Below are 71197 nucleotides of genomic sequence, written 5' to 3'. Positions count from 1 at the left end.
TTAGTCCACACTTGGCAAAGAGTAGTCAGAATTTGCCACCAAGATGCTAAATGCATTCCCGACACGGAGTTCCCCTCCGCGGCAGCATCATACAATTGGCTGCTGTATGTACACACTTTCATTCTTTCAAAGTCTCTAAAGTTTCTTGGCTGCTCACCTGTCTCGATGAATACAGGTGTTATCCTCGGGGTTTAGGTTGTCCGCCTGGTCCAGACAGCAAGACAATCGTTCAGCCAAGCCGTCTCCTCCGGAACGCAGCCCTCTTCCATGAGCTGTCTTTTTTCCGTCCTTATTCTTCCAAGGCTTCGGAACACCACCATAGGGGTCACCATTTGAGGAGATTGAGGCACGGACTCCCAGATCTGACTAGAAGACCCTTCATGAGTCCATATACGTCTCTTTCTGGGGACGAAGCCTGATTCCCCGTTACGGATTTCCCACAGCTCACCTCTCAACTCCGGAGGGATTTCTGGCCGGCTCCTGCTTCCTTTCAGCAGATCATTCAAAGTTCTGTGGGATTCGCTGCATGTCGCTCAGATAGGCGATTCGAGAGCCCTTCACGTTAGATCCTTAAACGCATCACGTTGGGGTCACCAATTTGCGGCGAATGAAGAGACGGGACGCAGTTTAATGCAAGCAAATGTCCATTTATTGTACACAATCACGAGTTTATATATGTTTTCAGAACCTGCGTGCTTTAAACAGATTGGTTCTTTAAGCTAAGAATTACATACTAGGCAATCCCTGATTGGTGGTTAACTACCATCAATTAACAGCAAGGTGTTATCTTTCCTTGGTGCCATCCTTGGTGCCATCCGTCTCCCACTCCCCTGTGCTCTGTAAACATGCCTCATCGTGTTAATTGTTGTCTAGACAAGCTCGAGCACATTCCCCTCAGCTAACTGATTGCCATGCATGGTCCTAGTTTGCAGACCGCTCCTGCAGAGGATATTGCCTATTTTATGATAAAACATACGAGTTGCGTCCCAGATTTGATTTACAAATATCAAACCTAACCACCACAATATTTATGAAAAGTGATAATAACTGTCGTTGAAAGCTCGAAGCAAGACAGGGGGAGCATGTCCTGGAAACCCAGGGCAAAACATTTGTTCCCAGTCTGATGGGTGGAATGATTACTGAATGTATACATAGACCAAAATAATCAAATTGAAACAGATATCCATAAGATATGGAACAGGTTTCAGATCTTACATGAAGTTACTAAAGATGATTTATCATGGAATTTTAAGGCCATATGGGACAAATTAACTTTGTGGTTACCTAATCTGGAATGGTTAAAGCATGCTTTTGTTATAATGCTCATTGTAATAGTTTTAGGTATACCAATATGTGTATTACTTCAATGTTTTGTTTGGTGCTATCAAAGAATGATCATAGGGTACAGTGATTTTTTTATAGTTGTAAAAGAATTTACAATAGTTGTTAGAAAAGGGGGGAATGAATAATGGGCCATGTATGATTTATTTAAAGATCAGTGTGCTCATGTTCATCTGAGGAGACCTTTATTGTTGACTTGAGGATGTACTAAATCCTTGAATGGGTGACATAGGGAGTGTGCTAATTGTCCAGGCACAAGATATGTTAATATTGTTAACTTGAAGATATAATAAATCCTTGAATGGGAGTGTGCTAGTTGTCCAGGCACAAGATATGTTAATGTTGTTAACTTAAAGATATACTAGGTCCTTGAATAGGAATGTGATATGGAGAAATAGTGTGAAATGGGGATAATGGACATGGATTGTGATTGTATGTGTCTGCTTAAGGAATGTGGGTATGGTGACTAGTCATGGGTGCGGTGACAACTACAGTTTTGAGGAGACGCCAGCCCCTCTTCCTCTAACAAAGGGGAGACGCCTGCCCTTCTTCCTCTAACAAAGGGGCTATTTAAAAGAGAATAAGAAAAGATGAGAGACATTCAAATGCTATCTAGAGGGAGGGAGTGCTAAGTCTCCTTGCTGGAAAGATTGGGTGGTCACAATCACCTGAAGAAGATCGGATGGTCACAAGAACATGAATCACCTACAAACCTGCAAGACCACCACATTCCAGGCAAAGGACGGATAAGCTAATTAACATACGAAGCGGGGTTTAGGTAACGAATATGTATAGGCGTTAATTGAATATTCATTTGTTCATTGTATAAATGTGAGATGGTTGGTCACTTCGGGCATGCACGCTTGTGGAGGAGCGATCCCCCGTGCATCTGCGCGCAATAAACATACCTACTTTATAACTTTCGAGTTATAGAGTCTAATTCCGCACGTCAAATGTGCTAATTGTCCAGGTGTGAGATATGTTAATGAGTTCACGGAAAGTTAATGAATAGACATGAGTGACTTGTATAAAGAGGGGGCTAAAAGGTTCCCTCGGTGTGCATGACTTTGGTGGAGCGATCCCCCATGCACCCAGCGCTGCCGAATAAAGATAACCTCCGCTCACTCGAATACTGGTGACTGATTCTTTAAATCGGGGAGAAACATTAAGAAACAAGATAGGTGCCCAGCTAAGAATGAAGAAAATTTGAATACCACTAAGTTTTAAAAGACTACAGTAAAAGTACAAAATATATGACTGCTTTTAAACAAATGCAGCCAAAGCCACAGCATACAATGACATAAATCTGGAAGAGAAACAAAAGTTAGCTTATTTCCAAGCAAGCTGGTACCTTCGCTACTCTTGAAATACGTACATCTGCAAATACCTCCAAAGCAGCCTGGCCTCTAAGAGTCCCGTCAAAGTCCTGATAGCTCAACTATATGTTTATTTTTCTTTGTCTCAGGAAGGACAAAGAACTACTATTCCAACTATTCATTATATAGGAACTAAAAATGAGCCACAAAGTTTTCCTGGATACAGTAAACCCCCACCAACCTCCAAACAGCGAGCTGTGCATATTTGTCCCTTTATTTTAAGCTTTGCACATAATTCAGTTCTTCCTGCTAGTAAAACATATGCACATCAGCAATTAGCATACCATATAACTTGACAACCAGAATTTAAAAAGCTGGGATTGCTTTGGCCATCTGCCAGAATTCCAAGGACCACACTTCATCTGTGAGAAACAGAGCAAACTGATCTATTGTTCTCTGCAGGAGAACTTTGTTCTAACAAGGAAACGGATGATGTAACAGAGAAATCCATCTTCCCTTTCTTTTAAAGAAATTCAGATATACAGCTTGCAACAGTGCTATCACTCAAGGATCAAGGCAGAGAGGCATGGCTAGGTACAACAGCTGTCATAGCCATGACTATGATCTGACTGTACTTTTCACACCCCATGAAGTTATGAGCTGTATGCTTATTTTTCTTTTGGTTTGCAGAAGTGGTGAGAAGTCATTTCAGCAAATGGCTCCCATGCTATATTGCTGTCCCCTTTTCAAACTGCCCCACTTCATTAACTAAGAAGCTTCATAAATCAATTTGCCAGAAGTAAAGACTGTGGCAGGGAATAGAATATCTGAGAACCAGAGTCTGAACCGTAAAAACTATTCTTCTCATATATAATACTGAGAGCAGAACTGTTTGCCAGGCTCTTCCGTCAAGTCTACTTCCATTTTTTGACCTGTCTTTCAGAGACAACATTTTTGGGGAAGGGGGGAAAAGTTACCAGGTCATTAAATAAGTCCCTTTCCCAGGCATCTTTAACTGAAAGCATTGTCTTTCTACAGCAAAATTAAAAAACCAGAACTATGAAACACAATTTCAAGGCGTCATGTAGACTCTCTCATATCCTCTGCTGCTGCCCCTGTGATATGGAGAAATAATGTGAAATGGGGATAATGGACATGGATTGTGATTGTATGTGTCTGCTTAAGGAATGTGGGTATGGTGACTAGTCATGGGTGCGGTGACAACCACAGTTTTGAGGAGACGCCTGCCCCTCTTCCTCTAACAAAGGGGAGACGCCTGCCCTTCTTCCTCTAACAAAGGGGCTATTTAAAAGAGAATAAGAAAAGATGAGAGACATTCAAATGCTATCTAGAGGGAGGGAGTGCTAAGTCTCCTTGCTGGAAAAGATTGGGTGGTCACAATCACCTGAAGAAGATCGGGTGGTCACAAGGACATGAATCACCTGAAGAAGATCGGATGGTCACAAGAACATGAATCACCTACAAACCTGCAAGACCACCACATTCCAGGAAACGGACTGATAAGCTAATTAACATACGAAGCGGGGTTTAGGTAACAAATATGTATAGGCGTTAATTGAATATTCATTTGTTCATTGTATAAATGTGAGATGGTTCGTCACTTCGGGCATGCACGCTTGTGGAGGAGCGATCCCCCGTGCATCTGCGCGCAATAAACATACCTACTTTATAACTTTCGAGTTATAGAGTCTAATTCCGCACGTCAGTTTGGCGAGCCAGGCAGGAGGATTTCTGCTCGGCTGAGGGACCAGCTGCGGAGCGGACGCTCCTAGGCGCGCCCCGGGAGATTTCCTCGGAGGAGCCTCCTCTTCTCAGCTGTTCACCCGGGAGCAGAAGAGAAACCCCTGGATCCACGGATAAAACGGTATGTTTAGTAACGGGGCGGCTGGTGAGACGCACGGAGACGTCTGGCGCGCAGCGTAGTCCCCAGGAGGAAAGGTACCTTGGGAGGGGGGTTGCTGACCAAGGGGTGGCCGCTAGCGATCTTGAGGGCAGATCGAGCAAACCCGAGGTTACTGCCATTCCTAAAAGCCCGGAGGCCTCGTGACGGAAAGGGGGGGCGGGACGGAATAAGGCGGAATCTCACAGGAACAAGAGGGACCTCACAGCAAAAGTAAAAGGGAAACTTTTGCGTAGGAAAAAGAGGAAGCTAAAAACTTCCTTTAGGTTGTCTTAAGAATTGGGGAATTCCTGGAATGTAACAACTGAAATAGCGCTCTGTGTCTTGTTTGTTCTATGTGTTGTCTTGTTACATGTTCAAAACTCGGAGTTATGAAATGTATGTTGAAAAATATTAACATTCTGGTAATTCGTGGCAAATAGCGGAAAACTTAACACTCTGCTTAAGACCAGGAAAAATTGGTTTTTGTTTGTTTGTTTATTGGCAATTGTTCATTGAAATGCATACTTTGTGAACTGTTAGTGTTCCTAAGAGTTTGTACATAAGTGCACGGTACCGTATAACATACTGCTTGTGTGACTGCGGGCTGCCCGGAGAGTGTGAATGGTGTGATTGAGATGCGCATTTTGATTTTCCGTGTATAGCTTAATTATTTTGACTAAGTGTGAGTGCAAGAGTGCTTGAGACAGGCGTTTGAGTAAAAAGCTATCCGCATTTCCAACCTTGGGTGGCTAAGGCGGCCGGAGAAAAACAAAGTAATTAAAATTGCAAAATGGGAAATGGAAGGAGTAAGCCCTGTGAAAAATCGCCTTTGGGTTGTATATTAAAACATTGGAGTGATATTGTAAGACAGGGTGGTACCGAAAATAGAAGGAAATTGGTTAAATATTGTAATCAGTGGTGGCCTTTGTATAAATTGGAGAGCGATGCGAAATGGCCTCAGGAGGGAGGAACGTTAGATTATAACACTCTCCTGCAATTAATGTTGTGTCTGAGAAGAGAAGGAAAATGGGACGAAGTATCATATGCAGACATGTTCTTCGTCCTCCAGGACAAACCTGAGTGGCAAAAGGCCTGTGGATTAGTACCCCCTCGGGATCCTATGGTACTAGCACTAGAAAGAGTGTGGGATTAACATCACCTGATCTTTGATTGTGGCTCTAGAAAAGGATAGGAAAAACTGAGACCTAAACTAGAAAGATGTTCTTGTTGAAATTTCTGTGTTAAAAAGCTCAGGTTGCGGTTCCTTCTGTGGAGCAACCAGAATGAAACACATTGTAAGATATAAAAACTTGTACTAATGTATGTAAAACCTGAGGCGTGTGTGTGTGTGTGGAGAATCAAAGACCTTGTGAAAGTGTTGGGGTGAGTTTGTACAAACCCCTGTACCCCCTCGAAGGTGCGACTGAATCATGCTGGGATGCATGGCAGGATGTTTTCTGTTTGCCTGCAACGGCATGATACGTAATAACAACAGACTTAAAGCAACAAGTAGCAGATTTGCATTCAGGGTAAGAAAGAGTTAAAACAGAAGTGCTGCTGCAGAGGCAGGCTTGTGTAACCTGCAGAGCAGGAAGAGCATCTCCTGCCCCGAACCCTTCTGCTGGTGAGGAGGAGGGGTTGCTATTGCTGACAATTGAGCAGAAGGACCTGACAATGTCACCCCAATTGCTGCAGCATTTGCAGTGCAACAGGACCGGTAACGGCCCTTCTAGGGCAGGGAATGGGTATGAGGTGGAATTTTAGTGAATACAAAACCAACTTACTTGTTAAACTTCAGTAAAAAATAAATAAATAAATTTGTTACAGTTGTGGGAGCTGCTGGCCACCAGGAAAACATCCTGAAACCTTTAAAGTACAAACTAAAAAAAAAAACCAAATAAGAATGCCAAATTCACTAAAATCTTTGTTGGGATGAGATTTATTAGAACATCTAGACGTTTAAAGAAGGGGAAATGAAATTAAAAGTTAAATATGATCAAGTAATTGAAATATTGAGCTTATCTTTAATTCAGCAGAAAAGAGGAAAAGAGGACCTCCCTGAAGTAAAAGAAATTTTTAACCAGGTGTATCTGAAAATAAATTCCAGGAAAGGTGAAAAATGCTTTACCTGTTACAGTAAAAATGATAAGGGGGAGGCTTGCCTAGTTCAGAAAACCAATATCCCTTGGTCAGCAAGGCTGTGGGGATATTGGCAGAAAAAGTGAAATAAAATACACTCTGTAGTAGTTCTACTAATGTAAATCTGTGTGTTTTGCCATGACAGTGACTTGTCATGGGATGTGCAGATGAAACTGCATTGACAACGAAGTACAAGGAATAAGGTTGGTCAGGTGCCTCCTACCATAGTCAAGGGCAAGACTGGGTTGGCCTCTGTGTTTGCCACCAAGAAGAATCTTGAGCTCCGCTGCTGGCTGCAACCCAGCAGGCGTTGAGCGGTGGGAACATATGCCATGCCAGACCTTGATGTGAGGAATGGCCCCCTCTGTTATAAGAGGGTCATCCAGGAAAAAGAACATAAGGTGGCCCATAGAGGCACTGATTTGGAAATTGGAAACTGCCTGGCCGACCATGAGGCCAGATGAGTAACAGAGGAGGTAGGAAAGGAGGAATTATCCTTAATACCAGACGATAAAATCCAAACTGTAAGTACAGATCAAGAGCCAAACTATTCTAAAGAAAACTTAAAGGTAATTCAGGACATGAATTATAAAATAAAATTAAGTAAGTGGACTTATTTAAGGGATGGTTGTATAGTGGTACCATCCAATTTAATATGGACCACAGCCCTATTATTAATGAGACGCATTGGGGAGCTGATACTTTATATAAAAGTCTAAATCAGAAATTGAAAGGGCGAAACTTGTATACTGTAATAAAACAGGTGACTCAGCAATGTGAAATGTGTTTACGCAATAATCCCAATACAGCAAATAAAATAAAACTAGGGAACATTAGCAGAGGGAATGTTCTAGGGCAACATTGGCAGATCGATTTCTCAGAACTTCCTTGAAAAGGGGGGTATCGATATTTGTTGGTACTAACAGATACCTTTTCAGGTTGGCCAGAACCCTTCCCGTGCAGAACTGCTACAGCCCGGGAAGTGACCAAAATACTGCTCCAAGAGATAATACCTAGGTTTGGAGTCCCAGCAGTAATGTCCTCGGATAGAGGACCACATTTTGTGTCCAGAATAGTACAACAGATCAGCCACCATCTAGGAATAGATTGGCAATTACATACCCCATACCGACCACAATCGAGTGGCCAGATGGAAAAGATGAATCATCTAATCAAACAACAGATTGTCAAGTTAGGCCAAGAAACAAATCTAACTTGGCCCCAGTCTTTGCCATTAGCTCTTACACGAATTCGAACTAGACCGAGAGCAAAAGAGGGGCTTAGCCCATTCGAAATATTATATGGACGACTCTATGGGGTACAAAAGGGGATGTCTTCACAGATTGGTGAAGAAACAATGACTTCCTATATGGTGGCACTAAACAAACAATTAATAAGAATTGAGAAGCATGTGATGGGAACACGCAGTAGGGGTCTGGATGGACCTGTTCACGATATACAACCAGGAGACTATGTATACGTTAAGTGTTTTGCAGATAAAACCCTGGAACCACAGTGGACCGGACCTTTTCAAGTCCTACTCACCACCTACACTGCAATCAAGGTTGAGGGACAGAATTCTTGGATTCACCATACCCGGATTAAGAAAGCCCCTGCAACTTCTTGGAAAGTAACCCCAGATAAAAAAGAACTGAAACTCAAATTTACTCGGACAAATGGGAACAATGTGGGTGGCAAGTAAGTGAACCTGAGCGGTTGCGGATCCACCATATGGGAAGGGCACTACAACAAACAATATAGAACAAGAGTCGGGGACTGAGCCAGTGGCCAGGCTCGCCCAACTTGTTATTAGTAAGCCCCAACTCAAACAAAGATATTTTTGATCAAAACAGATTTTAACGTTTAGATTCTTAAAATGATCAATAGTGGGTTTAAACCATTTGTGTTTTTTTGTACCCTCTCTCTTGCCTACAACCAAGAGCCTGATAATTGGCCTTGGAATCATGCTCAGAAAAAACACACTGGAATAATGGGAAAGGTGGACTCAAAGACGAAACTAGCTATGGTGGTTTTTTCTGAAAATGAGGTGTACCAAAGGAATCAATGGGATCGGGAGGATGTACACAAAGTCGACCGATTATGGGGAAAATTAGGAGATAAAAGTAGGATGTCAAACATATAATGAAAAGGATAACACCAAGATTTCGGGAGACACCCAGATTAATGTCAGAAAGGTAGATAAGGAATTTACCCTTCTAAATACAACCATGTGCTTTAATTCACGGGAATGTTGGCACAACTTTACCTTAACCGAGCCCATCTTTATAATATGCCTAGGAAAGGAATCCCCAAGAACAGCTCTGACTTATAAGATCAAAATAACAATCATGCTAACCACTGTTCCTACCACCACCACAGTTACAACAACCCCATTAACACTTGATCTTAAATTAACTAAACCAGATCCAAAGATTTATACAATTGGACCATATGTAATCAGAAATACAGGTCAGCAACAAATGTTGTTTAACCCAGAATGGTCTCTCAAAAGAACAGAGTTAAAAATACAAGTCAATGTTTCTGATGTTAAGCCATCCTGTTCCCCCTTCTTACGAACCTCTTATGAGGGATGGACAACTTGGTTAAGAAAAAGGGGAAATATTTATCGAAACAGAATAGTGAGAGATGTAACTGGAATGTTGGGAACAGGACTCGGAGTATTAAATTCCATAGACTCAGAGGTGATAATGAATAAACTAGCCGCCACCACGGCCGATCTATCAAAACTACAACAACCACTAAAATCTTCATTATTGGCATTAGGGGCACATCAATGGTTGATATCGAAGGTACTCCCCAGGTGGGAACAAATAAACATGGAAGATCATCAACTCATCACTAAGGCGTTAGGTGGTTTACAGGATGACGTCGCCCTGGCTCTAAGTTGCATCCAAGCCCAAATGTGGATGCAATCAATAGCTGCATCCATAATAAGAGAAGGAGAGGAAGGCATATTTCCTACAGAAATTCGAAAGATGGTTTGGGACAGTGCTACGGAGGTAGAAAGAAAACTCCAGTCATGGTGGAATATGGTGAACTTTACCTATGACCCCAACACACACACCATCACAGCTTTTGTGTTAACCATACATAATGCAGTAATAATTACCATACACCCCATTGTAGCCCTTGGAATTAACCATAATGGGGTGCTCCTATACCCTTTTGAACATAGAACATGGGCCAGAAAGACAGGCAACAAGGGGCAAACAGTAGATTTAGAATCTTGTATTATGCGAGAACAGCAGGGCTTCCTCTGTGAAAGCAATACTATAATGGCTCAGGATACTTGTTTAGATACAGATCAGAAAATATGTCATTTCGAGGCCCGACCAAATGCAAACTTGAAAACAGTAATTATATATGCAGGGAAGGGATGTGCGTGTTTGAGAACTAAGTGTAACACAATAACCATAGATGGGGAGGTAAAAGAGACTGCACAGTATTCAAATTATTGTATTTGTAATTTTACTACTATCACAGGATGCGATTTTAGTTACTCAGCCCCAGTAGTGTCTCATCAATTCTTAAAATCCAATTTTACCCTATCACAGATAATAATTCCTACCCCCATAGGACTAAATATAAGCAGTATAAAAGAACTATTAAAACATGCAGATTTACAACGTATACTGGAAGAAACCAAAGAAAAGGGACATGAAACTCTTCTTATGATCCATCATGATGTAGAGGGGATCAAGAAAGTTTTAAAAAAGGTAGAACAGGATGGAAACCATAATTGGTGGGATACTCTCTTTGGCTGGTCACCCTCTGCAACAGGAATTCTTAACACTATGGTACACCCCATTGTGATCTTATTGATCAGTTTAGGAATTTCCTTAATACTAACCATTATGTTATATTTGTGGGTTTGGAGAATGTTTAAAAGGGTAACATTTATGTATGATGCTTTATATCATTCGGGAAGGCTGCTTAAGTAAAAGAATTTACTTAATTTAATAGAAAAGGGGGGATTGATATGGAGAAATAATGTGAAATGGGGATAATGGACATGGATTGTGATTGTATGTGTCTGCTTAAGGAATGTGGGTATGGTGACTAGTCATGGGTGCGGTGACAACCACAGTTTTGAGGAGACGCCTGCCCCTCTGCCCCTCTTCCTCTAACAAAGGGGAGACGCCTGCCCTTCTTCCTCTAACAAAGGGGCTATTTAAAAGAGAATAAGAAAAGATGAGAGACATTCAAATGCTATCTAGAGGGAGGGAGTGCTAAGTCTCCTTGCTGGAAAAGATTGGGTGGTCACAATCACCTGAAGAAGATCGGGTGGTCACAAGGACATGAATCACCTGAAGAAGATCGGATGGTCACAAGAACATGAATCACCTACAAACCTGCAAGACCACCACATTCCAGGAAACGGACTGATAAGCTAATTAACATACGAAGCGGGGTTTAGGTAACAAATATGTATAGGCGTTAATTGAATATTCATTTGTTCATTGTATAAATGTGAGATGGTTCGTCACTTCGGGCATGCACGCTTGTGGAGGAGCGATCCCCCGTGCATCTGCGTGCAATAAACATACCTACTTTATAACTTTCGAGTTATAGAGTCTAATTCCGCACGTCACCTGCACACAGAACAAATGAACAGGCAACCCTATCTTTTAGCTGAGCATACAAATCAATCCAAACAAAAATAAAGGGCAACAGCCTGAGCTACATCATGTTTTTATCACACAACCAGGACAGACGCAGATTTACAAGGGACAAGAAACATGTGTGAAGGACTGCTTATTCTTCACACAAGTGCTCACAATATGCTCTGTGCCCCAGCTTTTCACATACTGATTTAAAGAACGTAGTCAAAATTTCGTAGCGACTAAGTATCCTTTAGTGGCAGCGCGGGATGCACAGGGGATCCTTCCGCCTAACATGCATGTCCAAAGTAACTAACTATCTTATATTTATACCATAAAACAATGACTATTCAATTAACGCCTATATATAGTCATTACCTAAACCTGCCTACTCTCGCTTTGTATGTTAACTAGCTTATCAGTCTTTTGTGCTTGCGCAAATTCTTCCAAGAATTGTGGGCAGGGGTCCTCGGGATGCTGGCGGTGGTCTTTGGGAGGAAGGCCGTTGATCTTCCTCAAGGTGTACTTTCACCTTTTGCCAGAAAATGCTGAGTTGGGTGACTTACCAGTTTCAACCAGCTCTTGCTAACTGTCTTTCCTCCTTGGGTGTGTTTTAGCTATGGATGCTGACAGATAACAGGATGTCCACAGCCTCACAAGGTGTCAGCAGACACAATACACAGGGGATGTCATGTACCTTATATTCATTATATTTTAACTACAAAATTCATTCTATCCTAGAGTGAGTTCATACAATATTGATATGGAGAAATAGTGTGAAATGGGGACAATGGACATCGATTGTGATTGTATATGTCTGCCCAAGGAATGTGGGTATGGTGACTGGTCATGGGTGCGGTGTCTCCTCACATAGCCACACAGCTTTGAGGAGACAACTACAGTTTTTAGGAGACGCCTGCCCTTCTTCCTCTAACAAAGGGGCTATTTAAAAAAGAATGAGAAAAGGATAAGAGATATTCCAATGCTATCTAGAGGGAGGGAGTGCTAAGTCTCCTTGCTGGAGACGATCAGATGGTCAGTCACAAGGACATGAATCACCTACAAACCTGCAAGACCACCACATTCCAGGCAAAGGACTGATAAGCTAATTAACATACGAAGAGAGAGTAGGTGGGTTTAGGTAACAAATATGTATAGGCGGTAATTGAACATTCATTTGTTTTATTGTATAAATGTGAGATGGTTCGTCACTTCGGGCATGCACGCTTGTGGAGGAGCGATCCCCCGTGCATCTGCACGCAATAAACATACCTACTTTATAACTTTCGAGTTATAGAGTCTAATTCCGCACGTCAATATCATACTGCTCTCGGAAATCACAGGCATATTTGGTCATTCATACTAATATTTTAAAGAAACCCAAAATAAACACATTGCCTTGCTAAAAAATAGTCACTAAGAGAGAATTAATTGTGATTAACTTTCACAATTGGCTTAAGCGAATCTTCGGGAATCTACATGATTCTTCGTCACCTACCTAGTCTCACCACCCTTAACAGCAACTAGTGCTCAGGTAGGCTGCAAGGTCAGACAGATTATATCTGCCTTCAGTGAAAGCTAACCTTCCAAGAAAACTTATCCTAACACAAAGCAGCAAGCTGATCCAGCTGACTCCCCAGCCACATGTACATTAGTGCCAGCAAGAATGAGCAGGTGGGAACATCCTCTTCTGCAACAGCTCAACTCCAGACCAGCTGAAGCTGGTTACAAACATTTCACCCTCAGCCAAGCTGGAAAGTGACATCATTGTTCTATTTCAAAAGTGGTTTTTTGCTAACAAAAGCAAGACTATGCTTACGCTGTCATTACACCAATACTATTGCTGGTCACGCTGAGTAGCGTTGTTTGATTTTTCCCAGTTCTCAGTCTTGCATTTTAGTCAGATTGTAAGCATCTCTTTTCTATATTCATAGAATGCTTGGCATAAGGTTCTTCCATTCTAAGGCAATACAGATTTACTAATATATGCTAAGCCCTAAAGAAACATGGGCTCTTTAAAGACTAAGCTATCAAACTGGTATGTCTTCTTTCCAGGGGTGATGAGAACACATACTAGTCTTAGCACAAAACCTACTCACAGGTTGTGCAGTACAGGCAACACAAGTGGGTAATGGCCTCGCACATCCTCCTTGAAAGGGTCTAAAGAGAATCCAGGATGTAAAGAAACATCTGAGAAGTGAGCAGCAGTATAAGAAGGTTGACTGACTCCGAACTCTTATTTCCAGAGACAAGATCATACAATCAGGCACTCCACCTTGCTGTTAAACTCTGAAGCACTACTAGCTAATGGGCACACACCTTGATATCACCGAATCGTTCACTGCCAAAATCACATTTGTTAGTTTTTGTGTCTTGCCCTCCATGTTTAATTTTAGGAGGCTGGCAGACAGTTAACACATGTCAACAGATGACAAAGGATAGAGAAGTGAGAGCCTGCTAAAGGGCATCTTGACCACCCACACCATACCTGGCACAGAAACTACCAGACTCTGAAGGCAGACAGGGGTATCACGTGCAGTTGACAGAAAACCAAATGCTTCTGAGACAAGAAACAGCACCTGGCTATTTACCGACAAGCCACTGAAACAAAGGTGAACGGAGGTGTCAATTACAGACATTAGAGGTTTATTTACACTGAGTTTTGTTCACTGTTCAGTGGACTTTGAGTTACAAACTAGGAGCATGACTTCTCATTCCCTCTGGGATCAGAAACAAGCAGCCTTGAGTCTTCATTACATGTGCAAAGCAAGAAGGTACATTAACCAGCAAAGCAAGTGGAAATTATTTTCCCCATAGAGAGTCCATATTCATAGATGAAAGAGTAACTAACTATCCATTGGATTCTCACCGCTACTACCCCAGGTCTACAAGACTAGATTACAATAGTATGAGATGCATAGAACAGACATGAGATCTCTTGAACAAATTAAGTCTAAGAAGAAACAAGAGCTGATGATTTACAGCAGGGCATCCAAGGCAACATATGAATCTACCAAAGAGAGAAAAGGTATCTGCTAGCATTCACAAAGCAACCCATTCATGCCTTGGAAAAGCCACCTGAGAAACCAGAAGAAAGCATTTGGTAAGGAAATTTTTAAACACAGATATACCCATCAGGCCTGCCTTGGGGGGGTGGGGGGGAGAACCAACAAAAAAACCAACACACACCACAAAAATATTAGATTCCAGGCAATTATATTTCTCAAGCAACTGGAAACTAATAAGCTTCTTTTATTTAGGGAATGATTTATAGCTCTTGTATTTTTTCATCCTTAACTTCACAATTAGCAAAAGAATTAAGTCCTGAACACATACACAGAACTAAGGGAACAACAGAAGCTGCAAAGTTATTGGAACTTTTTAGGAGCTGCATTATTCTTTATCATTTCCCCAAAATAGCAAAAAAAAACCCCAAACTTGAGCAATCTCATGTTCAGTGTTTTTGTTTGCCATATGTATCCTACATAAGTCTCAAAGTTTCTCTAGGAAGCTTGAACAGAAAACACCAGTTACAGGATCTTCTTCTGAAACTTCATGGTATCAGCCTTTGCTAATTGAGGTGTCATGATGACCCACCCTAAATAACGGCACCTCTCAGAGGTTTGCCTGCTCATCATTTGAATTTGAAAAACATTAAGCAGCCCATTGCATACAAGATCAAGGAGATTACAAATATTAATCCTGCCTTAGAAAAGCCCAGGCGATTGTGTTTGAATTTTTAGACACTTGAATGCTTGTATAGGTTCCATAATTCTAGATCTATTAGAAACAGCATGCACCTTTAAGAAACCCAAAAATTTTATTTACAGCTGGCCAACTGTGAGCACCAGGATCCACTAGATAACAAGAAAGTTATTTCATATACACAATCATACCCAGGGATATTTTTAAGGATAAAAAGTTATAATCCTCATTAAAAGTGAGCAATTGACGGAGAACTCCATATTCTCTTCAGCGTTTACAGTGACTAGTACTGTAAAGTGACTAAAAGCAAACCTACTCCTCTATGACAAGAGCGTATTTTTTTTGTTAGAAATAGTGAATCCTTCTGGCACAGCATAGCCAAAGGCAATTTATAAATTAAACACAAAAAGCTCTCAGGGACACATTCAAGCTTTGATTTACATAATGCAACAGAAAAATATAAACTTTAATTACATATAACTAATGTGGTAAACCCCATTGAAGTCAACCAAAATGTTTTAGATTTACTCCCAACTTAAATGCCACAAGCTCAGCATATGAGAATCAACAAGGGAATTCTTCTTTGTTAGGTTGCTTACTCAAGATAAGAGAAAAATCTTATTATTAGAGTGTAGAGTTTAACATCCTACTTGTTCAAATGTGAATGCAAAGCAACCAAGCTAAAGCTATTACAGTATTCATAATTCATATACAATCTTTCACAACACTGAAGTGACTTCTTTTGTAATCGCCATATTTTGGTTAATAAAAGACAAGGTCCATCTGTAACATTTAATCTACCTGTGGAAGCATACACTTCATTGCAGTGTATGCAGTGGAAGCAACAATACGGTTGTGACGTACAGAATTTAACTCAAAAGTTATAAAGTAAGTATGTGTATTGTGCGCAGATGCATGGGGGATCGCTCCACCACAAGCGTGCACAACCGAAATGACGAACCATCTCATATTTATACAAAAAAACCAAATGAATGTTCAATTAACGCCTATACATATTCGTTACCTAAACCCACCTACTCTCGCTTCGTATGTTAATTAGCTTATCAGTCCTTTGCCTGGAATGTGGTGGTCTTGCAGGTTTGTAGGTGATTCATGTCCTTGTGACCATCTGATCTTCTCCAGCAAGGAGACTTAGCACTCCCTCCCTCTAGATAGCATTGGAATGTTTCTCATCCTTTTTATAAATAGCCCCTTTTGTTAGAGGAAGAAGAACAGACTCTTTCTATCATTAGTTATTTCCTTAAAACTATATGGTTACGTGACCAATCACCACACCTACACTCCTTGAGCAGACATATAGAATCACAATCGATGTTTATTGTCCCTATTTCGCACCATTTCTTCATATCAGTTTAACCCCTCTTCAGTTCTGCAATTGTTTGGTCCCAGTTTTCTGCTACATTGCATTAACAACACATTTGCTCATTTATCTTTACTGTAGCAGTACTGGAACTACGGAGATTACAGAACACAGCAAAATTGTTGCAGCTCTATAAAACAGTCATCTTGCTAGAGTAAGCAAGATTTTCAAGAGCTTGTGTTTCAGCAGGAGTTTGTCTCCTGTAAACTGTTCCACAAACAGTGCTGGCTACTGACTGAGATGATGAACACACATGAAGAAAGGTGGCAAAGAGATTCTATTTCAGGCTTATTCCTGTTAAAAGACTCTTTTGTTTAAGAAACAAGGCCTTGCTTCTTAAGAGCTACTGCATGAAAGCCTCCCACTGCGTAACTATGAATAACAACAAAACATCTGAAACTAAAAGAAAAAAACAATTGTCCCTTGCAAGACATCACTGAGCACAGCTTCTGTGCAAAAAACCCCCACAAACACAGCAAAAACTTAAGGCAAAGAAACAATCACACCAACTGATATACTCTGAGGTTTAAGAGCTACTTGATCTATACACTCCTTGCAATGCTCAATTCATTTCTGTGGCACAAACCAACTTGCAAAGAACAAATTTGGGATTTCGTGCTAATTCAATCAGAACTTCATACATGAAACCTCAGCCAATGAAGTTGGGCTACTAACTCTGGCAGAGAGAACATTATCTAAGAAGCATGGTCTCCTCCATTTATTAACCACGAGGTTTCAATTTTTGCTAAAGCATATAAAGGTACATAAGCAAGGGAAGTTATTTGAACACTGAAAAGAGATTGGGGGGGGGGGGGGGGGGGAAGGTGATCACAAAGTGAAAAAACAAAGGATAATCCTGGAGACCTGAAATTCATTTTTTAAGCTTGGAACATTTCTAGCTACTCTGAAGAATACCTGGAGTTTAACCATAGTTTTTAGTTTTGTGGCAACTTTTCAAAGTCAGCAGCACAGAGCCATAGATAGAACCAAACCACATAACCCCAAGCATAAAGAAAAAAGCCTCACTAGCAACCTCTGCTAGGCACAATAGCTACCATTTAGCAAAGCTAGCACCGTTCATTAATGAGAAGATTCAACCCCACTGTTGCTCTCCATCCTGCAAACAGATGTAAATTGCTCTGTATGGATTAGACAGATGCTGCATGAGATACAGACCTTGCTTCAGGTTTCCAGCTATTTGCAGAGTACCATATTTCCAAGCAGAATGGGTGATCATTAAGCATTACCTTCATACAAAATTAACTGTGCATGATTTGGACTTCACTCCTAATTATTTGCTAATATTTTCCTTCACAATCTACATACTATAGTTATGGTAAGCATCATCTAGGGGTGGAATAATTAACAGAGGAAAGACAAGTGGTACTTACTGTGTTGCATTTTGTCCCACACACCACTTGTCGGTGGTTCAGCCACTGGGAAACAAACACTTTATTAAGGGTTCCGAGGGGAAATTCTCTCTCCTTCAGGAGGCTGGGAAGCTGCTGGGCTGCATATCCATGCAACAAGTGGTGATAGCTGGACTCATTCTGCACCCTGACTTCTCTACCTTTCAGGTAGTACACCAGAGACCTTTTCACCAGGGAGAGTCTTTTCCTTTTGTGAACTGAGTGATCCCATCCATACTGTGGAAAATAAACAAGGAAATTAGATAAAGCAACTAGAACAAACTTAAGACATGACCCTTCCAAATTCAAAGATATTCTCATCAAAATACTGAAGTCTTCCAAACTATCCATGAAATATCATACACGAAGATTGACTTGGAAATGCTGATACAGCCTTCAGCAACATAAAATTAAACATAAACATTTGCTAAAGAAGTAACGCTGCGATGACGCTGAAAACAGTCCATATTGGTAAGACACCGGATGCTTACAGAAATAAAGAGAAAACTGAGAAGCACTTAAGATAGAAAAGGACAGCCCCGACAGCTCCCTGCCATGAGCTCAGCATGATTTAAAGAACGTAGTCAAAATTTCGTAGCGACTAAGTATCCTTTATTGGCAGCGCTGGATGCATGGGGGATCCTTCCGCCTAACATGCATGTCCAAAGTAACTAACTATCTTATATTTATACCATAAAACAATGACTATTCAATTAACGCCTATATATAGTCATTACCTAAACCTGCCTACTCTCGCTTTGTATGTTAACTAGCTTATCAGTCTTTTGTGCTTGCGCAAATTCTTCCAAGAATTGTGGGCAGGGGTCCTCGGGATGCTGGCAGTGGTCTTTGGGAGGAAGGCCGTTGATCTTCCTCAAGGTGTACTTTCACCTTTTGCCAGAAAATGCTGAGTTGGGTGACTTACCAGTTTCAACCAGCTCTTGCTAACTGTCTTTCCTCCTTGGGTGTGTTTTAGCTATGGATGCCGACAGATAACAGGATGTAGACAGCCTCACAAGGTGTCGGCCAATAACAGGATAGCATTACAAGATGTTGACAAACACAATACAAATTGAGGATGTCATTATTCTATCCTACAGTGAATTCATACAATATCAGCAGGTTTGGGGGGTGACACTGCGGGAGCCGCCCAATACCGACTGCGCCCTTCGTCAGCCTCCTCCGGCTTGGCATCAGGTGGCTCCGCAGCATGGCTCAGCCTAGGGGCGACGGGGACACGACGGTTACGGACCGAACAACTGAAATTAATGGGGGTAGTGGCAGGAACCCGAGAGAACCCCCAGCGCCACCATGGCAGGGAGCGGGGACTGCCGGGGGTACTCTTCCCCACCACCCCTCGAAGACACCTTCCCCAGGCACCAGAACCCCATCGCCCTCCTTCCCCACCCCAGCCAAGCCAAGCACCAGGACACAGCAACCCCCAGTCAGGGTCATCCCGGAAACCGCACGTTCCGCCCCACCGGGGAAAAGGAATTCGGCCTCCCCCACCCCGCGACGCGATGCACCACACACCCGCTTCCGCCTCCCCAGCCTACCTGCTCTCCCTGTAGCCCCTCAGGCCCCGCGGAGACGGCTGCTACCGCTTTCCGCTTCCTACTAACTGTTTTCCGAGCCATAATAAGATGAGGAGAGGCCAAGAGCCCAGCTTAAACCCCACATGGAGCAGGAAGGGGAAACAGCTGTTGAGGAACAGGGCATATAAATGAAAACCAGATTCGGTCACTATCTCCGCCACAAGCCCCACCGACCGCGCTTCATGACGTTTTCTCCGGGATTTTTTTACGACAGTTACGTCGCGCCTTTGCGGCAGTTTCTCCGCCCTGCCCGGGAGCCTCGTTTCCTAGCAACCAGAGGAGGTGGGGCGGCGGACTGGCCCGCCCCCTTTGCGGTTGCCAGGGCAGTGGGGCCCGGTCAGGGGAGGGTTGGTGGGGCTCGAGGTGAATCTTTCTAGCTTCGTCCCGTGTCCGTTCCTTGTTACCTTGCATAGACCGGCAGGGCTGGCTGGCGGCCTCCTCGGGCCCCGTCAATTTAAGCATAGGAGAAGCACCGTCTAGCTGGTTTCTTTCTTCATTTACTTTTGAGCAACTGAAGCTTGCCAGACAATGCCTGGAGGGCAGGGATGGGTGTTATTTTGGCAGCCTGTGCTGCTCCTGAGAAAAAGCAGCTATATCACAGTCCCAAGAGTGAGGAGGAGTGGGCTGATGCCACAGTGCTGGGGAGACATGGGAAGGGTACTCTGGCAGCTCAAAGCAGCAGAATACACGGATTTGGTATCATTCACTGAGAGCCACCCTGTGAGAGTATTCCTGTTGATCCTAACGTGCACAATTTATACTGAAGTTTTCCATCTCTCCTGTGGGAAAATCTGACCACAAGCATAAACCACCTCCTCCTCCCATTCTACTGCCAGCCTTGAGGGGCCTGGTACTGGCTTCGCTTTGCAAAACTTTATTCAAGGTTTCCCTTAGAGAGACCCTTTTACCTAGCAGACAGCTTGGCTTTATCACCTGGCTTTTCTGAGTGAATACAAGGGTCCAGTGCACATTCCTTAGTGCATCATGAGGTGCTTAGTCAAACTTTGAAGTGCTCTATTCCACCAGGAAACTCCCTTATTGAAGGGAAATTAAAGGACATATTAAATATTTGTATTAAATATGCTGCTTTAAAACTGATGTGGATGGATATGTGATTTTTTTTATGTCCACATGGCTCATAAGTATCTTATATGCTTATAGAGGCAAAATTTTGAGTAACCCAAACCCAATGATTGCCATTTTGCAAGTGACATTGCAGAGAAAAGAAAAAGGAAGGGAGGAAAAGAGAAAAACATGTGACTTGCAGACAGACTGCAAAAAAAGCCAGCTCCTGACTACTTGAAATGTTCTGATGCCTCAATTCACGTGAAATCAGTAAACATACTATTTTCTTGATAAAGAAGTAATTTCTTTTAGGCCATATTTTTGTGTTTTCATCTAACAAACCTCAAAGACAAGGGTGCTGTGAAAAGCCAAACTGGAAAAAAAACCCCACCAAACTATAAAAGAACCCCACAGGCTTTCCAACTTCCCTGAGGATAAAAAGCTGTAGTGGGTTTGCATGGCAAGGTTTTGGTAGCAGGGGGCTATGGGGTGGCTTCTATGAGAAGAGGCCAGAAGCCTCTCTCACATCCAATGGAGCCAATGCCAGACAGATCCAAGACAGACTCATTGCTGAAAAATAAGTAATTGCCTTATCAAGTTGTTTTATTCCCCACATCACTTAAAAATTCCAAACAAGAAAAAAAAATAGTCTTACAGAAATCTTATTATGTTGATGCTGTCTCATTAGAATAGAGATAAGCATGTGGACTCTAGCACTTGGCTGGGTAACTAATATAGCTGCTTTTCTGGACTCAGTAAAAACGTATTCATGTTGAGTTAAAGCACTCTGAGGTGGATATTCCTAAATGACAAGTAGTGAGTATTGCCAAATTAAGGAACAACTGAGTTGGACGGGTGATGCAACTTTGGTGGCTGTGCTATGGATAACAGGCTGTGAGATGCAGTATGTCTTCTATGGGGTTAAGAGGCTTTTGTGGGGGCTTGGTAGGGGGAATCTTACTCCAACTTCTATCTAGGGTGTTAAGGAAAAAGAAGAAGAGACGGTACTACAATTAGCTAGACCTCTTCCTCTCCTTCCTTCCTTTATCCTACTTGTGTGCAGGCACTCCTGTGACTGCTGGCTTTGTAGGGTTGACCTTGTGTACCTGGCATATCTGCTCTGCAACAGCTTTTTTCAGGGAAGAAGGGGGGAAAAACCCTGTCCTGGCCTTCTCCTTTTCTCCATACAGAAGAGAGCTATGTGTGTAGCCCTGTACTAGCTATGAGGAAGGGAATGGGGCTGAGATGGTACACATGATAGCAGCATAGTAGAGTTGGACTGATTTATTCAGTGTTATGTGCAGGATGGTGTTAGGTTGCAGTACCACAGTAGTACTGATACTTAACTTCAGCTTTCTGTACTTGCAGGGCTGTGATTCAAAAGTGGCAGCGATGCTTTAGATCACCATTGCAATTGGGTGACAAACATTTTAGGCAAAACCTTAATTCTAAGCATAGGGATAGAGAAAACGTAGTCTTTAAACTTAGCTTTTGCAAGCTTGTGGTTTTAGTCCCAGAAACAAAACTGAAAGCGATTGCACCTTTCCTGTCTCACCAGCTGGATCTGGCCTGCAGTTTTGATACTTATTTTTTCCCCTGTGGATGCCCTGTGGAATAAAGAAGTCAGGGAAGAAGTTGCTTCTACTAATATCGGATGCTGAGTAAGTCAAGTGTAAGCTAAAACAAAGGTACCTGAAACTTCAAAGGGAAAACCAAAGAAGTATCAGTTGAAGATATGTGAATTAATAAATGTTACTTTCTCTTTAATGAATTGATCTTCGATTTTCCGAATATTTTAAGAGTCTACTGATCAGCTGGGAGACTTACTGTATAGTGTTTGTAGTGGGTTTGCATGGCAAGGTTTTGGTAGCAGGGGGCTATGGGGTGGCTTCTATGAGAAGAGGCCAGAAGCTTCCCTCATATCCAATGGAGCCAATGCCAGCCAGCTCCAAGATGGACTCATTGCTGGCCAAGGCTGAGCTAATCGGCAACAGTGGTAGGGCCTCTGTGACAGCATATTAAGAAGAGAAGAAAACAAAAAATCTGCGCCAGTGGGAGAGAGGAGTGAGACTGTGAGAGCAACAGCTCTGCAGACACCCAGGTCAGTGAAGAAGGAGGGGGAAGAGGTGTTCCAGGTGCCAGAGCAGAGATTCCCCTGCAGCCCATGGTGAAGACCATGGTGAGGCAGGCTGTCCCCCTGCAGCCCATGGAGGTCAACGGTGGAGCAGATAGCCACCTGCAGCCCATGGAGGACCCCACTCTGGAGCAGGTGAATGCCTGAAGGAGGCTGTAACCATGCTGGAGCAGGTTTGCTGGCAGGACTTGTGGACCCATGGGGGACCCACGCTGGAGCAGTCTGTTCCTGAATACTGCACCCCATGAGAGGGACCCATGCTGGAGCAGTGTGTGAAGACCTGCAGCCTGTGGGAAGGACTCATATTGGAAAAGGTCATGGTGAACTGTCTCTCATGGTAGTGACCCCATGCTGGAGCAGGGGAAGAGTGTGAGAAGGAGCAGCAGAAACAACATGTGATGAACTGACTGTAACCCTCCCCTTCCCTGTTCTGCTGTGCTGCTCGGGGGGAGGATGTAGAGAAATTGGGAATTAAGTTAAGCCCAGAAAGAAGGGAGAGGTGGGGGGGAAGGGAAGGTGGTTGGTGTTTGGTTTTTTTCTGTTTTGAATGGTAATGAACTTCCCCCAAGTCGAATCTGTTTTGCCTGTGATGGTGTGAAATGTGTTCATTTGATTCGTGTCAATATAGAACAATGCTAGGACCGCATGATGAAATGTAACCTTCTGTCTTACATACCCTTGTATAACCACACGCTTAAGAAAAACAGAGTGATCAATGTATATATGCGGCAAATGAAGAGACGGGACGCAGCTTGATGCAAGCAAATGTCAATTTATTGTACAGAAGCACGAGTTTATATACACTTTCAGAAGCTGCGCGTTTTAAACAGATTGGTTCTTGAAGCTAAGCATTACATACTAGGCAATCCCTGATTGGTGGTTAACTACCATCAATTAACAGCAAGGTGTTATCTTTCCTTGGCGCCATCCGTCTCCCACTCCCCTGTGCTCTGCAAACATGCCTCATCATGTTAATTGTTGTCTAGACAAGCTCGAGCACATTCCCCTCAGCTAACTGATTGCCATGCATGGTCCTAGTTTCCAGCCCGCTCCTGCATATATAGTTCCTGTATCTTGCAAAGGACATCTGGCTACATAGCTAGTTCCTGTATCTTACAAAGGACATCTGGTTACACACCCTGATATGCTGGCTAAAACTGGCTTGGCTGCTAACCGCACAGTGTTAAGTAAGAGAAGTTTACAGGGCGCATGCGTAAAATCTAGGGTCATCCTAAGGGTGAGCCGAGGAAGACTGCTGACTTCATCCACCGACCACCAGATAGGAGTTAAGACGACCCTCGGAGATAGAAAGAGCATGCGCCATGAAGTACATGCCTATTCCAAGGATACATTTACATAAACCAACCCTTTCTTAGAAAAAGCTATGAATATGTATTAGTTTAGGAAATGTAAACCTAAAATAAATTTTGTACGGTGCGCATCTTGGTGGAGCGGAGACTCCCGGCGCACCCAGCGCTGTTTGCTTGCCTCTATTTGCTTAATAAAATGCAAACTTTGATTGTAATCCTATTTTGGGACTAAGTCATTTATCACAATGGTAGTGGCTGAGTGATCTCCCTGTCCTTATCTCTACCCACAAGCCTTTTATTATATTTTCTCTCCCCTTTCCAGCTGAGGAGGGGAGTGATAGAGTGGCCTTGGTGGGCACCTGGCATTCACCCAGGATCAAGCCACCACAAAAGCTCAAGGGATAATTCTAGTTTGGCTGCTTTCAGTTGTGATTTACCATGATTTATCCCCCTTTCCACATTCTCCCTTACTCACACACAACTGCCACCTAAATTTTGGAAAAAAACCCCTCCATTTCAGATCAAGGCCCTTTCAATCTGGTCAATGCTAAATCTGGTCTTGGAGGGTAAACACCGTGCTCCAGTGCATTCCATTAGGAGTGCCCCTTCAGCTTTGCTGGGCTGGTACCAGCTCCTCCTGAAGGATGAGATCAGGTGTCAAGGGGGCCATGGCCACTGAGGGAAGGGGCTGAGGCATATGGGGTGAAATGCCCCCTCTAGGCCCGGCTCGCCACCTTCATCCAACCCCCTAGGGAGCCTGTCGCTGTGCCCAGGTGGGAGAGGGGCAGGAGGTGCTGGAGGAGCCTCTGGGCAAGGCCAGAGCCAGGGACAGTGCCAAGAGCCACCAGACATGTCCCCCCCCTCCTCGGGGAAGGAGGAGAGGCGTCCCTCGCCCCGCCCCTCGCCCCGCTGAAGTGACGTCACTGTGAGCATCTCCCGATTGGACCGGCGGGGGCAGGTGACCTCGCGGTGTGACGCCAGTGCGTTGCCGGGGAGGTGAAGTGGAGGGCAGGTAGATAAGATGGCGTTGTCTGATCGTAGAGTTGGAGATATGTTGTTGGTTTTGTAGGTATGGGTGGTGGATAGTGACCCCGGGGACAGCTGGAGCCGTCAGGCACCGCAAGGGTAACGAGTGGGCCGGTAGGGGGTGGGGATGCTAATTTTCCTTGTAGGGGGGGCCTGGGTAGGGAGGCGCAGCCGGCTGCTCCTTCGGTCCTCCACCCCACCGCTGGGGCAGGCTTCGCTGCTGTTTCTCTTTGTCCGGGGCGAGGGACCCTCCGCGCCCCCGTCTTGATTCAGCACGTGTGAGGTGCTGGCGGGGTGGCTGCGGGGCTGCTGGCCTCCCGGGGGGGCTCGCAGGCTGGGGGCCCCTCCCCCGGCCGCGGAGGGGTGCGAGCCGATGGGCGCCGCGGTAGCGTGTGGCTTTGCTCCCCGTCGTCGCGGCTTCTCGGTGCTGCCTTTAAAAGTACTGTTTAATGGAGATGAGAACCTGTGTGTTCAGCTCAGAGGGATGGAGTCCTCGCGCTGCGTCCTGGGGTGGACCCGAGGAGCAGAGGGAGGTCAGGCAAGTAGGGTTGATGCTCCTTTCCGTATGCTCTTCTGCTTTCCAGCAGTTTTGGGGACTGTCTGAGTCAAAAGAATGCCTTTTCTGTTTAATAACCTTCGATGAATTTGCTTTCTAAGAGCTGAATGATATTAAAGTCTTAGTAAATGGTTAGTGTCTGTGATGTTTAGAGTTAAGGTCCTCCCCATGGTAATTAAATCTTCTGTGAAGAGCTGAAACTTCTGCTTTTCTTTGGGGGATGGGTGTAGGGGTAGGGGTGGTGCATGTATGGTTTTTGTCAAACCTGCTTTCAGGTAACTTGTTAATTTCTGGCTCGTTTTGTGTAAACCATGGTACTCGCCTTCCCTGTGTCACTTGTGACTTCAGATTTCTACTGTATTCAGTCTTTACTTGTGTCTTTTAGGCTGAAGAACCAAAATCTTGTTTACTTCACGGGTCATAGCCATCCAGATCTCTGTTCATGCTTATTATCTATTTCTGGATCTTTTTCAGTTAGCTGTTCTGTTTTTGAATGGGGAAAAGGATTATATCTCTCTCTGCATTTGAGTTGCAGAGGTACCATGGATGTATGGTGCAAGAATATTTCGGTTTTGTAGTTTTTAACTTCCTGGTAATGCCTTGTGTTCTGTTTAGCTCAGTACTTACTAGAAGCAAAACATTTAATGCTTCTGTGAAGCTATTTAGCATAATTTAAGAACTATTTTCCTGAGTTTTGATAGCTCAAAATCTATAATTTTAAAGGGAAAGTTAGGATTGCCTTGTTTTTTAATTAGTAATAGAAATTACAATAGATGGAAATAAGTAATTGCCTTATCAAGTTGTTTTATTCCCCACATCACTTAAAAATTCCAAACAAGAAAAAAAAATAGTCTTACAGAAATCTTATTATGTTGATGCTGTCTCATTAGAATAGAGATAAGCATGTGGACTCTAGCACTTGGCTGGGTAACTAATATAGCTGCTTTTCTGGACTCAGTAAAAACGTATTCATGTTGAGTTAAAGCACTCTGAGGTGGATATTCCTAAATGACAAGTAGTGAGTATTGCCAAATTAAGGAACAACTGAGTTGTGACGGGTGATGCAACTTTGGTGGCTGTGCTATGGATAACAGGCTGTGAGATGCAGTATGTCTTCTATGGGGTTAAGAGGCTTTTGTGGGGGCTTGGTAGGGGGAATCTTACTCCAACTTCTATCTAGGGTGTTAAGGAAAAAGAAGAAGAGACGGTACTACAATTAGCTAGACCTCTTCCTCTCCTTCCTTCCTTTATCCTACTTGTGTGCAGGCACTCCTGTGACTGCTGGCTTTGTAGGGTTGACCTTGTGTACCTGGCATATCTGCTCTGCGACAGCTTTTTTCAGGGAAGAAGGGGGGAAAAACCCTGTCCTGGCCTTCTCCTTTTCTCCATACAGAAGAGAGCTATGTGTGTAGCCCTGTACTAGCTATGAGGAAGGGAATGGGGCTGAGATGGTACACATCTCAGGAGTCAGGTTTCTGGACCAATCCAGCAGACCATCTCGTCTAATTCTATCACACTGGCAGCCAGAGGAGTTTTGGCTGGTGCTGGTGGCATGTGATATAATGTCACAGAAGGCATCGCCTTACTTGTCCTCATCCTTTTTAATTGTATAAGCTTGTGGTTTTATGTTGCTTCTGCAAACTTTATGGATTGGCAATTCAGAACATTCAATGTTGTTGTCAGTGTCCAGTTTCTATATCATAAGTTTTTGACATTGGCTTATTCCTGTGTGTCCTGGTTTCAGCTGGGATAGAGTTGATTTTCTTCTTGGTGGCTAGTGCAGTGCTGTGTTTTGGATTTGGTGTGAGAACAATGTGGTTGGGGACAACTTGGTTTCTCAGGCCTTGCTGGTGGGAGGGCTGGAGGGGCACAGGAAACTGGGAGGGGACACAGCCAGGATGGCTGTCCCAAACTGACCAAAGGGATATTCCATACCTTGGGATATCATGCTTGGTATATAAACTCTGTGTGTGTATTTGTGTTGGTCAGGGCTGCCGGTTGATGCTCAGGGACTGGCTGGGCACTGGTCAGTAGGTGGTGAGCACTTGTGCGTCATTAGTTTTCTCTATTCTCTTTGGATTTTATTCCTCTCCCCTTCTCCCTCCTTTCCATTATAACTGTTACTGTTGTTCTTTTTATTTTCTCTCAACTGTTTAACTGTTCTTATCTCAACCCTAGTCTTGCATTCCTTTCCAATTCTCCCCACCCCCCTGGGTGAGGGGGGAGTGAGCAAATGGCTGTGTGGCACTTAATTACTGGCTGGGGTTAAACCATGACACTGTGTTTTACAGTTGGTGCTGGGTTGAATATTCTGATAAATTGCCAGTCTACTTGACTTATTGATAAAAGCTAAAAGATTGAGTTTAATTTTGCTTGCTGTGTTTGTGACAGTGTAAAAAGAAGCAGTTGTATTGTGCTTCTCAAAGTACCTTTAGGCTCTTTATTGGGAAGAGAGGGAATAAGTTAATTTATCCCTTAAATCAGGTGTGAGTTGGAGTTGTGTAAACAAAAATGGATGGAAAAGTTGTGGTAGTATAAAATAACTTTGCACTTGAGGGGGTAATGAACCATAAAGATTTTGGGGGTTGACTTCTATATTACATACCTCAGATTTGTGAGCTCCTTTATAAACCTAGATTTGTTAATGAAGCTGTAATTCTGTCAGTGGTCATTGGCTGGCAGGGCTTTGTACCTGCAATTACTTTTACAACTAAGCATATAACTACATGAAGTATCATCCTCTAGATACTGTTCTGAGAAGTAATTTAAAGAAAATGTTTGGGTAAGAAAATTATTTATCAATTTTTAATCAGACAAATATTTGTTATTTTAATCTGAAGAACTTTCAGACTTTGAGTTGGGGGGAAGATGCATTTCAGGACTCCTACAGCTGATAAAGAGTCTCGTGCTTGTGCAAATGCAAAATGCAATTCCTTTAAGCCAGAAAACTGTCTGGAAGAACAATTGCTAGATTCTGATTAGCATCTTAACAGAGGGCAATTTTCAGAACTGCAGTTATAGGCTTCTTTCTTGTTTGTAGGAGTAATTTCCGTTGACTTACCTGGAAAACTTTTGATAGCTGGTAAAAAGCTCATAACACATTCCTAGACTACTAAGCACAGGCACTTGGTGATGTAACTTCTTTACAAAGAAGTTATGTTACTAATGATGGTTAAAAACTTGTCACTCGTAACTAATGCTGTTGAGTTTTTCTCAATTTGTATGCAAAGGGAAAGCTAGCAAATTCAAGTTTGGACACAAATGTAATACTATTATGTTCTGTAATCCCTTCTGTGTGAAGATCTTCAACTGGAAAAACCTTAATAAATACAGCTTAAAGAATCCACAAGCATATTATGGGATGCAAGATAAATGAAGGTAGACAAAGGTGGAGAAGTTGAATGTGATATGAATGGCTAGGTGGTCTAAGCTGCTTTTGGAGCTGGACTCTAGAAATAAACGTTTGGTTGACAGAATGGCTGTGCTACATCTGTGTGACATGTCATCCTTCTCATTCCTGAGCTTTCATATTGCATATGCAAGTACTATACAGTTCTGAAGGTTTACCTGTCTCTTGGGATGTTTTGTATGTTATGGTATTGGACCAATGAAGAACTGCTTTTTCTCCCAAGGAGGTGAACACTTGAAATACACCAGTATTCAGTGCAGGGATCTAGCTATACTCTGAATAAATTGATTGTATTGAGTAATGTAAAGGTCTCTTTCCCTTCAAGTTGGGAGAGAAGAAGTTGTGTATCCATCTTACTAAAGCCTTCTTCAAGACATATTTCTCTTGTAATTTGACATTACTGCAGGAATGTAAATGTGATGCTCCTGTCCTGTCCTTAGGCAGCACTGGATTTATTTGCTGAAGTAAGCTGGATTGAATCAGATACATGGGTGATAAGAGATAGGCTGGGACTGATTCTTAGGTTACAGGAGAAAATCTGATATTTCAGTTGAGGAATAGTCAACCCATAGTCTTTCTAATTTCTTTCTTTTTAAAAAAACCCCAAACTCAACAACTTGTTACTTTGTCATAGTAATGATAATGATGGTCTGCTGAGGAGAGTTCTCTGTACTGTTAGTCCCATATTGTTGTCCATCTTTTAGATGTTTGGAGAGGAGAAGCTGTGGGTATTACTGTTGGATGGTTGTGGGGCAGCCTTATCTAGCAACCTACTCTGGTCTAATTATAAAATAGAAGTAAGGATAGATTGCTGAAGTTGAGTCGGATCTGTTAAAATTTCCTGAGGAAATTAAGCTAATGCGTTTCTGAAGGCTGCTTTTGCACTTGAAATGAGCTATTTCTGTTCAGTTATTCATTGCTTTAAGTGTTTCAGGGGTTGCATTCATTACTGTAGCTGCTGAAGAAATTTCTTATATGCAGGAAAAATGTTTATTCCACTGAGCGAGACTGGATATACAGTGTATAGCAAAATTATAGACTTAAATTAATTTGAAATAGTAACTTAGAAATAAAATTTGGACTAAATCCAGTTTTGTATTATCAATCCAGAAGAACATCCTTAAGGCTTTTATAGTAAGATGAAAAGCTGTATGGGAGTGACTTCATAGGGAAAATTGGGGCATAAAAGATATTGGTCCAAAGTTGAGAGAATGCAGTGAGATTCTTGGTGTAGTTGTGGAGCGTGGTGTTTGGGTTTTTTTGTTGTTTTGGTTTTTTTTTTTCTCCTCTTTCCTGTTGCTTGTGGCTTCCATTCTTGAACTCTTCAATCCATTGTTGGACTGTAGGCTGAACCATATTTCCATTTAAGCAGCCCTAAATAGAGGGACTTTTGCTGTTTGAGAAATCCAAAATCAAGAGATGGATCCAAAATAAAGGAAGATGTTTTTGCTTAGGACTGGAGTGTGCTGCCTTCAGGTAGTGCAGGTCACTGAAGTTTTCTAATATACAACACAGCAAGCAGCTAATTTACTTATCATATTCTGTTTTTTGTAATATATCCGCTATAGTTGAGGGCAACCTCAGTTTGACTTCTCTGCACAAAGATAAGTTTCTACTTTTCTATGCTAGACAAGTTTGCTCAAGACAACTTCCTGTGTTACCAATTAATTCAATTCCAGAAGTGTGCTTGCTGTGGGTACTACCACTTTGCTGAGCCTGTTCAGGTGTCTGCTGCTGTTTTCATATGTCAGAGTATTTTATCCCCATCCCCACCCACCCCCCCAGCTGGTAATGATATTTCTGTTCTTATCTATTTTTTTAAAGAGCAGAACTTAATCTTTGCTACCAGCTCTGGTCTTCCCTAAAGTTAACAAACCTTTTCAATAAATAATTAAGGTGTAAGTATTCACTTTAAAACAGTTTCCTGCTCTTTATGCTCTGTTATGCAACAGTTCCACATTTAATGAAAATAAGTGAAATTTGCTCATCTAAAATGACCCCTGGTAGTGAAATTTAATTCGGTGTTGACTACTGATAATATTTCCCATCTAGGGTGGGAAAGCATGAAAGCAGGCTTAACTGGTACTGTATCTGGAGATGAAACAAGATTGGTTCTTATTTAGGCATTACTGCAATGGGACCATATTTTTATTAGATTTATTTGCTTTTTTTTATATTTCAATTTGATTCCTTTGTTCTGTTGAGTTAGTCTGGGAAGGAGTGTGTCCTTGCTGAGACCTCAGCTCGATGAACATATGAAAATAGTTGAAGTGAGTGTTCACCTTGAACAGTGATGAGTTGTTTTGGTGGGTGTTTCTTCCTTGTCTGTAAACTGTTTGGGTGGGGTTTTTTTGTCCTTCAGTGAAACAAAACTTGAGATCTCTTCAGACATGTATTTCTGTATGTGCTTGTTTTCTTGTCTTGGTCTTGATAAGAAGTTGGATGAAGACAGATACCTATTGGTTTAGTAGGAGCGACACGAATTAAGGACAAAATGAACCAGCATCGAAAGCTGAAACTGTATCAGTGACACATTGATGGGTGGAAGAAGATGCATAAAACTCAAACTATCTCAAACCTTCCTGATTTTTTTCAAAACATGCCTCAAAGCTTGTTTTACCTTTGTCTTGACAGCACTAATGTGAGAAATGTAAATTCCATCTTAGGTGCTACAGATGTGACATTCTTCATATGTTTACTTGACTTTTTTGGGGGCTTATGTTGTCACTTTGCAGAAAAGTGTTTTGGTGAGCATGCTTTTCCAGGTATGCTGTGATCAGCTCTTAGGTGTTTCAGTAATAGGAAACTTCTAGAACTTCTGTTTTCATGTATCTCAAAGTGTATATTTGGTGAAAGAGTAACTTCTAGTGAATAGGGGTGTTTCCTGGAAAGTGGGCAACACTGAGAGATGAAACTGAAAGAGGGTAGATTTGGATTGGACATAAGGAAGAAATCTTACTTATAATGAGGGTGGTGAGACATTGGAACAGCTTGCCCAGAGAAGCTGTGGATGCCCCATCCCTGGAAGTGTTCAAAGCCAGGTTGGATGGGGCTTTGAGCAACCTGGTCTAGTGGAAGGTGTCTTTACCTGTGGCAGAGGGGTTGGACTAGATGATACTTGAAGGTCCCTTCCAACCCAACCCATGGAAATATTATGGAAATAACTGGTGGCTTCTAAATTAAGTGAATTTGCAGGAAACTTGCATTCTCAGAATATAGCTCTTTTAGTTGAGAGAAATGAGGTATGTTAGTGGAAAACAGGGATGTCAGATGGCTGGAAAAGTTTGGCGGTTTAAACCACGTTATGGGAGAGATCCTGTAGGGAGTGGGAGAAGGCTGTTGGTGGCCTTATATGTATTTAAACTGCTTGGACTAAGGGTGAAATCAGGATTTGAAGCAGTGGCTTCCATGCAGAGTTCAAGGTTTTAGCCTGCTTACTGCAGGGCAGGCGGAGTGAGTTGTTTGTAGGTGGAATAGTTAATTTAACCGGCTGCGTTTTCTGTCAGTACTGTACTGAGTTTTGCTGGGGAAACATTAAATGTGTTGTGAGAGTAGGTAGTGCATGTGACCCTAGCATAAGAATAAAAATTGATGAATCTATAGTAGTCTAACATGGATCCCATTGTTCTTGTACACGTGTGTTTTGGTTGAGTTCAAATACATAAAATAGTAAGTGATGTCTGACCTGCTAGCTGATTCTATTTTTCCATTTTAAAAGCTTTGTCTGACTTTATTTCCAGTGACCATTGAAAATTGAATGGAAACTCCATACTAGTGCTTGCTTCAAGGAGGGTCTTAGAACAAGAGCCTTAAGGTACCTTATCTCCTGGATTGCAGTAGATATACTTAAATATTTTTTTTCTGTTAAGGCTAGTGAAAGTGATGCTTCTTCCCCCCCCCCCTTTTTTTTTTCCCCCTGCAGAAAATGTAGTTGCAATGTGTCAAATCTAGTTTTACAATTTTATCCAAAGAGCTGTTATCAGTGGCTCAATGTCATTGTGCTTTATGGAAGGGGAGTATCTCTGTGCAGCTGATTGCTTGTTGTTTGCAAAACTGCTAGAGGTACAAAGTAGAAGCAGTTGCTGCAGATTTTGGGGTGATGACATCTATTTGGAGACTGTAGTAAATGAAAATGGAATCTGTTTTGTACTGTAGTAAACTGTGATCAGCTTTTTATTGTCAGCATCTGTAAGATATCTCAATTGCATAGCAATAACTAAATGCTTACGTAGGTGGGAAGCTTTGATATGAGAATCTTAAGTCTTGTTTTATCTTAGCAACAGGCACTGTCTACTTTTTTTGTTGTATGAGGCTATATACAGAATTCTGATGTTGGTTATAACCTTTCACTTGCACAAGTAGTTATAGTAAAAACTTAAACCACTGTTTAAATCTGGAGTACTTGTGATGCATTAAAAATTAGTCACTTGAATCAAACTGCTTTTCACTGTTTCTCAGTGTAAAATCAGTAGTAGTTCATGAATGTAATACAGGCAGCAATAAGAAAATTAAGTGTTGTTTTGTTGGTTTGTTTTTTTTTTTTTTTAGTTTTCAGAGTGAATGGATGCATCCTCAGTTCTGTGTACTTAAACTACGCTATATGTACTGGCAGACAAAATGGAAGTTAAAAGATCAGGTCTCATATCTGAAAATCATAACGTGCTGAATTGAGTATAGTTGAAAAGTTGAGGCATTTTGGTTTCCTCTGACTCGTAAGTAAATTTCTTATTTATCTGAATCTTAGGTGGGAGTTAATTCAGAGAATTCATGTGGTCTGGAATCTAGACATACTTGCACCTCAAAATGAGGAATATAGCAACAAGAGACCAGTTCTTGACAAATAGTTAAATTGGCCTTGTTATCACTGAAAAAGCTGCTCCAGGTACCATTAGTGATAGAATGCATCCCACTTGACCAGTCGGAGCTCTTTCAAAAGAAAAGGAATGTAGGTATAAACTTCAGGGAAAAACACCAATAGAAGGAACATGGAAATAATAATTAAAAACCACTCCAACTTCCCAGCAGCTCTTCATGTGTCACTTGGTAGTTTTTCCCCCCCCTCATTTATTGATGAGACTGTCCCTTTGGTATTGCTTGACTGTACCAGGTCATGCTTCTCCACATTCTTGTCTGGCAGCACAGCTAGGTAGTCATTCAGATTTAAGTGGTGATGTGCCAGGTGGACTGTCTTTGTCATCTCTGTGCTGTCCCTTCAAGCCTTTCCAGCTTGTCATCTATCTTTTGTGCCAGTTTGTCATCAGTTTTGTCTTGCTGCTTCTCTGTTTCTGCATCTTTATGGTGGTGGTTGTTGTGGTGGTTTCTCTGTAGTGTTGTCCCCCTATCCCCTTCTGTCATCGCTCTGAGGTTCTCTGCCCTCATCCTGGGCTCTGCTTTACTATGTTCCTCTGGCTGGCTGGTTTTAAGAATGTTGCCCTATTGCCTCAGTGTTAAGTGAAAAATGAACATATAGGAAGGGAAGAGCCCACATCAGATCGGCAGCAGCCACTGAAGCAAAGTTGCTTATAACTTTTAGGCATTTGTAGTCCTGATCCTCTCTTCAGAGGGTTATCCAGAACCAAGAATGAGGGAATGGAGCAAAGGGGGGTTGGCATTTGTAGGTGGCTGTAGAAAAAAACCTTGTAGTACTATGCAACTAACTTGTTTCCCTAGCCCAGGGAAGATGTTGAAAAAGTTTGTGCAGTAGAGTATGTTCTTTATCAATTTTAAATGTGCAGTAAAGCATCAGACAAAACTTGTGCCCCTATGTGCCATTCCCACAGATGCCCTTCAGCATCCTGTTTGAGAGTCTGGAGATGAGAGGCAACAGTGACAGGGCTGCAGTTGTCCATTAGCTGGTTTGGAGTAAGGCTTTGAGAGAAAGTCCTTTAAATTTCTAAAAGAGCAGTAACAAAGTTAAGTAAACGTTTACTGCATGGTGTAAGAGCTTTGACTAAGCAAATACAGTTCAGGCCCAGAAGCATAGTAGCAACATTGGTAACCTAACTGGCTGTAACTTTTTTTCCAGCCAGCAGGACAGAGCAACAGTAAGATGCTTGTAACAGTGGCTCCTGAATAACCTATCAAATCTGATTAGTCAGAAGACGTTATTTAAATTAAACCCCCTTTTGGAAAGGAGGTGATGAAATGTGGCTGGCAGCCTGTTCTAGCATTACTGTGTGCAGTGCCTAACAAGTCTATTTGCTGACAGTGACTTCTGCAGTAATGGTATCTTAGTGCATGCTCACGGTGTATCAGGAAGAGCTAGTGTGCTATAAACTCAAATGCTATCTGAATCTAAAGTGTGACTGTCTCTCTGGAAATGGTGCATTTAATGATTTGCTTGCTATTGATGTGTGTGGTGAAAACTTAAGTTGATTGTTGCTTATGAAAAAGCCTTTGCCTTTAATTAGGGATTGCTTAACTTGGACAGGGAGCTCAAGAACAACTTCAATGAGCAGGTGGTGTTTGTCTTGAGTGCGCCCCCCCCTTCCCCCCCCAAGCAAGATATGAGCAGGTGTGGTGACGCAAGTCGAGGTGGACTTAAAAGAAACACTATGTCTGCGTGGCTGGGTTCCAGCAAAATGGCCTTTATTGTTTATACAAATTATTTATATATCTTAGACAGTGCAGGTGTTAGACCCTGATAGGGTTTTGTGTCCTTCTTCTTGCTTGCTATTTGCTGTTGCTGTAGGTGCCCGTATGCTGCGGTTCTAAGTTCCGATTCTTCACACCCTGTTTACATACCTGACAATTTGTGGCTGTCTTAAAGGTACACGGATAAGTCTTTGAAGTCAACTAACTTGTCTGCAGATCCCAACAAGCAGGAACATCCAGACAGTAAATATTTTGTGCAGCTGTGTCATGACAGTAACTTCACCATACTTGGGTGTCTGGCCAACATCCCTGACATGTGTGAACCTTACAGACCATGAGATAGTACACGCCTGCACTTAGCCTAAACTTAAAAGTTTGCATACACTAGGTGTGTAAACTATTTTTGTTTTTCACTGAGTATTAAGGCAGGCAAGCTCCGGGACTGGGCCAGAAGCCTCATCTATGGGTGGACACACTGCGTAGGAATTTTCCCAGTTACCGAGAGACTCCTGGCACCGGCTGCAATGGGGCTTCCCAGAAAAAAGGGTGGGCCTGGGTGATGTTAAGGTGGTAATGGGTGATGTCTCCTTTTCTCAGTCTCTGTAATGCTTTGCAGTAATGGTCTGATGCTTCGCTCTTATTGCTCTTTTATCCTATTGTGCATAATAACTAGTACTGTTCCCTTTATCATATTGCGTGCTATTTTTCCTTTATTGTATTTTAATATAATGAGCTGCATTTATCCTTATATTTGATTTGGAGTTCACTTTTGCTTAGTATCCAGTCAATTGGCAAAACAATGTGCCTTAGCTAGTTCTATAGTTAAAATAAGGTGTTGCATATGGCAGAAGAATCACTTTTCCCACTGCACCTTGAAGTTAATGTAGATGTTTGGCCTGCATTAGGATTTGGCTACAGGATTGCCAACAAAAGCAAGATACTTATTGCTTATGTGGGATGTTTTGACACTGAAGACACATCTAAGGCTTTATGCAGCCCCAGATTGATATACTACTGCAAAACTTCCTGGATGCTAGATGTGCACATCTTTGGTTCTGGGAGACTTGTAAGCATTGCTGCTAATGTCCCTGGAGCAAATGGATAGTGTCATGGTAACTTAGTACTTGGTAAACTAAGATTAGTGTGTGAGATGGCAAATTTAGTATGTCCTTGCAATGGCCTGCTGGAGAGGGGGATATGGATTATCATTCTAAAAATGAAAAGGGAATTCAGAGAAATCAATGTCCTTTACGTAAGTACAGTCTGGAGTAAGCTGCTTCTGGTAAATGAGGTAGGCAGCATAAACTCTAGTACCTGTAGATAACTGGTGCTGCATTGAAAAAACTTCCTTGTCAGTTGAGTTGCCCAAGTGAGGTGGTTACTGCCTCTCATCAGAAGTTTTAAAGTCCTTTAGAAAAGGAACACTTTTATTTTCAGTCTGAGATAGTAACTAGAATCATAGAATAATTTAGGTTGGAAAAGACCTTTGAGATTGTCAAGTCTAACTGTTAATGTAGGATTGCCAAGTCCATCACTAAACCATGTTGCTAGAAGAAAGATTAGCTTGGAGAAATTAAAGGAAGTATGTAGAGGCCTTGTCCCTAGTTCAGCTCTACTGTAATAGTGGATGATGGACAACCATAATAGATGCTTGTAGGCTGTGCCTCTCACTTCACCAGTCCTCTGTATGCCACTGAAGACTGTGACGGCTGTATAATTTCACATGTGGCCTGGCTTTTTCAGTAATAGAAATCAAGTTGACATCTTAATTGCTACTCTCGTACAGAGGAACTAGCCATGTAGCAGCTTGTCTGACAGCGATCTGGGTCTGGAAGGTGCAGCCTATTTCATGTGCTATAGTCTGCAGTCTGATCTTCTCTGTGGCACTGGAACTAATAAAGCCCATTCAGCTCTAGTAGTTGACATGCAAATGCATTGGGTGGTCTTGTGGCTTTGCCCTTGACAGCCTTCCTGAGATGGCAGGCTTGTCAATGTTTCACTTCCTTTTTCTTCTGTCTTTGAAGCTTCAATGTTTTGTTAGCTTCTGAGAAGCAGTTGCTGGCTAGTGACAAAACCAATTCTCTGGCTTAGTAGGATGGTTTTGGATGTAATGCCAATGTTGAGAGAGGTGTTGAGATGTGCTGAGAAGAACCTGACAAATGTTGAGCAGAATGACATGCAGCTCTTTTGTATGGGGTATGCCTGGAGTTGCCCAGCATGACTCTCTTTCCCACAGCCTAGCATCTACTCACTATGTTTCGTGAAGTCTGGTTGTACCCAGGTAACTTTCTTTGTACAGCTTTGGCTTTAGCTGTGTGTTGAATTCCTGTTAGCCAGTAGAGTTGGTTCACCCATTGATTTCAATATAATGTTAAAAGGGACCTTTGCACATTAAAAGGTACTTTCCTAAAGTACTTGGAACTGGCTCTTCCTGACCCCAGACATGTCAGCAGCTGCCAGGAGGAATAGCTAAACTGTCTGTGTAATCCTCACCTTATGACACCCTTCCTTTAAAGGTAATATTTGCATTTGGAATCTGCAGTGGAAACACTGAGGCAGAGTAAGATCTTGATTGGGGAATGATGGGTGTGAATGTTAGGTCTGCTCCAAGTTATGCTTTGAGCACTGTCTGCTGTTGGTAGGGGTGTACCAGATAACTTCATGTTTTTGAAGAATGGCTGTTGGGCGTTTCAATCTGTGAGCTGGAGGACTTCAGAAACAAAGGGTAACTGATGCTTTGTCATGTATAATGTCAAAGGAGGACTTAAGTTCAGCTATTTGAAGGATTATGCTGTGGTGTCTTGAGAAAGATCTTGTGATGTACTTCTAATCTAGCAAAAGAACCAGTTATGTTATTGAACACACCATAAGCATCCTGGAGCAGGGTTTTAGCTAGCTAATTAGACAGCTAATTCTGTCTTAAAAACAGCTCTTTTTTTTCAGAACAGGCCTGCTCTGTGTTAAAAGCTGGGTAGGCACTTCTGCGTTTAACATCTTGGCCATGTAGGAATTGTATCCATATTTTACAAGTTGTTAGTAAAATTCTGTGGGCAGTGGATGAGAATTATTAGGATTTTCTTGTGTATCAGAAAATATCTCCTTAATGGTACCACTTATTGTATACCCGTATTGTTATCTGTGCATTACCCAGTGTGTCCAGACAGCTGCCATACTGGTTAACTGACTGTGCATACAATACGATAGTATCCCATTTTAGAGCAGCAGAGATCAAACTGGAGAAGGATCAGTGTGGTGTTTCCAGTAGGAAGGGCTATTCTTAATGCCAGGGGACGCATGATGTGCTCTGTGGGTCTGGGATGGAGTGGCCTCTGAGCACTGTGATCTGGAACTCTCTGCCTTCCTGATCAACCTGGCTGGTCCTTGGCTCTGTTTTTCCTATTTTTTTTTCTTCATTTTGCTACTTAGACTGTCAAACTCTGGTCTAATTTATTTGTCTGCTCAGTCAATTCTCAGAACTATAAAATAAGGTTGCTTATCTATCTTGGGAACAGAATAAACAGCAAGTGTCTGCAATGTGTCCTGTAATCTAGAGATAAGTTGCTGTAGAAGTGCATAGGTGTTTTGCCAGTAGATGGCGTCTGTGTCCTTTGTGCTGACCCCTAGTTAAAAAAGTGTGTTTATCTTTGCTTACATCTAAAGCAATAGAATAGTAAGTGAAATAATACAGCAAGAATAAAACAAGACAAGGTAATGTATCTAATCACTACTACATATGACAGACTATAGTGGTTAAGAAAGATACATCACCAGTTGCCTTATACTTTACTATCATCCAGATCAGCAGTTGCTGGGGAGCCCCAATTACAGTGAGGATTTGGAGAGCCTTTCCTGGCAATTGGGAGGTCCACAGTGCATCTGCTCATAGGTGAGGTCTCCAAAGTCACTGTAAGAGGATCCAGCTTTTATACTGTTGAATAAACAAGCTCACCTAATTTCAAATACAGAAACATCTGGTTTCACTCTCCTCTTCGATCCCACCAAAGCCTGGCCAGGGCTCAGGGAGGAACCAAGGGAGTCTTCCTTATCTACTTGATTTTAACCACCGATTTGTAAACAAAGCCACATATCTGGTTTCATAGCCTTGACTACCTGCCTCTAAACAAGGAAGCATGTGCTATATTTTTTTGCTAACAATTATATTCTGTTTAAGCTACACATTTCACTAATGATCATGCATATTTTCCTAATGATTGAATACTAAATATATATTTATAACATTCGGTTGGCAGGCTCGTCTTAGAGGTCAACTTCTGCTTGGAGCCTGTTGCTCAGGCTTCAGTACTTCAATAGACTTATGCTGTGCTACATGTATAAAGTTGTTAAAGCTGTTTTAAAATGTTTTTCAGGTTCTAAATGGCTTCTAAGAAGTTGGCATCTGACTCTCATGGTAAGTGAAATTTGACATCCCTGCCTCTTAAATAGGATGAATTCTACTGTTGTTGCTGACTAATGTTCCAGCCCAGACAGTCCATAGAGACTAATGTTTTGCCTCTGAGTAGTTTTTTGTTAAGAACAAAGTGCCTTAGCTTCCTTATTGCATAGTTGCTTGCTGATGCTGTGCCTATTCTCTAGTTAAACTGAAATTCAGTCTGCGACTGTTCCCCGCTCCTTCATGGCAGAATAATACCTTCCCCTTCCCCTGCCTTCCCCTTCAAAATCAAAGTTGAACTGCAGTTGTGATATTGATCTGATGTTTGCTCAAGTGGACACTAGATCAGTAGCTCCCTTCTATGGAAGTCATGCGAGAAGGTGGATTGAAAGTGAAGCTTTTAATATATCATTGAGCTATACTTGCTTTTTGCTCAGCAGTGAATTTTTTCCTAAATTGGACTAATTACTTCAGCAGGAGAATGAAGAAGAGAATAACTTCTTCTACATTTGAGACGTGTAGTGTCATGCAGATGATTAGTATCATAAAAATTATTTGCCTGTATATGTACCCATCATTCTAGAAAATGGGGTGTAATTTCTGAGGATTATTATTTCTGTGGAATGTTAAAGTTCAGTTTGTATGTAATGTAGCTTCTTCAAAACGGTAATCATTCAAGGCAGTACTAGGAGGTTCATGTGAAATTTCTAATGTGATTTTTTTTTTTTTTTTTTTTTTCATGCTATAGAAAATTCTGCTTTTAGAAACTCAGTCTTGATCTTCCTGGATAATCTTTCAGATAAGAGTATCCTGGGGAGCTCCCTTTTTTTTTTTTTTCCTTGAGATTTTTATTCAGTCTTGCAAGTGTAAAGCTGAAATACAGAATAAGAAACGCCTCCCTTAAATACATGAATAAGGACTAATAAAAATGGCCTATTAAAACTTATTTTTTAGATGGTCTCATTTGCTGTGGCCCAGTAATCCTGCTGCAAGACAATTTCTTTATTAGATAGCTGCCAGTTCTCTAGCAGTTATTTTCTTCTATCTATGAATGCTCTGAACTGCTTGTCTTCTGAGTCTGTTTTTATTTCTCTTCTGCTTCCTAAACCAGACTAGCAAAGGCACTGCTCAGATCCAGAATTCAACCTGTCTTAAATATTTCTCAAAACAGTATGGTGTAGTGGAACATGCTCCTGGCTTCAAAATAACAAAATCAAAACAAATGGTGCTGTAAGCTGGCTGGTTAACTTGTCTATCACTTTGCATACCCTCTGTTCCTAATGATACCAGCAACACTGTCACAGTACTGTTTGAGGAGTAGCAGAGCAACTGCCTTGACTTACTATGTAAGAAATAAGCAGGGCAATTTTTTTCAGTTTTCTCCAGGGTTGTTAAGAATTAATCCCACCAAGTGAATTTTGGCTTTACTGTAAAGCATCTAGCCCAACAACTACCTTCAGCTCGGTGTCTCTGGCAGGCTGATGAAATTGGTCAACATAGTTGATGCATCTCTTGTACTTATCGTTGAGCTGCTTATTGGAGGCTATAGGACTGTTGTTGAATCACAGAATGGTTGAGATTGGAAGGGACCTCTGGAGATCGTTGTGTCCAAACCCCCCTGCTCAAGCAGAGCCTGCAAGAGCAAGTTGCTTGGGACCATGTATAGATGGAGATAAAGATGGGATTGTAAGGTATGGATGGAGAGGGAAGGAACTCTTCCTGTCTTAGCATATACCTGCAACTATGCCTAAGCATGTAACTTCAAATGCTCTCCTGTCATTTGGATAACTGGAAGTTCAAGCTTAAGTTGTAGTAATTAGTGGCATCTAGAAATGTAGCTCTCACCTGTTGTGCAAAAGGTGTGGGTTATACCAAGTGCAGTATGTTAATATTGATGTTGTATCGTCACTGTTGCTATACAACTTGAAAGCTTTTAACTCAAATTTCTGAAAACTACACAAGTGAAGTTTGTGTGACCACAAAAACTGTTCCCCATTTGTAACTGGTAACTGGTTTATCTGAAACATTTCCATTTTGCTACCAAACTGCACGCTTCTAGGAGTTGGCCGGTGATTTCTACATTATTCTAGAGTGTAGAGAAAACTTACTCTTGTAGTAGAACCTTGGGCCAGGAATATCCTATAGTGTCAGAGATCAGTCTGAGAGGTACACTTTTACCAGGGCTATTTTCAGAACTTCTACAATATGCTTTTAACTGCTAAAAGGATGAAGTGGCTAACAGCCATATTAAATAAGTTTAAAAAAAACCCTTTAATTGCTTCACTTGAACATGTGACTATTGAAACAGTGGCTTGCATAAAACTTCCTATATGTAGGTTTTGCTTATTGCTTTAGAACTTGCCATTTAAAACAATTTGCATCCTTACCCATCGGTGTGTTCAGGCAAAAGGGTCATTGGTTTACAAAAATATAAGGATTCTTGGCTTTCTAGATCAGATTTTAACTTCACTAGAGTAGTACTGTTCTGATTAGGCTGGAACAAAGTGAATACCATGTGCATCAATGTTTTGCTTCAGAAAGACTTCACCATCAAAACATTTGATGTGTTTCTTAACGTGTTTGTGGGTTTTGTAGCAGTTGTATTCAAGATTAGGTTATAGCAGTGGTTGTTACTAACAAATTGGTATACCTGGAAAGAAACTAGAAAGTTTTTATTTCTTAGCCTAGCTGCTGAGGTTAAACTGGTAGCTGTCAGGGCAGCCCATCTAGTCTAGGTGTATTTGAGTTTCTTACTGTACCAAAACAAAGAGTGTCCTTATGTAAATATCACAATGTGTGCTTATACCTTCTGTGGCTAGTACCTATTTCAGGAAAACAAGAAGGCTTGTGTAAGGGGAGATGTCTGCCACTTGCTGCATCAATAGGTCTAATAAGACAAGTATTTGCACACAGAGCAATCTGGGCTGTGATATTGGTGCAGAGAGATAATCCTGCTTTGCTTGGATCATCTTGCTTAGAGCTTAAAGTAGGACTAAGCAGAGCATAGTAGCAGTAGTCATGCTGGCCTCTGAGCAGTCAAGAGATCTGGTTGTCTGACCTGTCCATGATTTACCATACTCAGTGCAAGGGCTGCCACAGTTGCTATTTCTATGTAAGCAAACACTTTGGTATATCCAGGTTCTCAAATTGCCAGCTCAAATACTATTTGGATGCCATGTTGCAAATAGTGGTGTTGGTGGCCAGTGAGGTGCCATCTGGATGCTGTGCTGTGTAATGCTTGAATGTGTGCTTCTCAGTAAGGATCAATGAAAATGTTGTTATATTTTGCCTGGAGTGCTTTTGTATCTTGGTGGTGCAGGTGGGATGTAGGTTATTCAGCCTGATGGTTTAAAAGCTGGAGGAAATGCCACCTGTGTCCTAACAGGACTCTGGGACCAGCCAGTGTGGTGCATGGTATGAGAGCTCAAATGATGATGGCACATAAACATTTAACTCCAAATTAATAGGATGTTCCTGTTTTTGGAAGCTGCTCATCCTTTTGTTGGAGCCTGTGACTGCCTTGTAGACAAGTCAATAGTGAAGGAACACAAACAGTACTTAACTGTCATCTGAGTAAAAAAGCATGGGTCAGATAAAAATGGCAAGTCACTGCTCACTGAGGAAGGTTGGTCGCTGAACGCCATCTTAATATTGCCACTGATATCTCTTTGGATCTGCAACACGCAGTTACAAATGAGTGCCAGAGGAATGCTTCAAATTGTTATACACAGCTAGAAACCTTGCCTCTAATTCCAAAAGCTTAGACCAGTGATCCAAGAAACCCCTTTCAGTTAATTGAGAAGCAGTGCAATTTATATTGTGTGTTTTCTAATGCTTCACAGCAGCCCAAGGAAAACAAACCTATAGTTTGGCTTCTTGAAGATGGTTGAGCTCTAAGTGATTCTGCCTCATGAGTTTGCAAGATGTTTGAAGAAGGTTTTGTCCTAAAGCTTTTTAAATACCATGTGTAAATGATAGATATAAAGGACAGATAGAGGACCATGAAATAAGTCCGAGGCCTCTCATTTGGAGTGATCACAAATCAGACAGCTGATTAAGTTAAACTACCTTGTTTCAAAAATCAGAATTGCTATGCTAAGTAATCTTGAGCTATTTCACTGTGTGTTGGTTAAAGTGGAGTGTCTAGACTTTAGGTCATTTTGCCCTTGTGACCACTTGCATCCAAATTTTACTTCCTACATGTATATCAAAAACTGTGGTTTAGTTTTTCTTAGCTGCTCTAAAGCTGGGTTATTTTAAAGCCTGTTTTGGATATGACAAAAATGGCCTCATGTTATAGAGACATAACAGAGTGTTCAGGAGAGCTTCAGCTTCCAACTGTTGCATAGGCATAGTCTTGTCACAAGGGAAGCTAAAATGTTGGGTATATTGACTTCAAAATCTGTTTGATTGTTGTGTGTCTGGGTTTGGTTGGTGGATTTTTTTAAATAGTTATGAGCTAGAACATTATTAAAAAAAACAAAGCAAACAGAACCTACTAAAATTGAAGCAATGAAGTCCAAACACATTCAACATGTTTCCGATCAAGAAACTTCCTTTGTATTGAGTCACCTGGTGTAGTTGGGGCAGCAGAGATAAAATAGCTCTCAAATAAAGAAATGTGAGTTAATTGAATGCATTAAACTCATTAAGTCTTTTTGATACAATTTCTGCTTTTGATCTTAGGGCCTTTGAGTTATCTTGATGATGTCCCATTTAAGATAGGAGACAAATTCAAAACCCCAGCGAAGGTTGGATTACCCATTGGTTTCTGCCTGCCTGATTCTTTTCAGCTCATTAGAGAAGCACAGGTGAGTGATGTATTTTGCCTTTCTGCTCTCTTTTCCCCTCACCCTGGCCTCCAACATGTGGTGCTGTAAATTGCAAGTAGTCACAGTTTGCAGGTGTATTCAAATGTTAGTCTTGTTGGTCTTGTAGTGTTATTTCATATGCAAGGAAGTAATTGCAGAATGTCTGTTGGAATGTATAGAAAGATAAAAATATGATAGGCTGTACAAAAATTCTAGGAGGGGACGCAGCCAGCACAGCTGACCCCAATTGGCCAAAAGGATATTCCATACCATATGACATCATGCTCAGTATATAAACTGGGGGGAAAACTGGCTGGGTGAGCAATTGCATTGTGCATCACTTGTATATTCTAATTCTGTTGTCACTATTATTGTTTTCCCTTCTTCTTTTGTCCCATTAAACTGTCTTTATCTCAAACAATGAATTTTACTTTTTTCCCTGATTCTCTCCCCCATCCCACTGGGGGGGAGGAGAAGCGAGCAAGCGGCTGTGTGGTGTTTAAGTGCCTGCTGAGTTAAACTATTACAAATAGTTATAGAAATAGTTATAGGTCTAAATGTTACACTGACTAAATTTGAGTAGTATTTTTTTAAGAGGAAAAATAAGAACTGATACATCCATCTATGCTATGGCATACTTGCAGAATCTTGTTTGAGGATAACAAGTGTTTCTATGATCATATTTTATGGGTTCTCACAATAGTGAGATCAAGAAAACAATTTCCAGTTCTTGTTTTCTGTGCAGTTGCTGTAGGGCAAACAGGTTATAGCTTGGTATGGATGGATTCCAGACCTTTAAGGACCATTAATTCTTGGTAGCATAAAATCAATTGTTCTAGCAGAAATGTTGAAAATCTAATCTCCAAATGTGACTGATTGCAGTAGATGGTTCTGTGTTTTTCCCCCCCTTTCCTGCAACTCATCTGCTGGAGAGCTGAATATCTCAATTACCCTACATGACGGCTTTTTCATTATAACCATTAAACAATTACCTGATCATCCTAATACACATATTTCCACCCAGTTAAGCTGGTGTGGGAGAACCAAAGGAGACTCTAATGTCCTATTGCTGGCTTCATTGTGCTAAGTCTCCATTTTCCTGTCAAGCTGAGGCTCAAGTATAGCATACCCGATTGGACTGCAACACCTTGCATAATATAATGTGACTATGTAGACTATGCATCTTGAAGTGTAATTTGATGACTTTACAGCTGTAGCAAGAGCTATTTTTAAAAAAATTAAAATACAGGGAAGCAAATTTGCCCAAAGCCATATATTTGTATATAAATACCTCCCTTTTTTTTTATAAAAAAAAACCAGCTTTGATCAATTTTTGTCTGTATATATAACCATATACATACAAACACAAAAACTGCAATAGCTCTGCTCGGGTAGCAAAGAATGTGTAATGAGTAGTGCCTAGCACTTCTGCCAGTGACTTGTTTTTCAAAGTCAACTTGCTGATAAGTTGTATATCACACCTCTTGAAGTCTTAGAGCTAAGGAAAGGGAAAACTGTTGTGGTTGAGACAACAGGTCTCCAGGATCTCACTGGAGCCTGCTATAGGATGGGATGCAATACAACATATAGCAAGTCCCAAAAAAGCCTAGTAGAGGCTGAGCAAGCCTTGCTGGCTTGTTGCTCTTTAGAGCTAGGAATTTCTATGACCTAGCAGTCCTGTAAGAAGAGCACTCCTGTTGGGTTATATGTTATTATCCTGGCAAGGATGTCTTATAACTTCTTAAGTCACAGGTAGGTTATACCCTGGACTTAACTTGTAGGCTGTGTTCTCTGAATGTTTTGTGGCTCTCTAAAGAACATTTGAAGCTGTTCATTCTTCATGAGATACTAAAGATTTAAGTGATTTAGTTTGTTCAGAATTTTGTCCTCTCAACCAGACTACTATGGTAGCCAGTAAACTGGTAGCAAGTAGCTTACAAATGTCTTCCTGTGCTAACCTGGCCCTGAAGGAGCTGATGTTAAATGAGAAAAGCTTGTGGGATTCTGTCATGCCAGTAACCGCAGCAAAATCTACTACTACAGATAGTTGTCATCTTTGGTGCAGCCCTTTGGCTGGTGAGCCACTGGCACTGGGGTAAGAATAGCGATACCTCTTAAACTAGTGGGTGTAGAACTCTAATATCAAGTCCCTTAGGAATCTTTTAGGGGGAACTGACTAATACTGTATTGGTCTTTGGATGCAAAAATACCCTGTTATAGTCTTGAATAGCTTGTGGACAGGGCGTAGTTCAGTGTTGCCAGATCGGGGTATGATTGTCCATCTAGTAATGCATTAGACTTTCCCTTGCTACATCTGTTGTCTTGGGGGAAGAGGGTGGGAGGGCTGTGAAACTTATCTTGGGATGATCAGTAGCTCTAAAGCAAAACTAAATGTAGGAAGGAGGCAAAATATGATATTCTAATGCAGACTATAGACAGGTTTTGCTGCTAGAGGCAAAATGAACTATTTTTGGTGTTTTCTAGCTTTGCTAGTCTGTAGGTTATAAGAGATGCTGGGGAAAAAATTGATGCCTGTTCATGGTAATTCATGTAGCTCTTATTCTGTTATGTTGCTGTTAAAAGTAGTGGCTATGTTCATTATATTTTTTTTTTTCTCTCTTCTCCTTTCCCTTTCATCCTTGGTCAGTATGACTTCTCGCTGGAAAAGCAAACAATTGAGTGGGCTGAAGATATCGACAAAACTGAAGCTGCCCAGAGAGAAGCTGAACATAAGGCAGAAGAAGCACTAGTGAACTCAAAAGCAGCTTCAGAGGTTAGCAACAAAATGGGGCTTTCAGAGGTACCTTGCCCTGAGGCCATGCCTCCTCCTATTAACCCCATCCTCGCTAGCCTGCGGCACAATAATATTCTTACTCCCACGCCAGCCAACAGCAGTGCTGTGAAGCAAAAGGCTCTCAGTCCACCTTGTCCAAAAGCAGACTTCAACCTGGCTGATTTTGAATGTGAAGAAGATCCATTTGACAAACTGGAATTAAAAACTATCAATGATAAAGAGGAATTAAAAAATATTCTTGAAATTCATGTTGGTACTACCAGGCCAGTTGTTGCCCAGCTGTTAGATAATACTTTGCCCAAAGGAGGGTCTGGGTCTGTGTTGCAAGATGAGGAAGTTCTGGCATCCATAGAAAGGGCCACGTTGGACTTCAAGCCCCTTCACAAACCCAATGGCTTTATCACTTTACCGCAGTTGGGAAACTGTGAAAAGATGTCCTTGTCTTCCAAAGTATCCCTGTCCCCTATTGCTTCAGTGAGTAATATCAAATCCCTGTCCTTTCCTAAACTTGACTCCGATGAGAGTGATCAGAAATCATCAAAGCTCACAAGTGCTTTCCACAGTACTACCTGTCTCCACAATGGCACTTTCCTCAGCTCTTTGCAGACTTGTGCTCAGAGTAAAGTGAGTGAACTGAATGGACACCATATGGTTGGTCTTTCCGCTCTAAATGAGGACAGCGACATAGAGACATCAACATTACCCTCTTCATCCAGGCTGCCTTCCCTGGCTGTGTCAACAGTTTGTACAGAAGAAGAATCATCTCAGAGCACAGTGACTACGGTAAAACACGCAGTAGATTAGAATCAGGGTTGCTGGGGAGATGTGGAGGTGCAGAGGCAAATGTTGCTTCTAAAATGTCATGTGGTTTTAGGTTCATTTAATGGGAGTGGTGCAGAGATCATGTGTGGTAGTTTCTCTTCATTTACATGGCAAACTGATCAGTCAAATGGGTCTTCATGCTGGCAGTTCTGAACTTCAGGTTATTACTCTGCAGGTTTTCCCTAAATCTGATATTTTTAGACTAATACTGGTGACTTTTCTTTCAGCTTCTCAGCTCTTGTTCATAGTTGCACACCTTTGAACTAAGTGTATGAGATGTCTTTGTACAGTCCTGCATTCTGTCTTATCCAACTGAGGTCTATCAGATTCTGAACCGCTCTTAGGTTTTGAGTTAAATCTCTGCTAGGTTTGTTTCTCGGCTTGCTGGAAATAAGGGGAAATTTGTTTTTATCTTATTCCTTCTATTCCTTGAAAAGCCTACAAGTATGTGCTGTCGTTCAGGGAAGAAAAAAGCACTTGCAGTTGACCTGCAGTGAAAGAATTGTCTGTGTATGTGTTTTTCTTCCTGATATCCTTTTAAAATCTAGCCTTTAAAAGGATGAGAATAATGGTGGTCTGAAATCTGGTATTTACTCTCTTCCTTGTAAAGGAGTGTGGAAGGATTGTTTTGTGGATACCAAAAACAGTCTTTAGGATCATCTCAGATCACTAATGTTACAGTTGATTTGTTGTAAAGCTCTGAGGCAGGGGTTTGACGCTTAATTTCCCCAAACTTGTAGCAAGTTCTAAAATTACTTTGGGGACACTTAACTTCACACCATCTGTTGTTTTTGTCTCTTTGTAAAGAAAAGTAGATATTTGAGTAAGCTTGCAGACTTCTTCCCCCCCCCCAAGAAACTAAGGTCTGGACACCAATACTTATGAAGCCTAGTAGAAATTGTGTAGTCAAATCCTCTAGCTGGCTCTAAAATCTGGCTGCTTCTGTCCAATATAAGCAGTGGTTCTGTGGCCTTACTGGCATACTGTAGTTTTTTGTGTGATACAAGTGACACTGCTTCTCTCCTGTTGTTCTTTCTCTCCTTTTCAGGCTTAGGTAAATGCATTGTTAATTGTGAGATACAGTATTCTGGCAACTAGTGTATTTGTCAGAGCACAGCAGAACAGCTGTTTATTGATCACTAGAGCAAATTCAATACAGTAAACTTTGGCAGAAGCAGCAATGTGTTGAGCAACTGCGCACTGCTACAGATCACAGGTTTGAGAGGTTGTATGTAGCTCAGAGGTGAAACCTCAAAGTATGACATGTGACATCTCTAGGGATTAACCTGAAAGATCACTTACAACTAGATAGATGGGCATTCAGATGGTCAAATTTTCATTCTAATTATTCAAATATCTATGTGGGACTAAAACTTATTAGAGGCCAAGAGGGGAAGGTGTCTTCTTGAAAATGCTGTAAGAAAAGATACAAACTGATAAACAAAAAATAGTCTTACTAGGAGAAGTAATAAAGATCATAATTTGAAACTATTCTTCTTTGGAAGCAGCAAACCAAGAAACAGGTATGCTGGCAGAACTAGTTCTTTCTGTTTCAATTCCAAGACTTCAGAATATACTTGTTTCATATTTCCACAATATGGTCCCAGTGGCTGAAAAATGACAGCTGAGCTGCAAGCAATTGAAGTAAATGTAACTTATTCAGAGTATGAAAATGATAGAAGGAAGTCATAGTTATCTCTGTAGCTGGGAGCAGAAGGTTCATGTGTCCCTTTTCTTCAAGGTTACACAAGAATAAGCCTGTCCTTTTTAGAAAGCCTCAGGACAATCATATGTCCTAGTGTATTCCACAGCAATCTTATATATACTTTTTTTTTTCCTCACAAAACTAGAAAATGTAACTTTGGATTTGGAGTGACTACTGGAGTTTATGCTTTACCAGTGAATATGATCTAGGGTTTTTTGGATGGAAATAAACTTGTGATTTCTCTGAGGCTCCACTGATTCTGTCTTGGGTGGTCCCCTCTGAGTATTGTTTTTGAAGCTCACTGGTTTGCTTTTTGCAGCATTGGCAGAGAAATGACTAGTGAAGACAACAGGTTGGAATTAAACAAAACTGGTCAGAGACCTGATTAGTATGATGCATTTTATTTAGAAAAATTTCTGGTTACTGGAGGATGGGATACTCCTGGTGGGCCATTCAGTAGTATGATGTGTGTGGGCACACCAGCTGCAGGCAGGGTTCCTGGCCTCTGCATGAAGTCCCTAAAAGTAGGCACAGTGTGCAAGCACATACTGAAAGCACTGCATGTCTGCTTCTTGAAGGGTACTAAAACGCAAGTTTGAGATATAAGGGAACACGACTGCTGAGTTGACCAGTCCTGGCTTTGTCCCCTGCAATTTCTTTAGGTGTTTCCCTCTGGAAGTCACTGACCACAAGCACAGGTTGTTAAACTCTTATGTAGATTGAGGAGGAGTTGGTTTCCCCAGACTCTTGAATCTCTGGTGTCAGAAGCAGTTTTTGGATTTCTTGGCTGCATCATCCTTCAGTTTGCTAACCAGCTGATTTCAGGGCTACTCCAGACCCTTGTTTCAGTGTATCCCATATTCTAGTGCTTTTTGCTCTGGCAAAAGTGCCTGGAGGAAGGGTCTGTGTGGAGAGCTTTGAACCCCTCTACTACCATGAGGAGAGGTTCTTGGGTAAACTAGTCTATCGGATGGAACGTGATTTCTTGGGCTTTGTCTCCTAGAAGAGAAATTCTTACCCTGGAGATGAAAATAAGAAGAAATGCAGAACAAAGCCTTTTTTTTTTTTTTTTTTTTTTTTTTTTTTCTTCCCCCCCCTCCCCCAATAGATGGAACTTGCCAAAATGCTAATACATATTCTTTTTTTATTTTTCTATAAACAGGTTTTTGTTGTTTGTGGTGGTGGGTTTTTTTATGGTGGTGTTTTGTAGGGGTTTTGGGTGTGTGTGTGTTGGTTGGGGGACTTTGTGGGTTGTGGTGTTTTGTTGTTGTGGGGGTTAGTTTTTTGTTTTGGTTTTTTTTTGTTTGGGTGGGTTTTTTTAGTTTGGGCCCAAAGAAGGCCTTTCTGAAAGAAGTGGACAAGCTTTCAAGCAATCTGTTTGCTTTAAAAGGTATTAAGGAAAGGCAATAAACAGAGGCTCTTGGTCCACAGTGTAATTTCTTGTAGTCTTTTCTAATTTGATTTAAAATACAAGAAGGTTTTTAATCAGATGAACTGAAATGTGCAGATTTGATGGGGCAAAGTTCTGACTCTGCACTCCTGTTATCTTGGGCAAAGTAGTATAAAGTGGTGGATTGGTTCTGCCCTCTGGCAGCCTGGTTCCGCAAAAATGGGGCAGGTGTACAGCAGGGAATGTTACCTAGCCTTGTTGGTATACTGGGAATGGGACCAGCTGTTGGTAGAAAAATCATGTGCTCTTTTTAGCCAGTGTGCCACATTGCTCATGGCATATGAAATGCAGTGCTTTGAGTGTAGAAAAGGGTTATCTATTTCTCTTATCCCTTCTCATGGTCAAAAAAAATAAAGGGAAGTCTATAGGCAATGACTTTAAAATTATCACTGTCATTCAGACAGCGTAACACTGGGATGACCTGAACAGGAGCCAGCGTGTTAAGCTGAGCTGTATGAACATATAGTAGTCACAGAATAAACAAGTTTACAATTATTATGAGGGGGGACACATCCTTCTTAGAGTATAATCTGTTTTTGTAGAGTGTTGAGAGAAGAAATGATCGCTATGATTGCTATTCTAGAACTACACACAATTGTAATGTGTGCATCTCGCATGTAGAAGCCTGATCAGACCAAGCCTCCTTAGTATGGTAGTCTTATTCCCAGATCTTTCCCATAAAACCCTTATTTTCCCCCAGCTGTAGCAAATTCTACTCACTGGTGCATAATGTTTATAGTAATCTTATTTGTGTATTGTCCAACAGGTACACCTAGACTACAAGGAAAGAGAAATCCCTGTGGTAAGTTCCCAAATACCTGTGTGCTTGTACTGAAACATGTTTCTGAAAATCTCCAGAAGTAGTGTTCCTCTGAGTACAGAAAATCATAGGTGACGAGTAAACTTTGGGTGAAGGAAGCAATCTCCATGCTTCCCCTGAGGTACAGGGTTTGACTATATCATAAGGTTTGGTATTGAAAGGTTTTCATCCACCAGTAAGAGAGGGTATATTGTGAAGAGTCTGGGTTGTTGATTGTTGTTTTGAGGGTAAAAAGAGTATGGTGGGAGTTCAGACTACGTGCACTGCTTGGTTTCGTCCTAACAGTGAGTAGCTTTCCAAGGGCAGTCTAGAAAGCCTCTTGGATTAATTGCATGGGATATCCTGGTTCTGCACTAGCCAGAAACAGGGTGTGGGGGATGCAGAAGATGATCATCACCTCAGCCTCTGGGTTTTCCCCTTTAGGTAACGCATCAAGATTTCCCAGTGTCTAAAGTGCCCAATAACCCTAGCTGCACAAAGTGGTCGGGTGGCCCTGCTTCTGAACTACAGCAGGTCCTCTCTGCTAGTGAGAAGCAGTGCGTAGAGATGGTTGTCAACATGGGGTACTCGCCTGAGAATGTTCTGAAAGCCATGAAGAAGGGACAGAACATAGACCAGGTAAGAGCTTGTGCAATGGGGAAGAAACCCTTGACTGGATGCTGATTCTGCTAAGAAACAACCTTGGGTTTGCAAAATGGATGGGGGGGAATACTTTTATTTTAGCAAGGGGTTGCAGCCTGTAGCTGCTGTGAGATTATAACTGCTAGAGAAGTTGTCACCTGGCAGTAAAAGCTCCTAAAACCAAAGAGTGTCTGCATATGTTTCTGATAAGAGACTGCTTGAGTCGGCCATACCTGTGGGTGCTGGGTTAGAGCTGTGCTGAGCTTGGGATGGGCTCTTAGCTCTATGTTAAGCTGGGAGAGGTACTGGGCCTTCCCAGGAGCTGCAAAACCATCTGAAGGAAGCTTAGTGTGGCTCTACACCATGCTTAGTGCTGTGTGACAAAAAAAAGTCAACTTCCATTGTTCTGTGCATGGGTGAAGATGTTGATGTCTCTCCTTGTAGAGTGAGATTGGCCCCTTTGGGCTTATGACAGCCCCAAAAGGCTATCACAAGGCACCACTGACTGACTTTCTGGTTGTGGTGCTTCCTGCTTTGTGTTGCCTCAAATGCTTACTAAACCCAGGTCACATAGCATAAAGCACTGCAGGGTGAAGCATGGCTCTGGTTCTTGTATGTGCTTCAAACATTCTAAAGCAGGGAAAGTGTGGCCAAACTTTCGATGCTGGCTCTAGGCAGGCTGTGTACTGCACAGAGCATTGCCTGGTGGGACTGTGCCTGTTGCAGAGGAGTGTCCCAGTGACTTCTGCTTGTAGAGCCGATCTGTTTGCCCACTACATACACATTGAGAGCAGTTTAAGCTGTGCACTGGAGTGAACTGTAGTATCGAGTGGAAAAAATGTCCCTTAAGAGGGTGGTTTTAAATCCTGCTGTATTTGTAGGCTGTGTTCTTTTGTGTACCTAGCATTACCTATCCGACCTTTCCCTGTACCTCTCAAAGCTGAGAACAGATAAGAAATTTGGCAGCAATTTCTGGGTGTGTGAACTGGGATTTGCAGCTCACTCACCAGTATGCTGAGTTGATCTTAATCTGAAAGCAGTCAGCCTTTTGCATCAGTTTTTGCAGCTGTCTGAGAGGAAGCTAAAAGCTGACTGCTGGACCTACAGTTCCATTTTGAAAACTTGTAGTATAAAAAGAACAGTTTAACTTCTGCCTTGTGATCAGGCATGGAAGGCTAAGGATAGGCTTCTGAGACTGCTTTGACTAGAGTGGAAGATGATGTGCAGAGCTGATGGGAAAGCACAGGAGGACAGAAAGGCTTGTCTGTTTTCTCTGAACAAGCTCTTGCATAAAAAGCATCGCAACTCTACTAGGAAGGACTTTATCTCCATCCCTGGTAAAGTCCAGGGTGGAGTCACGCCTCAGCCCCTCTGCGTGTACAGAGATGGTATTCAACTATATGCTGCGAATGCCACTCTGCAAACTTAGTTTCTTTTCTTCATTCCACGTAGGTTTTGGATTACCTGTTAGCACATGGACAGCTTTGTGAGAAGGGCTTTGATCCACTTCTTGTTGAAGCAGCTTTGGAGATGCGCCAGTGCTCAGAGGAGAAGGTGAGGGTGCGATGTACTAAGGAATAGAGAGAATGTGCTGTGATGGGGAATTTCAGCAGAAGTTCCTCTGGCTGCTGTAATTTTGACTTTCATGATGATGCTGTCTTGTTTCCAAAACTGACTGCTGAAGGACATCCTTGCGGCAATAAAGTGAATATGTTTTAAAGCATTAGAATTCTTCTGCATTGTTTTATCGCTCTCACTTGCATGCATTTTTATGGGGACAGGATTTTTTAAAGATCCTGCTTATTCTGGTTGTAATGTTTTGAACCCAGAGTTCTATTGTGGGGTGAGGTGCTTGGTACAGAGATGGTTAATTTCAGAAGCAGCAAATTATCTTTCAAATCCTGCCAGCCTGCCCTGGCTGTGAATTTTCTTCCTTGTACAAACACGTGTTTGGGGAAGAGTGGCTGGAAAGCTGCCTGCTGGAAAAGGACCTCGGGGTGTTGGTTGACAGCCAGCTGAACATGAGCCGGCAGTGCGCCCAGGTGGCCATGGCCAGCAGCATCCTGGCCTGTATCAGAAATAGCATGGCTAGCAGGACTAGGGAAGTGATCGTCCCCCTATACTTGGTACTGGTGAGGCCGTACCTTGAATACTGTGTTCACTTTTGGGCCCCTCGCTTCAGGAGGGACATTGAGGTGCTGCAGCATGTCCAGAGAAGGGCAGCGAAGCTGGTGAAGGATCTGGAGCACAAGTTTTATGAGGAGCAGCTGAGGGAACTGGGGCTGTTTAGCCTGGAGAAGAGGAGGCTCAGGGGAGACCTTATTGCTCTCTCTAACTACCTGAAAGGAGGTTGTAGGCAGGTGGGGGTTGGTCTCTTCTGTTGCTTGTTAATTGGGAGAAGAAATGGCTTCAAGTTGCTCCAGGGGAGGTTTAGATCAGGTATTAGGAAATATTTCTTCACTGAAAGGGTAGTGAAGCATTTGAACAGGCTGCCAAGGGTGGTTGGGGGTGTGGAACCACCATCCCTGGAGGTATTAAAGAAAGCAGGTAGATGCAGTGCTTGGGGACATGGTTTAGTGATGAACTTGGCAGTCCTGGGTTAATGGTTGTACTTGATGATCTCAAAGGTCTTTTCCAATTTAAATGATTCTATGACATCTGTCTGACTGCTCAGTCAATTAGGTTAGTGCTCTTTCTGGAAGAAGCTGAAAAATGTTTTTGGGGTCTGGTTCACTGTCTGTCTGTTCTACCAGCACCAAAAGTACAGAGGCAGGAGCAGGTAGCCAGGGCAGAGGACAGCAGGATCTCTTAAAGTTTCCCAGCCTGTTGTGTGCCAATTTATTATATGAAATCTTTAGAGGTGCAACCTACCCCCCACCCCTTACATATTTACGCTTTCTTGCCTTTCTTGGGCTTAGTGATGAGCTCGCAGAGGAACTATGGTGTGAAGATGGGAGAAGTGACTGAGTTCAGGAAACACGTTTGCTACTGTCTTAACTCCAAAATTGGAAACTGCTGATCTCCTGATCATCCATTTCAACCTGTTTTTCTAGTTTTTTGGTCATGTTTCCCCCCAAGTGGAACAGAGGCTCTGTAAATGGCACAGGGTTCATAAGTCTGATTGGCTGATTCACTTGTTACTTTATTTTTTTGAAAGCTCAGGGAAGATTTGTAGTTGATGTTGGTAGTATTGTACACAGTGTGTCCAGTAGGGTTTGTGCTAATCTCCCAAGTTTGCCCTAGATCTGAAGAGCCAGTTGATAGCAAGGGCTACTCTACTCTACTCTTCCCAAAGTCAAAGTAACTTTAAAAAAATTCAGATGCAGCAGTGGCTGCTAGATGGGGGAGCAGGGTGACATCAATCAGTCTGAGTTAAGCTAGGCTGATAAATTTCCTACTGGGAGACACACCCCCATAGACTGAGCTTTGGTGCCCTTGCTGAAGAGGATTTTGGAAATGCAGGACTGCAGACACAGCAGACTGAAGGTGAGGCTCTGTGGGCTGTTGCACCCATAGCTCTGCTGTTCCATCTCCAGTTAGAGAGAGCCAGGATGTACTTGGGGAGGAGGAATCCACCCCATGGAGTGCCCAGTCCCTGAAGACTGGCTCTGTGCTAAACCTCCACCAAGCACTGATCTTTTCTCTTGCAAATAATGGACTGTCTATGATCACAGAACTTCTCCAACTAATGAGCCAATTTAAAGAAAAGGGCTTTGAAGTACAAGACATTAAGGAGGTCTTATTATTAAATAACAATGACCAACACAAGGCTTTGGAAGATTTAATGGCCCGTGCAGGAGCTAGTTGAAAACACATGAGTGTGCAAAGGAGCAGGACTAGCCCTGCCACCTTCACATCCAGTGTGGCTTGCTCTCAGCAGGAAGGAGTCTAGCTTTTCACATACATGGGAGAGAGACTGAGCAAGCCCATCCACGTATATCACTAGCACTTCTCTTTCCACCGAGAGCCAACTTTCTTTCTTAGTAAAGGACATTTTAAAAACTTGTTTCCTTTTTCCAGCTTGGTCAGACTGCCTAGACTGCCCAACCTCTACTGGAATTCCACCTATGTAGAGACTGGAATGGTTTCTTCCCCTCGCTGTTGCACTGGAGTTGGACAGAATACTAAGTTGGCTCTGAAACTAGGATGCTTTGGTTCTTTGAAGCTGCTTTCATGGTATCTGCTTGTACTGAATTACTTGACTGTGTCGTAGTCCAGATCAACTGGTTAAATTTGACCTTTAGTGCAATGGAGTTTTATTTTTTTGGTTTAAAGTTAGTCTGTAACTTAGTAAAATACTGGTTCAGAAACTGTTGCTATGCATAAAGAGAGAAACTGTTCCTCTTAGGCTTTCTTGGTTGTGTGTTTGTTTTTTTTTTTTTACCCATGCATCCAACAACACTTCTGCCAGACATGAGCATCCAATGCTGAATGGTGTGCAAGTTCTCTTAAAACAGGTAAACTTTGAACTCTACCTGGACCTGCAACTTGTGTTGGTTCTTGAACCTGAAGGCAGAGATGGAGCTCAGTATTCTTAATCCTCCAGGTTTGTAGGATATTTAAGACAATGCCCTGCTAGGAAATCTGTTATCTTTTTGTTTTAAATAATATTGTGTGATGCAGGAGGCTTCTTTCAAGTGCTTTCTTTAGAACAAATATACTCACTGCATTATTTCCATTTCTCACACTGTTATAAAATTACATAATAACATCTAGTACTAGAAATCAGGTTTGGGGTTGTTTTTGATACTTTATGTTGTACATTGTTCAAGTTCTAAATAAAATATCAGTAGTCTCGAGGAATCTTTAATTTGCTAAATATTTTGATTCTGCAGAAGAACAACTAATAAAACCCTTAAATACAACTCCCAGTGTCATGGTTCCCATATCATGCTCTGGCTTCAGCAGATGAAGAACTTGCTGAATCCTGCCTGCCCAAGTGGTGCTTGTTCCTGTAGGCATGCATGAACACTGTGTTGGGCAGAACAACCAGAGGCTTCCAGGCAGATGGCTGCAGTGGTAGAATGTGCTGCTTTTTTCTGTGGCTTGCTTTTGTTGCAAAAAACAAGCTTAGAGATCCAAACTCATTGTTACAGGATGGAGCTGGGAGCATTGGACTTCAGGAGGGGAAAACAACTCCGGTGGTTGCCTCAGTTCAGGTTTTTCATAAGAGGTTTTAGCTTATCAGGACCCCAAAGGAGATGGCATTTCTCTCTATTATGTTGTTAACTTTATATGACCTTTTAAAACATTTGGGTTCAGCGTTCCTAGAATTCTCTGTGAGGTGCTTGACTGTTAATTATATACCTTTACTTAAAACAAAATGATGCTGAGGAGAGATGTAGCTGGTAAGTATCTAGGAAATGTAGAGATGGATGAGTAGGACCAGGGCAGATTGTCTTGCACTGTATCCTGTAGCATTGAGCTTCACTAGCTTATAGTGGTGGGGCTGAAATGAATTGTCTTAAGAATGACACTCAGCAACTGCTGTCTCTGTAGGTGTAGGTAAATCAGTTGCCCAGCTTGCTTTCCCAGGTGAGAAATGTGACAGTCTGAAATGAAGTTCCTGATTAGTCAGAAAAGCTGGAAAGCAAAACTCAAACTGCTTTACTGTCACTGCTGAGAGCATTTGGTTGTGTTGCTTGTTTTGGTTTTTATCAGGATTAATATCCAAACAAGTCTGTCTGGTCTGAGACAGTCCTGAAGGGGCAAGAAGTCTTGCCAGTGAAGAAACAACTATTTAGACCAAACCTCTGAATAAAATAATCTCTTTAGTTGTGTTACTGTGTGTTAAGTTTTTTCAGTCTCCCCACTACAGTAACAACTTCTGCTCCCACCTCTACAGCAGTCTCCATAAGCAGAGAGGTGAAGATGGGGAAGCGATACCTGTAAAGTTGGTCTCCTCCTTCCAAAGAGACATACCTGTCTGTGTCTTCCCTGGTAACACTGCTCTTGTTTCATCAGTGAGGTTTCTGGATTTACATCTGTATTGGGTTTGCATGGCCAGGTTTTGGTAGCAGAGGGACTATAAGTGTAGCTTCTGTGAGAAGATGCCAGAAGTTTCCCCCATGTTTGATAAAGCCAGCACCAGCTGTCTCCAAGATGGACCTGCTGCTGGCTGAAGCTGAGCCCGTTGGTGATGGTGGTAGGCTCTCTGTGATATCATATTAAGAAGGGGAGAAAAACCGCTGTGGAACAGCAGCCAGAAGAGAGGAGTTGAGAATATGTGAGAGAAATAACTGCAGACACCAAGGTCAGTGAAGAAGGAGGGGGGAGGAGGTGCACTAGGGGCTGGAGCAGAGATTCCCTTGCAGCCTGTGGTGAAGACCGTGGGTGAAGCAGGTTGTCCCCCTGCAGCCTGTAGAAGACCCTGAGCCATAGCAGGTGTATGCGTCCTGAAGGAAGCTGTGACCCTGTGGAGAGTGGAACCCACACTGGAGCAGGTTTTCTGTCAGGACTTGTGATTCTGTGGGTGACACATGCTGGAGCAGTTTGTTCCTGAAGGACTGCACCCTGTGGAAAGGACCCATGCTGGAGCAGTTTGAAGAGCTGCAGCCTGTGGGAAGGTCCCATGTTGGAGAAGTTTGTGGAGGACTGTCTCCCATAGGTGGGACCCCATGCTGGAGCGGGGGAAGAGTGAGGAGGGAGTGGCAGAGACAATGTTGTGATGAACTGACTACAGCCCCTGTTCCCCATCCCCCTGTGTCGCTCAGGGGGAGGAGGTAGAGGAATTTGGGAGTAAGGTTGAGCCTAGGAAGAAGGAAGGGGTGTTTTAAGAGTTGTTTTCATTTCTCATTATCCTACTCTGATAAGTAATAAATTAATTTCCTCAGGTTGAGTCTGTTTTACCAGTGATGGTAATTGCTGAGTGATCTCCCTGTCCTTATCTCAGCTCATGAGCCTTTCACTGTATTTTCTCCTTCCTGGCCAGCTGAGGAGTGGAAGTGATAGAGCAGCTTGGAGAGGATTAACCTGGTGACTTAGGGGTGAGGCAGTTCTGAAGAAACATGTAACAAGTGATACAATGTGATGAGAATTGAATGTTGTTTTGGGTGCTGTGCATCACTAGTTACTCTGGTACTGTTGTTCTCTCCTGTCAAGGTATGAACAAACTTGGCCTGGATGTGGGATCCAGGGTCCAGCTGGTGCGAGGCTGGACTCTGCCCTGCTGTTAGCTGGTGAGATGATGACTACATCCCTGGTCATACTTAAGACCTTAGGGCTTTTCCTTAGGTTCTCAGATCAGATTATGTACCTGGTATTTGGCACTGCTTTAACTTTTTGTCAGAGGTTGTTCTGCCTCCTTGTGCTAGCTGCTGCCAGATACTGAGCTTGTGAGGAGAAGTGTAGAGGCAGAGCCAAAACTGGTGGTTGTGCTTTGAGCCAGAGACTCCCTGAGCTGCCTCCAGATGGTTCTGGACAGCAGCAGCCTGGTAAGGACTCTGATACTGAAGAGCTGTCAGGCTTCCTACTCTGCTTGCAGATGGCTGGAGACCTGGTGGGATGAGAAGTGCTGCTGTGGTTGCTGCCTTGTTTTGAGGGTGACTTCTTTCTGGGATCCTACAGTCTGTCAGGCAGCAGGAGCTGTGGATACTCCTGTGCTCTAGGGCTGCAGCATGGCTCCTGCAGCTGCTTGGTTCTGCTGGAGCGCCCCTGGGCAGCACAGGTTGCTGACCCCAGAAGCCTGTGTTAGCAGCTTTTCTGCACATGGCCTGTGGCTGGGCAGCTCTCCGTGCTGGGGAGGCTGCTGGCTTTTGGCTGCCTGTGCAGTGTTGTTTTGCTGCTGCCATAGGCCGTTCAGGTCAGCCACATGTGGCTGACCTGAAAGCTTCTGAAATGCCAGCTCTGTCAACAGGCCAGGTGTGAAGGGGATTTCATACTGATTCCCAGCCCCAGTTAATCTTCTGAAATCCAACATTTTTATGGATCATATTTACAACAAATTTTACCAGAGTTCTGTAGGAAACTTTATTTTAAATAACATCAATTATCCAAATAAAATACCAAGTGTTAATAGTCTTTGTTGTACTTGAATACAAAAGTGAACCCATTTTAGTTCTGTATTTATTTGATTGAGAGAGCCTGGCTACATACAATCTTAGACTGCTGTAATGACAATTTCACATGTGTTCCTCAAATTGAAATGAAAACCATTCATATTGGGTTAAGGTATTATTTTTGGGAAATAATTGTGATAGGGGTGTTATTGATATGGAGAAATAATGTGAAATGGGGACAATGGACATCGATTGTGATTGTATATGTCTGCCCAAGGAATGTGGGTATGGTGACTGGTCATGGGTGTGGTGTCTGGTCACATAGGCACACAGCTTTGAGGAGACGCCTGCCCTTCTTCCTCTAACAAAGGGGCTATTTATAAAAAGGATGAGAGACATTCCAATGTTATCTAGAGGAAGGGAGTGCTAAGGCTTCTTGCTGGAGAAGATCGGATGGTCACAAGGACATGAATCACCTGCAGACCTGCAGGACCACCACATTCCAGGCAAAGGACTGATAAGCTAATTAACATACAAAGCGAGAGTAAGCGGGTTTAGGTAAGGGATATGTATAGGCGTTAATTGAATATTCATTTGTTTTATTGTATAAATGTGAGATGGTTCGTCACTTTGGGCATGCACGCTTGTGGAGGAGCGATCCCCCGTGCATCTGCGCGCAATAAACATACCTACTTTATAACTTTCGAGTTATAGAGTCCAATTCCGCAGTCAGTTTGGCGAGCCAGGCAGGAGGATTTCTGCTCGGCTGAGGGACCAGCTGTGGAGCGGACGCTCCTAGGCGCGCCCCGGGAGATTTCCTCGGAGGAGCCTCCTCTTCTCAGCTGTTCACCCGGGAGCAGAAGAGAAACCCCTGGATCCACGGATAAAACGGTATGTTTAGTAACGGGGCGGCTGGTGAGACGCACGGAGACGTCCGGCGCGCAGCGTAGTCCCCAGGAGGAAAGGTACCTTGGGAGGGGGGTTGCTGACCAAGGGGTGGCCGCTAGCGATCTTGAGGGCAGATCGAGCAAACCCGAGGTTACTGCCATTCCTAAAAGCCCGGAGGCCTCGTGACGGAAAGCGGGGGGCGGGACGGAATAAGGCGGAATCTCACAGGAACAAGAGGGACCTCACAGCAAAAGTAAAAGGGAAACTTTTGCGTAGGAAAAAAAAAAAAAAAAAAACAAAAAAAAAAAACCAAACCAAAAAAAGGAAAACATGGGAGTAACAAAATCTTAAATACTTCATAAAGATCTGGGAAGCTAAAAACTTCCTTTAGGTTGTCTTAAGATTTGGGGAATTCCTAGAATGTAACAACTGAAATAGCGCTCTGTGTCTTGTCTGTTCTATGTGTTGTCTTGTTACATGTTCAAAACTTGGAGTTATGAAATGTATGTTGAAAAATAATAATACTCTGGTAATTCGTGGCAAATAGCGGAAAACTTAACACTCTGCTCAAGACCAGGAGAAATTGGTATTTTGTTTGTTGTTTGTTTTTTTGGCAATTGCTCATTGAAATGCATACTTTGTGAACTGTCAGTGTTCCTAAGTTGTACATAAGTGCACGGTACCGTATAACATACTGCTTGTGTGCCTGAGGGCTGCCCGGAGAGTGTGAATGGTGTGATTGAGATGCGCATTTTGATTTTCCGTGTATAGCTTAATTATTTTGACTGAGTGTGAGTGCAAGAGTGCTTGAGATGCGCGTTTGAGTGCAAAACGAGTAAGGAGCTCTATCCGCGTTTCCGACCTTGGGTGGCTAAGGCGGCCGGAGAAAACAAAGTAATTAAAATTGTGAAATGGGAAATGGAAGAAGTAAGCCCTGTGAAAAATCGCCCTTGGGTTGTATATTAAAACACTGGAGGGATATCATAGGACAGGGTGGCACCGAAAATAGAAGGAAATTGGTTAAATATTGTAATCAGTGGTGGCCTTTGTATAAATTGGGGAGTGATGCGAAATGGCCTCAGGAGGGAGGAACATTAGATTATAACACTCTCCTGCAATTAATGTTTCTGAGGAGAGAAGGAAAATAGGACGAAGTATCATATGCAGACATGTTCTTCGTCCTCCGGGACAAACCTGAGTGGCAAAAGGACTGTGGATTAGTACCCCCTCGGGACCCTATGGTACTAGCACTAGAAAGAGTACAGGATTAACATCACCTGATCTTTGATTATGGCTCTAGAAAAGGACAGAAAAAAAAAAACAACAAAAACAACTGAGACCTAAACTAGAAAGATGTTCTTGTTGAAATTTTTGTGTTAAAAGCTCAGGTTGTGGTTCCTTCTGTGGAGCAACCAGAATGAAACACGTTGTAAGATAAGAACTTGTACTGATGTATGTAAAACCTGAGGCGTGTGTGTGTGGAGAATCAAAGACCTTGTGAAAGCGTTGGGGTGAGTTTGTACAAACCCCCGTACCCCCTCGAAGGTGCGACTGAGCCATGCTGGGATGCATGGCATGATGTTTGCTGTTTGCCTGCAAAGGCATGATGTGTAAGAACACAGACTTAAAGCAACAAGTAGCAGTTTTGCATTCAGGGTAAGAAAGAGTTAAAACAGAAGTGCTGTAGCAGGGGCAGGCTTGTGTAACCTGCAGAGCAGGAAGAGCATCTCCTGCCCCGAACCCTTCTGCTGGTAAGGAGGAGGGGATTGCTATTGCTGACAATTGAGCAGAGGGACCTGACAAGGTCACCCCAATTGCTGCAGCATTTGCAGTACAACAGGACCGGTAACGGCCCCTTTAGGGCAGGCAATGGGTATGAGGTGGAATTTTAGTGAATACAAAAACAACTTATTTGTTAAACTTCAGAGAAAAAAAATATAATTTGTTACAGTTGTGGGAGCTGCTGGCCACCAGGAAAACATCCTGAAACCTTTAAAGTACAAACTAAGAAAACAAATAAGAATGCCAAATTCACCAAAATCTTTGTTGGGATGAGATTTATTAGAACATCTAGACGTTTAAAGAAGGAGAAATGAAACCAAAAGTTAAAAATGATCAAGTAATTGAAATATTGAGCTTATCTTTAATTCAACAGAAAAGAGGAAAAGAGGACCTCCCTGAAGTAAAAGAAACTTTTAACCAGGTGTATCTGAAAATCCAGGAAAGGTGAAAAATGCTTTACCTGTTACAGTAAAAATGATAAGGGGGAGGCTTGCTCAGTTCAGATAAAAACAATATCCCTTGGTCAGCAAGGCTGTGGGGATACTGGCAGAAAAACTGAGATAAAATACACTCTGTAGTAGCTCTACTAATGTAAATCTGTGTGTTTTGCCGTGACAGTGACTTGTTATGGGATGTGCAGGTGAAACTCTGCATTGACAACAAAGTACAAGGAATAAGGTTGGTCAGGTGCCTCCTACCATAGTCAAGGGCAAGACTGGGTTGGCCTCTGTGTTTGCCACCAAGAAGAATCTTGAGCTCAGCTGTTGGCTGCAACCCAGTAGGCGTTGAGCGGTGGGAACATATGCCATGCCAGACCTTGATGTGAGGAATGGCCCCCTCTGTTATAAGAGGGTCATCCAGGAAGGAAGAACATAAGATGGCCCATTGAGGCACTGATTTGGAAATTGGAAACCACCTGGCTGACCATGAGGCCAGACAAGTAACAGAGGAGGTAGGAAAGGAGGAATTATCCTTAATACCAGTCGATAAAATCCAAACTGTAAGTACAGTTCAGGAGCCAAACTATTCTAAAGAAAACTTATAAGGTAATTCAGGACATGAATGATAAAATAAAAATAAATAAGTGGACTTATTTAAGGGATGGTCGTATAGTGGTACCATCCAATTTAATATGGACCACAGCCCTATTATTAATAAGACGCATTGGGGAGCTGATACTTTATATAAAAGTCTAAATCAGAAATTGATAGGGCGAAACTTGTATACTGTAATAAAACAGGTGACTCAGCAATGTGAAATGTGTTTACGCAATAATCCCAATACAGCAAATAAAATAAAACTAGGGAACATTAGTAGAGGAAATTATCCAGGACAACAGTGGCAAGCTGATTTTCCGAACTCCCAAGAAAAGGGGGGGACCAGTATTTATTAGTTATGTCTGATATGTTTTCAGGTTGGCCAAAAGCCTTTCCTTGTTGAACAAATAAAGCAAGAGAGGTAACGAAGGGACTGTTAAATGAAATTATCCCCCGCTTTGGGGTTCCGGCAACAATCTCTTCCAATAGAGACTCACACTTTTGTGCCAAAATAGTACAACAAGTGAGAACAGTATTGGGAATAGATTGGCAATTACGTACTCCTTATTACTTCAATGTTCTGTTTGGTGCTGTCGAAGAATGATCAGAAAGCATAATGATCAGAGAGCATAATGATAGTTTTTAGAACAGGGGGGATTGAATAATGAGCTACGTACAATGAGTGATGAATGGTATACTACTTTTTTAGAAAATGATGTGCTTATATATAATTATCCAAAGTTGGGAGGTGTTCAAGGACCCTTATTGTCAACATGATGAATACACCAAGACCCTTAGTGTCAGCACCACGGATGTACTAGACACAAGGTCCTTGGATTCGTTATCTTTATAAGGGCCATCTGGTCCTAAGTTTGTGTTGTGTATATAACGCTACCTAAACAAGGAATTTGAATCATGCTCATTAGTCTATCGAGGAACAGAGTCTGCACAGAAACAAGAAGGTAAAAAAGGTTCACTGGAGGAAGACTCCTGATCTTCATCCTGAAGACCCCCCAGGCGACCACTCCTCAAGGACATTGTGCAGGAGCGGAATATGTAAATGAATTCCCGGAATTGTAATGAATATGTAAATCATTTCCTGATGGAAACCATAATTGGTGGGATACTCTCATTGGCTGGTCACCTTCTGCAACAGGAATTCTTAATGCTGTGGTACACCCCATTGTGATCTTATTGATCAGTTTAGGAATTTCCTTAATACTAACCATTATATTTGTGGGTTTGGAGAATGTTTAAAAGGGTAACGCTTATGTATGATGCTTTATATCATTCGGGAAGACTGCTTAAGTAAAAGAATTTACTTAGTTTGATCGAAAAGGGGGGATTGATATGGAGAGATAGTGTGAAATGGGGACAATGGACATCGATTGTGATTGTATAGGTCTGCCCAAGGAATGTGGGTATGGTGACTAGTCATGGGTGTGGTGTCTGGTCACATAGGCACACAGCTTTGAGGAGACAACTACAGTTTTGAGGAGACCTGCCCTTCTTCCTCTAGCAAAGGGGCTATTTAAAAAAAGAAAGAGAAAAGGATGAGAGACATTCCAATGTTATCTAGAGGGAGGGAGTGCTAAGTCTCCTTGCTGGAGAAGACCGGATGGTCACAAGGACATGAATCACCTACAAACCTGCAAGACCACCACATTCCAGGCAAAGGACTGATAAGCTAATTAACATACAAAGCGAGAGTAAGCGGGTTTAGGTAAGGGATATGTATAGGCGTTAATTGAACATTCATTTGTTTTATTGTATAAATGTTCGTCACTTCGGGCATGCACGCTTGTGGAGGAGCGATCCCCCGTGCATCTGCGCGCAATAAACATACCTACTTTATAACTTTCGAGTTATAGAGTTTAATTCCGTACATCAAAAGGTAGATGAGACTGAATTTTCAAAAAATAAAGATGTGTAAAGATAGCAGTATGGGGAGGGTGGAGGACAAGCAAAATGAGCAAAAGGGAATGATTTTGTAGCAATTATGAGGTATGAAACAAAGATCAAGGTTTTTTTGTCAATTGTTTTATTCTTATTCTGTTAATTTGCTATTACAATTAATTGCAAAACAGTTATTTTTCTTATTAAAAATTTTCAATTTACAGAGAAAAATGCTAACCACTAGCAAAACCATGGAGAGCAGAGGAAGGCAGGAAAACTGAAGTTATAAGTCTGAACAGAGATATGAATGAACGACAGTAACAATAGATTTATTTTAATTTAGTGGTATAAACACTTATATGTTCTTGTTCAATCCCTTACAGAAAAGCTATTTGGGAGCTGCTGCAAGACAATTTTAAGGAGCTCACTCACTTGTGGTAAAGTGACAAGGGAAAAAAGGCAAAAGATTAAGTACAGAATACCATGTAATGCTAGCCAAATGATTTGATGTAATCAGAAAAGGTTTGTTGTTTCAGAAAGAGTAATTATGGCTTAATGAGTCTCCTGCAAAGGTAAATGATGTGGCTGATTTAAATTCTCAATAACCGTTTTCTGCCACGCTGCATTACGCATAGAAGGCCAAACATTGCCCATTTGGACTCATACATGTACCATTCTGATTGGAAGTCAGATCCACTGTTTTAACATTCCAAAAAACATCAAAATTTGTTTCATTCTCTTGCAGGGGAATACCAATTAAACAAGTTCTAAAGGGTTGCCTGCCTGTTGCAGACTTAAATAAAAGTCTGTTACTCCCGTGATATTTGCCCATGTCACCCATATGTTTGTCCTAGGCAAGATGTCAAAAATACTTTGGCCAATGGGTAAAAAATTCATCAAGACCGCAAACCAAGTCCACCACTCAAACATGTTTAGTTCTACAATTTCCACGGGGTTTTTTGTTTGGGGTTTTTTTTTTGGGGGGTTTGTTTTTTTTTTTTTTGGTTTTACATTCCAGCCCACAAATCTGTGCTTTCACAGATTCTGATGATGTATACCGTCTCCAACCAGCATGGTATTACACTAGTCGTATGCTTTCTCTTGCTTCATGCCCAGTTACTAATCAAACACATACACTCTTTACACCATTTACATTTAAGCTTTGGCTTACCAGAACCGTTTTACCCCACATAGCATACATTGGCATAATACCCGCGGGTTACATCCCTTACAACATAGAGAGTTTACTCTGTCTGCTCGCTCTGAGTCTTCTCTTCCGTCTTCTGATCTTGACATACAGGTCGCACAAACTTGCTAGGGACCCATATAGGTCCTTTACCTGTGGAGATACAAAAATAACCTCTACCGATAAATAACACCGGATTAGGTCCTTCCCATACGCCTGAAGCCATATTTTTATACAGAACATTCAAACCAGGAACTGTAGTTGTTTGGTTCCCTCGCGCTGTTTGGTGATGTATAACAACAGGTGGTCCCTCTCTACCCTCCCTAAGGGAGAGATAGTTTAAGGTAAACAACACCTTAGTCAACCGTTTAGTTACGTCTATGTCCTGCGATACTTTCTGTCTCTGAAGATAATCCTTCAGGGTACGGTTTGCCCTTTCAACAACTGCTTGCCTTGTTGGGGAGTGAGGAATCCCTTTAACGTGTTTAATTCCCCCAGTTGTCATAAACCTAGCGACTCGTTGACTACTATATGCTGGACCATTGTCTGTCTTTATTTCTACAGGTACTCCCATGACAGCAAAACAAGACATTAAGTGTCTCTCCACATGTAATGCCTTTTCACCGGTTTGTGCAGTGGCCCATATAAAGTGAGAATAGGTGTCAATTGTGACATGCACATACTTAAGCTTCCCAAAGTCAGGTACATGTGTTACATCCATTTGCCAAACCTGAAGTGCCCTCAGACCTTTTGGGTTAGTGCCCACCCCTAAACCAGGTCCTTGATGACTACATTGAGGGCAGGAGTGAACAATGCCCTTTGCATCTGCTACGGGTATTTGATACTGTCGATGTAAAGACTTTGCATTTTGATGAAACATCTCGTGGCTGTTACGAGCTTCTTCAAACTTATATGTTGGAGGAGTTATTGCCAGACAGTTGACTGCTTCATCAGCTCTAGCATTACCTTTGCCCAAACCAGTGGTCCACTGATGACTTCTAATATGCATAATACAAAATTCATGTTTTCTCTGACAAAGAGTACTACGCAGTTGTAGAAACATTTCACCAAGATGTTGGTTCTTTGTCTCTCTCAACAAGGCATCTTCAATGTGCTGTACTACACCACCTATGTACAATGATTCTGATACTATGTTTACAGGTGTGTCGTTCCAGCTTCCCAATGCCCAACACACTGCTTTCAGTTCTAAGGTTTGAAGGTTGTCCCGTGGTTCACCGGTGATCACGTGTTTCTGCCACTGATTATCGGATTGCCAAACACACGCAGCCTTCTTTATCTTTCGTCCTGCATCTGTGAACACCATTGGCCTTTCAACTGGTCTTTTTGAGCATAACAGTCTTGCAATCCACTGGTAATGTTCTAACATCATCCAGAGAGGTCCTTTTGGCCGGTTGTTGTGTACAACACCTGTATAGCCCATCAAGGCTTCCTGTATGGCTGTTGAATGTCTCAGGAGCCACTCATAATCATCACCACGGACTGGAATACTGATATCTGCCGGTTCAGTCCCATCAATTTCAACAATCCTGTCTCTTCCTTTTCTCACCAAGGCCGCTACTGCTTCAGGATGACTTAAAATATGATGTCTGGGTTGCAATGGCAAAAACAACCACTCTAAAACGATCGCCGTATTTTCCCCCTTTTTCTTTTGCCATTGCAAAATAAGGGCAAAAGGTGAAGTGGCAACATTACAAACCAAAAAAGAACGCATGATTCGCCATTCGGCGACCACACCAGCCAGTCTGAATCTTGCAGGACACAACTTTCAGGGCAGCCCGCTGTTCTGGAGAACAAGTTTGAGGACTGTTGGCTTCGGTGCCATGCAACCAGGATCGGAACGGTTGCAAATCATCGTTAGTGAGGCCAACTATATTACGAACCCACTGTAGGTCTCCTAAAAGCCTTTGAGCATCATGCAGAGTAGTTATTTGTGTAGTAAGGGTCACCTTCTTGTGGTCGGATCTGAGCATCCAAGATGAGCCATCCTAGATATTTCCATGGGGCCGAATGTTGAATCTTCTCAGACGCCACAATCAAACCACATGATAGAAGGTGGTCAACAAGCCATTTCAGTTGATCATCTGAAATCCCTTGTTCAGCGGCCAATAAAATATCGTCCATATAATGATAGATCAGGACATGAGGCCAACGATGTCGTACCGGAACAAGTGCCCAATCTACAAAAGTCTGACACATCGTAGGAGAGTTCTTCATTCCTTGTGGTAAAACAACCCATTCATACCGTTTGGCCGGAGCGGCACAGTTTATTGATGGCAGAGTGAATGCAAATCTTTGCGTGTTGTCAGGATGTAAGGGAATCATGAAGAAACAGTCTTTCAAGTCTATCACGACAATTTGCCAATTCTGAGGGATCACTGTAGGAGTTGGAAGACCAGGTTGCAATGCTCCCATTGCTAACATCTGATCATTAACTTTCCGTAAATCATGTAAGAGTCGCCATTTCCCAGTCTTCTTTGGTATCACAAAAATAGGAGTATTCCAAGGACTTGTAGAAGGTCGAATATGACCTACTCTCAGTTGTTCCTGCACCAATTCCTCAGCAACGCGCAGCCGTTCTTCTGTCATCAGCCACTGGTCTACCCAAATTGGCTTTTTTGTTAACCATGTGATCTTCAGTATGGGTGGCTGCCGATCAGTGGCCGTGGTGCAAAATGCTGATCAGTTGTCATAACTAGTCCCAATTGTGACAAAACATCCTGTCCAATCAACCCAGATAACGTGGGTGGGAGTTGCATTACGTATGGCCGAATTACAATAGCCTGGCCGTCTTCAAACTGCAATGTAATCAAGTCTTTACTCTGCTTCGGGGCTTTTGCACCTCCTACTCCTACCACTCGGGTGATTGGAGCTTGCAGTTCCCAATTCTGGGGCCATAGATGTTGATTAATGATGGTGACATCTGCCCCGGAGTCTAATAGAGGTTCCAGAATAATTTGCTGACTGCCTTTCTTCAATTGAATCTTCTGATATGGTCTTTGATTAAGATCTAACGTGAAATACACCTCAGGTCCGGTAGGAGGAGAAGACGATTTTGGATCTATCTTAGATGGCTGGCCTTGTTGTCTGAGTTGCTCATAATATTGTCGATGCGCAACAAGGCTGTCATAGGGAAGTATTTGAGCAATTTTACTTCCTTTTGGAATAGTAACCGGTAGTTGTAATGCATAGGCCATAACTTGTACGTGTCCCGTAAAATGTGCATCAATTACTCCAGGTAAAACAATTACTCCTTGCCTTCCTGTTGAAGATCAACCTAATAAAAGTCCTCCAACTGGAGAATTCACGTTAGACAATGGCCCTTTTACTTCATTTAGAATTAAAGTCACTTCTTTATTATTCAAAGTTACGTCTACTGTGGTTGCCACGTCCACCCCGAGGCTCCCCCGGGTGGGTGGGACACGCTGGTATAAGAGACCACATTTCTCATCTGCGTTGTTGGGGCCTGTACTTG

At 42.2% G+C, this 71197-nt stretch overlaps 3 protein-coding genes across 14 annotated transcripts in view; 1 reads left to right on the top strand and 2 right to left on the bottom strand.

Annotated features, from left to right (window-relative positions):
- Window positions 1-15243: 15243 nt before the first annotated feature.
- On the bottom strand, window positions 15244-34108 carry LOC129734946 (uncharacterized). Its single transcript, XM_055700361.1, has 3 exons — window positions 34016-34108; window positions 18928-19368; window positions 15244-18053 (listed from the first exon to the last, which is right to left on the bottom strand). Exons 1-3 carry the CDS (start codon window positions 34106-34108, stop codon window positions 17751-17753), a joined length of 837 nt encoding a protein of 278 aa, XP_055556336.1. The 3' UTR covers window positions 15244-17750.
- Window positions 24851-61485, top strand: LOC129734840 (ubiquitin-associated protein 1-like). Of its 12 annotated transcripts, XM_055700148.1 has the most exons (10): window positions 24939-25045; window positions 39166-39213; window positions 39303-39391; window positions 39873-39913; window positions 44582-44706; window positions 47354-48283; window positions 52244-52279; window positions 52721-52915; window positions 54371-54472; window positions 56939-61484. In XM_055700148.1, exons 4-10 carry the CDS (start codon window positions 39880-39882, stop codon window positions 56954-56956), a joined length of 1440 nt encoding a protein of 479 aa, XP_055556123.1. In that variant the 5' UTR covers window positions 24939-25045; window positions 39166-39213; window positions 39303-39391; window positions 39873-39879; the 3' UTR covers window positions 56957-61484. The 12 variants fall into 12 exon arrangements, with proteins under 12 accessions (XP_055556119.1, XP_055556118.1, XP_055556116.1 ...); XM_055700150.1 differs by lacking the exon at window positions 54371-54472 and having other exon boundaries at window positions 56939-61485; XM_055700140.1 differs by lacking the exon at window positions 56939-61484 and having other exon boundaries at window positions 54371-54638.
- Window positions 61486-70329: 8844 nt separating this feature from the next.
- LOC129734850 (endogenous retrovirus group K member 6 Gag polyprotein-like) overlaps window positions 70330-71197 on the bottom strand; it is a 2619-nt gene continuing 1751 nt past the window's right edge. The window contains exon 1 of the mRNA XM_055700182.1: window positions 70330-71197. This exon is cut by the window's right edge and continues 1751 nt beyond it. Coding sequence (XP_055556157.1) covers window positions 71096-71197 — 102 coding nt within the window. The 3' untranslated portion in view covers window positions 70330-71095.

Source organism: Falco cherrug (genome assembly GCF_023634085.1).
Source record: "Falco cherrug isolate bFalChe1 chromosome W unlocalized genomic scaffold, bFalChe1.pri SUPER_W_unloc_1, whole genome shotgun sequence".
NCBI classification, from domain to species: domain Eukaryota; kingdom Metazoa; phylum Chordata; class Aves; order Falconiformes; family Falconidae; genus Falco; species Falco cherrug.
The sequence above is the reverse complement of the archived record's forward strand: the minus strand, read 5'-3'. Positions and strand labels throughout refer to the sequence as shown.

Excerpts from the sequence above, each read along its gene's own strand:
- LOC129734946 (XM_055700361.1), bottom strand. The coding sequence starts at position 34,108 with ATGACAAAGACAGTCCACCTGGCACATCACCACTTAAATCTGAATGAC. Across the intron at positions 19,369-34,015 it reads ATGTGGAGAAGCATGACCTG|GCTGGGGAGGCGGAAGCGGG; the intron begins GTACAGTCAAGC and ends GAGAGCAGGTAG. Across the intron at positions 18,054-18,927 it reads CCCCCAAACCTGCTGATATT|TATGGATGGGATCACTCAGT; the intron begins GTATGAATTCAC and ends TATTTTCCACAG.
- LOC129734840 (XM_055700144.1), top strand. The coding sequence starts at position 39,880 with ATGGCTTCTAAGAAGTTGGCATCTGACTCTCATG. Across the intron at positions 44,707-47,353 it reads AGCTCATTAGAGAAGCACAG|TATGACTTCTCGCTGGAAAA; the intron begins GTGAGTGATGTA and ends ATCCTTGGTCAG. Across the intron at positions 52,916-54,370 it reads AGGGACAGAACATAGACCAG|GTTTTGGATTACCTGTTAGC; the intron begins GTAAGAGCTTGT and ends CATTCCACGTAG.